Genomic DNA, 72,089 nt, shown 5'->3' with positions numbered 1-72,089 from the left:
TTGCTGTATTTGTTCTCCTGCTTGTAACCCTCGCCTCTCTGATGTAAGCAGAACAACAATAGAACAGTTGACATTTAAGCAGTGTTTAAAAGTTTCCTCTCTCCTCAATGATTTTTTTTTTTATAAAAGCCACCTTTCACGTAGCAGTGAGGAAATGAAACAGCAGGAACAGCTATTAGTTTAGGTGTGTGGGAGAGTTATCTCTCCCAACTCTTCTCATTATATTAATTGATCCAAATCACAGCGTTTGCTCCTTGTGTACCATTCATCACAGGTCTGCGTGACTGGAAATGTTGAAATAGAGAGACAGCCAATCAGATGATTCTGCCTGTGGACTTCAGCATCTGTGACTCATCAACAACCAATAAGATTCTCCGAGTCAGGGAAATCTCTCCTCACCAGGGTAGATACAAGCTCTGCATGGGCTGACCTTTACATCAGCAGCTCCTGTTTCTGATCACCATGGTGAAAGGCCAAAGCAGTCCTGGAAGCCCCACCCTGACACATGAAAAGAATATTTTTGGCTTTGCTTCTACACTGAGGGCTTATAGTATTTGGTGATGTTCTTTTGCTGTGGGCTCTGCCTTAGAGGAGGCTCTTAGCTCTGTCTCAGAAATCCTAACTGCTCTTTGCAGGGCAGATTTGTCAGTTGCCTTTTTCTCTGGGGAGTCTACAGTCATACCACAGAGTTTAAAACTAGGACTCACTGTGTCTTTCAAGAGAGGTTTTTATTCTTGCCCCATTATAGGCTGCAAACCCTACTTAGGATTATCCTCATAACACAGTGAGGCATGAACCAGCTCCCTTTCTGTGAATGCTAATCTTTCCCCTATCTCCAGGTATAGGTGGCAGGACAAGTTGTATGATCATAAACAGAAACATTCAAATCATGTCATGTTCTTTAACTAATGCAGGAGTTTTTTGTTTTGCTTTTTACCTTAGAGTAAGAAGTCAATACTGTATTTTCAGAAAAACTGAGGTATTTCAGAATTGATAAGCCAATTTTGAGGTTTAGACCTTCTGTAATTTTGAAGTGGCAGTCAAATTTGGGACATGGTGTGGAGGATGTTTACATGTTTTTCAGGCATTAAATGACACCGGCATTTTGTTACCAGGTAGCTGTTGTCGTCTGTTGTCTTTTGTTGATGTGAAATATATGTCCTCTGACTTTAGGATTTAGCTTTAACCCTGCCATGTCAGTGAAGATGTGCCTCCAGCTTTCCTGGGTTAAGATTCTTAACCTAAGTTTTCCACAGCTTGCCAGGCCTATTGAATGGCTGAGTGCTGTGCTTCTGATTCCCACAGTGTCTCTCTCTATTTACCTCTCCATGTTTCTCTGTATGTGTTTCCCTCTTCCTCACTCTCCTATCTCTCCCTGTATATTTGTTATATCTGTGCCCTTTGGAAGAAAGAATGAAAGGAATATTTATGCATCCTTTCATGCCCAATAAATCAGAATGGATTTTCAGTATTTGCATCTAGACTGTTCCTGGAAAAAATAATATACTCTTTGTTGTTACACAATGTTGGCATGGATTCCTCCCCATGAGTACTGCTACCATTTCATCTCTATGAGTTCTACTTACAGAATGAAACAAATTCCTTTTAGTCATATACCGGAGCTCCACCAATCAAATCTGCTTGGAACTCCTGCAGTCTTCCTGCTTTAACAATAAAATCAGAGTGGAGAGGGCACTGGGCTTCAGCTCAGGCATGTCCTAAAGTTAGTTTCCAGGGAAACCTTTAGTAGGAAAAGTAGTTATAATAGTTTTATGCAAGCCCATGGCTCTACAATGCAGTGAACACTTCCTTTTCTGATGATTTTGCCATAGGGTAGGAAAAAGAATAAATAGGAGTCAAAAAGGTGAGCCAAAATTTATTAGGATTTATAAGGTAATAGATTCTTTTTGGTAACTGTAAGCAGGCAGTTACAGCCAAGAATGCATGGTGAAATAGAGAACATGGATTCTAAAGTACTAAATGAAAACACCCAAACTATGGATTTTTGTGCCTCTGTGGCAAGTGGAATTCTTTTAAAGTGTTTCAGTGATTCTTATTTTCCTGAGGAATTGCCATACTGATTTCCAAAGTGGCTATATGAGTTTGCACTTCCACCAGCAGTGGAGGAGTGTTCCTCTTTCTCCACATCCTCTCTAGCATAAACTGTCATTGGTGTTTTTGATTTTCAACATTCTGACAGGCATAAGATGATATCTCAAAGTTGTTTTGATTTGCATTTCCCTGATGACTAAGGATGTTGAGCAATTTCTTAAGTGACTTTTGACCATTTGAGATTTCTCCATTGAAAATTCTCTATTTAGATCTGTGCTCCATTTGTTAAATTGGATTTTTTGGTGATTTGGTCTCTAATTTCTTGAGTTCTCTGTATATTTTGGAGACTAGTTCTCTGTCAGACGTGAAGTTGGTGAAGATCTTTTCCCATTCTGTGGGCTTCCATTTTGTCTTGTTGACTGTGTCCTTTACCACACAGAAACTTCTCATTTTCAGAGGGTCCCATTTATTAATTGTCAATTTCAGTGTCTGTGCTATTGATGTTATGTTCAGAAAGTGGTCTTCTATGTCAATTCATTCAAGGGTACTTCCCACTTTCTCTTCTAAGAGGTTCAGTATGGCTGGATTTATGTTGAGGGTTTTGATCCATGAAATTGGGAATCAATCTACCTCAAGACCCAGCAATTCCACTCTTAGGCATATACCCAAAGGATTCACATTCATGCCACAAGGACATCTGTTAAACTATGTTTATAGCAGCGTTGTTTGTAATATCCAGAACCTCGAAGCAACTTAGATGGCCCTGAACCAAAGAATGGATAAAGAAAATGTGGTATAGTTGCACGATGGAGTACTACTTACTGGGGAAAAAAACCAATGACATTTTGAAATTCACAGGCAAATGGATGGAACTGGAGGAAACTATCCTGAATGAGGAAACCCAGACACAGAAAGACAAACATGGTATGCACTCACTCATAAGTGTATATTAGACATAGAGCAAAGGATAACCAGCCTACAACCCACAACCCCAGAGAAGCTAGGAAACAAGGAGGAGCCTAAGAGAGACATGCATGGACCCACTCTCCCCGCCCCCCCCCACACACACACAAGGGGAAAGAGACAAGATCTCCTAAGTATATTTATCATAGTCATGAAAACAAACTTACCTATTTACAGTATGGGATGGCAAGTTATGGCCCATATGTCAAATGTGGTCCACTACCTACTTTAGTAAGTAACTAATTGGGTCACAGAAAACCAATTCATTGGAATATTGTCAAAGGCTGTAACAGCAGGACAGAAAACTTGCAATATAGACCATGTGGCCTCAATATTTAATGTGTGGCCCTGTGGAGAAATTGTTTGTTCACCCTGAACTTTTAAGATGATAGCCTGATGTGAATATACTCAGGCTTTTGGTGGTCATTTATGTGAATTGCTGGCCCTGATGAGTGTTAGAGTGCAAGAAGCTTTGTAAAGCCAGCCGCATAGGATCATATTTCAAAGGGAAAGGGGAAAACAATGTATTAGATAGGCAATATCATTTATTTCTCTCTGCTACTGATGAAGTCTACTAACAAGAATTTCTCTTAGTTCCTTTTCCTTAGTTAACTGGTCTTATCGAAAGAAGACTCTTTAAGAAATACCAGTGCTCTTGGTGAATATCTTTTCCCAGTCTGTGGGCTGTCATTTTGTCTTGCTGACTGTGTCCTTTGCCTTACAGAGGCTTCTCAGTTTCAGGAGGTTCCATTTATTAATTGTTCATCTCAGTGTCTGTGCTACTGGTGTTATGTTCAGGAAGTGGTCTCCTGTACCGATTAATTCAAGAGTATTTCCCACTTTATCTTCTAGTAGGTTCAGTGTGGCTGGGTTTATGTTGAGGCCTTTGATCCATTTTGACTTAAGTTTTGTGCAGGTCTATCTGTAGTCTGTAGTCTACATGTTTGTATGCAGTTATGCCAGCACCATTTGTTGAAGATGTTCTCTTTGTTCCAGCATATATATTTGGATTGTTTGTCAAAAATCAGGTGCTGGTAGGTATGTGGGTTAATATCAGGGTTTTCAACTCTACTCCATTGGTCTACCTGTCTATTTTTGTGCCAATACTAAGCTGTTTTCAGGACTATAGCTCTGTAATAGATCTTAAAGTTAGGGATGGTGATGCCTCCAGAAATTCCTCTATTGTATAGGGTTGTTTTGGCTATCCTGGGTCTTTTGTTTCTCCATATAAAGTTGAGAATTGTTCTTTCAAGGTCAGTGAAGAAATGTGTTGGGATTTTGATGGGGATTGCATTGAACCTGTAGATTGCTTTTGGCAAGATTGCCGTTTTTACTATGTTGATCCTGCCTATCCAAGAGCATGGGAGATCTTTCCATTTTGGGGTATCTCCTTTAATTTCTTTCTTTAGCAACTCAAAATTCTTACGGTACAGGTCTTTCCCTTTTTTGGTTAGTGTTACCCCAAGGTATTTTATGTTGTTTGTGGCAATTGTAAATGGTGATGTGATGGGGGAAGTACTTCTGTGTATGTTTATCTTTTTGATTGTTAAATAAAATACTGTTTGGCCAATGAGACAACAAGTAGACGGGACTAGGAGTCAAAGAGGATTCTGGGAAATATAGTAAAGAAGTGTTGATCCAGGCAGGAAGCGACATAGCAAGGAGACTCTTATTTAAGCGAAGGAGAAACAGGAAGGGCTCTCTTTTCCACTCCGCTCCTGCTCCAGCGGCACAATGTGATCCACCAGCCAGGCGGGATGCCAACAAGGTGTCCGATAAGATAAGTCTTATAAAATATATAGATTTATGATAATTGAGACTGAGCTAACAGGTGAGGAATCCTAGTCATTGGCAAAACAGCATTGTACATAATACAAGTTTCTGTGTATTCATTTGGGCCTAACTCAGACAGGCAGCTGGCATAAAGCACACACGTGACAGTGGGGCTCAGACAACAGAAAGATTTATCGTAACAGTGATGCTTCTCTGATTTCTTTCTCCACCAATGAGTCATCTGTATATAGTAGGGCTACAGAGTTTTTTGAGTTAATCTTGTATCCTGCCCTTTGCTGAAGGTGTTATCAGCTATAGGAGTTCCCTGGTTGAGTTTTTCAGGTCACTTACATAGGCTATCATATCATCTGCACATAGTGAGAGTTTCTTCTTCCTTTCTGATTTGTATTCCCTTGATCTCCATTTGTAGTCATATTGCTCTAGCTAGAACTTCAAGGACAATATTGAAGAGGTATGGAGAGAGGGGACAGCCTTGTCTTGTCCCTGATTTTAGAGGAATTGCATTGAGTTTCTCTTCATTTAATTTGATATTGGCTGTCACATATGACAGAGGGCCGATCTCCAAAATGTATAAAGAACTCAAGAAGATATTCTCCAAAACACCAAACAATCCAATTAAAAAATGGGATACAGAACTAAATAGACAATTCTCAATAGAGGAATCTAAAATGGCTGAAAGACACATAAGAAAGTGTTCAACATCCTTAGCCATCAGGGAAATGCAAATCAAAACAACTCTGAGATACCATCTTACTCCTGTCAGAATGGCTAAAATCAAAAACACCAATGACAGTTTATGCTGGAGAGGATGTGGAGAAAGAGGAACACTCCTCCACTGCTGGTGGGAGTGCCAACTTGTACAGCCACTTTGGAAATCAGTATGGCGACTCCTCAAGAAAATGGGAATGAGTCTACCACAAGATTCAGCAATTCCACTCCTAGGCATATACCCAAGAGAAGCATATTCACACACCAAGGACATCTGTTCAACCATGTTCATAGCAGCATTATTTGTAATAGCCAGAAACTGAAAGCAGGGTAGATGCCCCTCAACCAAAGAATGGATAGAGAAAATGTGGTACATTTAAACAATGGAGTACTACTCAGCAGAAAAAAAATGGAATCTTGAAATTTGCAGGAAAATGGATGGAACTCAAAGAAACCATTCTGAGAGAGGTAACCCAATCACAAAAATACAAACATGATGTGTACTCACTCATATGTGGATTTTAGACACAGAGTAAGGGATTACCATCCTACAATCCACACTGCCAGAGATACTAGTAAACAAAGAAGACCCTAAAAGTCACAAACTTTGTCCCCTGGAGAAGGGGAAAGGGTCACCATCCCCTGAGCAAATTGTGAACATGGGAAGAGGGGGGAGGAAGCTACAAGAGTAAGAAGGGAAGAAAAGCAAGGATGCAGAGGTCATGAGGAAGCAGAAATATTGTGTCAGGTTTAGATTAGAAGAAAGGACATATGACAGGTAAGATTTTAGTTGGGGGTGGAAGAGAAGGAAGGGAGGGAGAAGGGAACTGGGATCATCATGTAATTCAATCTTGTTTGTAATTCAAATCTATAAAAATAAATAAATAAAAAATAAAAATAAAAATAGATAAAAAGAAATACCAGTGCTCTGCATCCCTCTTTTTCTCCCCTTCTCATTCTCCTAGCTCCCCCCTCTTCACATGTTCCCAATTTAGGGATGCAAAGGACATGAGGGAGCAGAAAGTTTGAGTCAGGGGAAAAATAGATGATAACAATAATGGAGATATCATAATAGAGGGAGACATTTTTTGTTTACAGAGAAATCAGGCATTAGGGAAATGTCTGGAGATCTACAAACATGACATCAGCTAACAATCCAAGCAACGGAGGAGAGGCTACCTTAAATGCCCTCCCCTGATTATAAGATTGATGACTGACTTATATGCCATCCTATAGCCTTCATCCAGCAGCTGGTGGAAGCAGAAGCAGATACCCATAACTAATCACCAAACTGAACTGGAACCCAGATGCAGAGAAGGAAGAGTGGAGAGCACAGAGATCCAGACCAGGCTGGTGAAACCCACAGAAACAGCTGACCTGAACATCCGGGAACTCTTGCTCCCTAGACTGATAGCTGGAACACCAGCATGGGACTGATCTAGACCCCAGGATCATGGGTTTCTGTGAGGAAACCTCAGAAATCTATGGGACTTCCTGTAGATGTTCAGTACTTATCCCTAGCATAGGTGTGGACTTTGGGAGCCCATTCCATATAGAGGAATACTCCCTGAGCCAAGACACATGGGGGTGGGCGTAGGCCCTATCCCAAAGGATACAAAAGACTCTGATGACACCCTATGAAAGGCCTCACCATCCAGGGGGAGAAGAAAGGATATGTGATAGATAGGGTTTTAGTTGGGGGGGGGGCGTAGAGGAGGACGGGTGGGAGAAGGGAACTGAGATTGTCATGTAAAACAATCCTGTTTTTAAATCAAATAAAAAAAAACTTGGAAAAAAAGAAATAACAGTGTAAGTGAGAAAGCAATAAAATCATTAAATCTTTAATCCTCTTGATGAATGCTCACTATGAGCACAGGACTTATTAATATTACCATTTTTATTGTACTTTCTAATTGTGGCAACATATACTGATATGAGTCTCTCACATCTGAAGTTCTAATAGTTTTCTTCTTTACAAACATTAAGTTACACTATTATTAAACTCTTCCAAGCATACCTAAACCAACATTTTTTTCACTGTCTGCACATTAAAACTATGTACAGAGTTTTAAAACAAAACTATGGCATAGCCCTAGAATAATAACATGGAATTTTCTTTTGGTGTGTGCATGGATGGGTGGGTATTTTGAGACAAGGCAATAGGAAAAGGCTTTTCAAATGATGCTAATGCATAGCCTGGCAGAGAATTAGAGATCTAAATATAACAACTGCTTATGAGGTACATTTAATAAGGTAGATAAAATATTTGGTGTCCTCAAGAACAACATAAAATAATATCACCTCTGGAGACTCATATTTCTCTGCTCCTGTCAATGGCAAACGTAATAGGTATGTGGACACAGCAATGTGGAAATATAAACACACCCATGTAAGAAAATATAAATGCACAGAAACAAAAATTAGAGATATCATCAACTTGGAGTAAAAATGAAAAAATATCTGTATGTAGATAAGTCTCATGGAAAATAGAGGCATACATGGTTTCATGATTTCCTCCAATATATTTGTATATTAAAGACAAAACAGCTCACTTTAAGGTGTGGTTATGCTTTTCTTTTTATACTCACTTATGACTGGATCAGCCTTCTTGCAAGATTTCCTTCAAGTGCTGTTCTCAGTCTCTTGGGGCCACCACAGGAAGTTGTCAGCTTGTAGACTCACAGCTGTTCTGTAAGCTGTGGTTGTAGCAGCAGGGACATATCGGTCTTGATTCAAGAGTTCTTGAAATCACTTATGGTATGGGTACCTGAAGCTTTCCTTCACATGTCTTCTCTTCCTATGTTTGCACTTCAGTGGTTCCATTCCACTGATTCTCAGTGTTTCTCTTTAAGCAGATCTCATTCCAATTCACCTGGCAGTTCATGCTGTCGGCCTCCTGGTTCACTTACCTATTTTCACACCCCTCTCCCTAGCATCATATTCTGACATGTTTTAGATTATATCCAAATTGGGAAATACTTTTCTTCATACTTTTCATATAAGTTTAGGTTTCTCTCATTTTAATATGCCCAACTTAATGCCTTTAAATAATCATATATGCCATTAATATATTTCCAACCCCCTCCTTTGAAGTAAGCTCTAAGTTCATCTTCAGTTTATAGAAATCTGACTTATAATTGATAGTGACATCTGGGCCAGAAACATCACTTTCTATTATTTGCATAAATCTTCCATAGAATACAGAATGCTTCTCAAACCTTCCTAATAAATAAACATGTTAGCCTATACAGGTGAAATGTTAATTGCTGTTTAAATGAAAGCCTAAAACAGGTGAGTTGACAAATCTAGGAGTGTCTCCAGAAAAAAGATTCCTTTCTTTATTCAGTCTTTCATTTTCCAAAGAATGCAGCTTGTCACAACAGCAACTTTGCGAATTTTCCTTTTTAAAGACAGAATGTTTTTCTACAGAGCTTATTCAAATTTATTCATGAATTTGTAATATATGTATGTTAAATATACATATATATGTATATTCACATTCTATTCAGCATACTTATGTATACACACACACACACACACACACACACACACACACACACACACATATATATATATATATATATATATATATATATCTTAAGGTCTACATTGATTATTCTAGTGTTTTTAACACACATAAAAACAAAATACTCACCTTTATCTTAAATATTTATTTGCTTCAGATGATACAAAAACTAATTTATGATTTCAGGATAAACACAATTGATGTGAAGGTGGGAGAAGACAACTCAAATGATAATGAAGGATGTATTTTTGAGGCTTATCCACAAACTAGAATAATTGCATATAGAAACTCAGAAGTTGATACTAAATTGTTACATTTTTCTGTTTGTAAAATTGTTTAAAGCAAACTACCAGTGAAAAGTGTTACAATTGCATAAAGCTATGGTTGGAAGTAGAACATTCATGCTCCTGTGTTTATTATCCAGAATAAAATTAATGCACATTCTTCCAAATCTGACATACTCAGCTTTCTTCTCTCACACATAATTTTCTTGCTCATGCTTCAACACAGCATATTTACAGCATATTATGTACATGAATGTATGTGGGAGGGTTTGGAAGGAAGAAAGGGAAGGGAGAAATGATGTAATTATATTATGTCACAAGATAATAAAAATGCTTCTCCATTTGTACTTGCTCTATGCCATTTTCTACTGTCCTGTTTTTCTGCAGTTAACTTTATGACTACCTGTAAATACCCATATTCCTTTTTTCTTCAACTTTTTTATTTGAATTAGAAACAGGATTGTTTTACATGACAATCCCAGTTCCCTTCTCCCTCCTGTCCTCCCCTATCCCCCAACTAAAACCCTATCTATCATATATCCTTTTTGCTCCCCCTGGATGGTGAGGTCTTCCACAGGGTGTCATCAGAGTCTATTTTATCCTTTGGGATAGGGCCTAGGCCCACCCCCATGTGTCTTGGCTCAGGGAATATTCCTCTATATGGAATGTAAATACCCATATTCCTAAACAGCAACATCATAGGTTTCTAGTAGGAGACCTACCCTAGTTCTTTGGTATTCAACAAATAAAGAATCAAAGAATCAACTGGTTACTTGGAAGAAACACAGAACATCTGGTCTTTCCATGTGGACACAGATAGACAAAATCAGAATTGATATTTAAACAATGTCACAATTTACACATAAAATTCTTGAAATAGTTCCATTTGTACTTTATAATTTCCCTCCCTCTTCCAACACTGATTTAAGCTAAGAAAACTCAAGAACGAACAACATTGAACTGGCTACAGCATAATATAGATATAATTTTGCAATGGGAATAGCATACTACTGCAGCCCAGATACAGCAAGGAAGGTCTAGATCCTCCCCCAACCAATATAACAGACTTTGATGGTCCTTGGTAGAGGGCCTCACTATCCCTGGGGAAGAGTTGGGGGAATGGGTTGGGGTTGGTTGGGTGGGGAACATGGGAGGATGAGAGAGTGAGGGAATGGGAGGATGGATATGTAAATATGAGTAATTAAAATTAATAAAAAATGAAAAAATGAAAGAAAGAAATAAAAAAGAACAAAGTTTCAGTCACAATCTGTGTACCACTTCTTTCCAGAACATTTTTCAACAGCACATAGGCACTATAACTTAGCTGTGTGGATCAGAAATATATTATCTTACTGTATAAACTTGGATATCTGTTTTAATGGGTTCTTGGGACATATCATTTACCAAGTAAAATTTTAATTAGAAAATGATGATAAGCATGAGCTCTAAAGAAAGACCCAAAGCATGGCTTCATCACTCCTAGTCATGTGAATTTCTGCAAATGATTTATCTTCTATCTAACTTATGGGTGTTTCTCTAGTTTGCATTTTTTTTTTTTGCTGTGGTAAAATTCTGGCATAAGGCAACTTGGGAAGAAAAGATTTTGTTTCATCTTACACTTCCAGGCAACATTCCATCACTTAGTAAAGTCAGGACAAGAACTGAAGGCAGGAACTTGAAGCAGAGACCGTGGATTAATTATACTTACCACATTGCTTAGCTGGCTTTCTCATACCATGATTACCTTCCTATTGGTGGCCCAACCCACAGAAGGCCGAGATCTCCTACAGCAACTAGAAAATAAAGAAAATGTCCCTATAGACATGCTCACAGGCAAATCTGATAGATGCAATTCCTCAATTGAGATGTTCTTTTTGGAGGTAACCCTAGGTCCTCTCAAGGTGACTATAAGAATAAAGGTATAGAAACACAAAATATATGTAACTAAGTTCTAGCACGTAATAATAACTTGAAATTTTAAAAGTATATTACTACATTGGCATCAAGAAATCTCCATTTTCGAGTATTTAAACTAAACACTATAAAATATGGTTAGGAAATCCATGTGTTATTCTGGAAGTCAAGTGGTCCCATGAACCAGAATACTGATAGCCAGAGGTCTCTGAAAATTCAGAAGGTTTTAGTACATTTCCTATGATGTCAGGACAGCTATCCAGTGGATGATACGGCAAATGATTTATGAGGCAAACTGTTACCAAGTCAAAATATAATGAACTTAAACTCAAGTTTTACAATACACTTTCTATCACATAGAGTGGATTAGAGTTATTTACCAAGAATACTACTAACAGAAGTCTGAACTCTAAGCAACAATCTTGAAAGATTGTGTTGGAGATCATTATAGTGTCATGATACCATATGTACTCATCTTACTGAAATCTGTAACTCAGAGGCCATTCTTTAGTGGTTGTTCACAGTATGTCAGTCACATCCAGTTCAGTCTTAGGATTCTAACCCTGTTTTCACTGCCAGCAACATATAGCTAAAACTATAAGTTAAGTGGGTGATTGTGTTTAGTTGAAAAAATATATTCACACTAGTATGATGATACCTATAAAACTCAAAGTTTAAACCCTGAATACATCCTCCAAGGATGTTCATTGATGGGAAGATCTTCGTTTATGAGGAAAGATAGCTTACTTTCCATAGATCAAAAATCCAGTTCATTTGTGATTATTCTTAGTTTATAGTTTTGTAGTTTTGATCTGATCAGCTTTCAAACTTAGAAAATACTCACTTCCTTGAGTACTATGTTCCAAACTATTTCATGAATCCACCCTTGTGCCTAATTTAAGGAAAAGAGACAAAAATGATAAAAGCATCCTAAACACATTCTAATTTTGAAAACCAGAACTTACATAGCCCCTGCCACCAAATCTAAAGGTACAATCGAGCTGTATCCAGAACCACAACCCCATTTTAAAGAGAGGCCATTTTCTTTTTTAGATCCTCCCTGAGTTTAATATGGGCTTACCATATTTCATACCATACTCACTCAACTATCCCTTAGTCTGTTTATTTTCCTGGTTATGACATAATTTGTTAATTTAAATGTCCTCTAGATTCTCTGAAGATTTATTTTTTAATTGGAAGCCAAAACCATCTTAACTGGGCTGGATAGTGTATAGTTCCAACTGCTAGAAATGTCACTTTTAGCTCCTGCAGGATTGCCTCAATTCCATACAGTTGACTCATTCACAAACACACCTTTCTACAGTTCCAGTGTTACAGTAATGTCTAAAAACTACCTCTCCAGTAAAACAAAGAAGACCTGGTTTATATCATTTGCTGACTGATTTCAGATTTTCAAGATACATCACCTCCATTTCAGTGACTACAGAATGGTCACTGATGCAAGCAGTTAGCTCGTGAGAGCTGGGATGAACCAGGTCCAGTTCACCACTTCATGGTAGTCTATATTCAGAATCTAACTGTTTAGTGATAGAAAAGCCTGGCTAATCAAAGACAAGTCAGAAGGGAACTTCTCAGTGTCTGGCCAGATGAAGCTATCATAGGCTTGCATCTGTATAGCTCATTCTGCCAGTATTACCCAAATTTTCTTCCTCCTGGTTCCTTTACACATGGGTTAGTCCCAAGCATAGCACCAAGAAGTATTCTATACAATGAATTATTTACTCTCTGAGAAAGCTAACCCACAACAATCAGCTTCTTAAAGTTGAGTGTGTTCCCCTGAGCTACTTCTATGGAAGGAACTTCATATTTCTATACTTTGTTGTAAAGCAGATAATTCAAATTAGATATTAATACCAACAGGACATGTTTGTAAAGAAGGCGATTATAAGTACTACTGCAGACTTTTTTCTTAACCTAAAAAATCTTCATGAAACTCAACAACATTCTGTAGTCGGAGTTTCTTTTTGACTTGTGAATCACACACAACACTCATAAAATGCTTTCACAGTGCAAACTATTCTTGGCCTTTCTGAACTTCCAGAAAGAATGGAAACTTTTCTCTCTCCTCTTATGATAAAACTTATATTAAGGTTGAGCACTCATGATCACAAACTGACATCCTAAATGAAAAATCCAGGTTGGAGGACACCGAAATTTACAACATGAAAAGAAAGGGGAGAAAAATACAGCACTTTAATCAATTTTTAATGTTTTAAGTTATCATCTAAAGTAATTAGCTTCCTTGTAGTTTTCTTTTCTTCTTCTTCATGCTCTTTGGGGAACCGCCACTCAGCTCCCAAATAAAGCTCACACATGGAGTCTTTTTCTTTCTTATAAATGTCCAGCATTATCTTGGCTTGTTTCTTGACTGATTTTCTTTCTTTTTAAAAATTATCCCATCTACCCCTTGCCTCTGGGCTTTTCCCTTTCTCTGTTTCTGTATACCTTTCTTTACTTCTTACTCTGTGGTTTGCTATGTGGCTAGGTGGCTGGCCTCTGGAGTTCCCCTCTACTCTCTTTCTTGCTCTTTGCTCTATTCTTCCCAGATTTCTCGTCCTATTTATTCACTGTGCCTCGCAGCCCATCTGTCCTTCACCCACCTAGCTATTGGTGGTTCAGCTCTTTATTAAACCAATCAGGTGTTTTAGGTAGGCAAAGTAACACAGCTTCACAGAGTTAAACAAATGCAACATAAAAGATTGCAAAACATCTTTGCATCATTAAACAAATGTTCCACAGCATAAAGAAATATAACACATCTTAAAATAATATTCCACAACACTTCCTTGTGGTATTTTTGTATACATGTGTCACATGTCATTGTACTTTGTTTATATTCATCTTTCTCTTTTTTCTCCTTTTTTATTTATATTAGAAACAAGATTGTTTTACATGTCATTCCCAGTTCCTCCTCCACTGTTTTTTGTTTTTCATTCCTATATTCATGTAGCTGGTCTCAATCACACCAAGTGCCCCCATTCTAATTTTCTGCCACATCTATCTATCTATCTATCTATCTATCTATCTATCTATCTATCATTTATCCATCTATCTCTATTTATATAGCTGCCGTCTATCTCTCTCCCTTTCATCTATCTCTCATCTAATTAATACTAGTCTACTGCCTTCTCCTGTTTCCTTCTCTCACTTCCCTTTATTATGGTCTCCTTTCTGCATTCATGTACCATTCCCCAAACACACACACACACACACACACACACACACACACACTTAAATCTAGTTTCTGCATATGAAAGAAAACATTTGTCTTTGTCTTTCTGAATCTAGCTTATATTCAACATGATCTTCATTTCCATCATGTTCCTGGAAGTACCTCAATTTCCTTCTCCTTTATAGCTGAATACAATTCCATTTTTATAACAGAAACATGCATTTACAGAATAGGCTGTATGCCATATGCTGCAGTGCACCTGTACTTTAATACTGCTCACAAGACTTTTGCTGGACTTGCACCAGTTGTTGCTGCATCCATGGTAAGTTTGAGGACACACATTACTCTACTCCCAGGAAAGAACTTGAGATTGTCTAAAGTGCCCTCACTTTTGGTTTACACTGAAGCCACTTGTACTTCCGTGCCACCAGTGAGCACATGGTGTCATACTGTAAACTGCAGCTGTGCCTCCCTAGCATGAAAAACTGCTCTAAATTCTTATATGCAGTACCAAGGAGCTTCTGTTGTCCTACATTTCTGCCTCTTTGGTACCCACTAGCCACAGGTATTACCAAATTTATAGATTCCTTCAGGTGTGTTCACATCCCCATTCCTCCCCCTCCTTCACTGAACCACCCTGTCTGCAGATCGAGGATATGAGGTGGAATAAGAGAAAATCTTGGAAGACTAGTTGAGGTCAAGAAACACCTAGGCTGAGATTTGTAGAATAAAAAACTGGTTTATCCCCCAATATTCTTAGTAATATCTATTAATATCAATATTAGATCTAAAGGGCATCTGATGCATTATCCATGGGCAGTATCAACCAGGAGTTAATTTTCTTAAAGAACATATGAGGTGTACAGGGCATGTACAATTACTTTGCTATTTATTTTGACAGCACATATACTTGTTTGAGAAACAGTGTACTCAAAATTAAAACAATTCAGAGTGGCCATAGAGAGAAACACTCACAATAATATTCCAGACTCAGACTGCAACTTTATCCATGATAATCTTAGGTAGCATTTATCAATCTCCTTTCTGAAAATATATTCTACTCTCTACTTCTTTTAAAACAAGCAAATTTTGATCATTCTAGATTTATATCACTTTGCCTTTCTCTTATTACAAAAATGCAAAGGCGAGACCCATTCAATACTGTATGTTTCAGTTCTTTCACCTAATATCCTGTATGTTATATATGATTACTATGTATCCTTGAAGAAATGAAACAACAAAAAAAGGTAATCTGAGTTTAGTCATAATACATCATTCAGGAGTTTCTCAGTACCAGGCTTAATGTACTTTTCTGCTGTAAAATGTAGGGAGTGTAATTTATCATTGCTTCATTAACTGGAATCATCACTTAGAAATAAAATATGCAAACAATGCAATGCATTGTCAAATTGAGTTCTAGATTTTTGAAATGGACCAATTTATTGGCCTAGTTAACAATGATAGAGAACTAAAGTGTTTGTGTATTATAGAAATTATTAAACTGTTGAATAATGCATCTGATTTCAAAAGAGGAAGACAGAATCATATTTATAATAATAGCAGCAATAATCATGTGGTTGTCTTGCTTGAGGATGCACAAAATGCCAGATAATTTATACCTTACCTGATTAACCACAAAGCAAAAGTTATACAGCTCATACATTAACAAAGGCATTACATTAAAGACAGTATAACATTAAAATCTGATGACACTTTTATTTTAACGAATTCCTTTTTTCATTGTGGTGGTGATTGAACCTACAGTCTTATGCAAGGCAAGTACTCTACTACTGAGCAACATCCTCAGTCTCAGTCATCTAGGTTTATGTAAGAACAGTTTCTTAAGAGAAAGGAAATATGAATTACTAATGCACTACCTCTTATTGCTCTCTGTACCGACTTACCTGACAAAAAGCCTACATTGTGAGGTTAGGGCACTACTTTGTATGCTGAAGCAGCAATGTAATTCTTACAGAAACTGTCTAGTTCTTGCAAGTACTATAATTTTACCTTGAATAACTGGCATAAGTTGGCTGTAAATAAATGAATTAGAAAAAGCACAGTTGTGTTCATAACTTATATATATATATATATATATATATATATATATGCTTACAGTTCATTTAAATAAAATCTTATGTGTTAATTCACATCCAGTTAATAAGCTATTAATAGGAATATAATAGCTGATATATAAGGTTGCATTATTCCCATAATGGTAAATTATCATTTTTAACTTGATTAGTTTTCGAATCACCTAGAGAAAACCCCCTAGGAATGTCATGCCACTGAAAGAGTTTCTAGAGAGATGTTTAATTGAAGGGGCAAGGCCCACCCTGAACAGCAGCAGAGTGATCCCATTGGCTAGGATTCCCTACTGAAAAACCTGTATAACAAACAACCCAGCCACAAACCCCTCAACTTATAATCTGTCCTGCTTGCAAAATATGCTGGGGCAATGGTGACACAGAACTGGTCACAGTGGTCAACCAATGTCTGATTAACTCGAGGCCCACTCATCAAGAGGGAGCCCAGGCCCACACTCCTTGAATGGCCAGGAACTGGAGAGCACAGAGACCTAGGGTAGAGTCAAACACAACTGGTCTAAAAAAATCAATGAATGATTCCTAATTATATTCTGTTTTACTTGTCCAGTTGTCATCATAGAGGCTTCCTCTGGCAGCAGATGGGAATGGGTTCAGAGACCCACAGGCAGAAATTATTTGGAGACAGTATTAATTGCATCTGGTCCTTTATCATAGAAATTGGGAAACCCATGGAAGAGGGGGAGGAAAGACTGCATGCAGCAGGTAGAGAGGATGTAGTACACCTGGAGAACATGATCCCTGAATCAACTAACTAAACAGGGCTCACAGAGAATGAAGTATCAAGCAAGGAGCCTGCATGGGTCTGCCACCAAGATATCATCATCTTTCTGTCTTTGCTGTACCCTAGAGTGATCTTACCTTAACCAATCACATCTGCAATAACCCTACTTCCAACTTCCCAATCTTCAAGAATGTCAATGAATTAAAAGAAAATACATTAACCTTAAATGTTGGTTTACACACAACACACAAGAATAGGGATGATGGGTTTGACAGCAAGAACTCTCCAAAGATAATTGCAAAGAAAAGCACTCTCCAAAGATAATTGCAAAGAAAAGCAAAACTAATAATAGAATGGAACTAGAAAATACTGTATTAAGGAGGCAACCTGGGATCAAAAAGACAGATACTGTGTGCTCACTCTCATATGCACATCTGAGCTTCCAATTTCTATGTGTGTATTTATGCAGAGGTCTTGTGTTGGTAACCACAGCTACTATGAGTTCATGAGTATGACAGCCATGTCACTTCCAGAAGACATTTCACAGCACTCTTATAAACAATTCTAAGTGTATTCTGTTAGATATTTTAAAAGAAAAAATAATAAAGAGGACAAAATGGGAAGGATATATGTTGTCTGGGAGTGTGGGAAGATAAATTAGTGAATGGACTGGATCAAAATACATTGTATACATGTGTGAAATTATTGTAGAGGAAGTAAAAAAATGATATTAACAAAAACTAAAAATACAAAGGGATAAAGGAGGAAACCAGCAGAAAATGGACATTCATTCCTGTTTTGTTTCCAGACTCTGAATGCAATAAGGAGCCAGGGGAGGGTATTCCTCACACAGATTAAGTGGTGAGTCATGCTTGGGGTATGTGAATTGGTGGGGTAAGAAGGCATGTGATAGGCATTCAGGTACCAGTTCCCTCACATTCCTGCCACTAAGGCTTCTCCACTGTGATGGATTACAACCCATCTTAATTTGCAAGCCAAAAAACCCTTTTCCTTGTTTCTGTCAGATGTTTTCTTCCATTGATTAGAAAAATAACTAAAATAACTTCTGAGCAGAAATTATAAAACTTATTAATAACTGCTTTAAGATCATTTTTCTACTTATCTTCATCTTTATCTCATGCAGTTTGTCTCCATTTTTGCCATTGTTTAATACTATTATTGCTTTTACTGTGATCCTGTTTTTTTTTTCAATTTTAGCTGTTAATATTCACAACACACAATTCTCCTTATAGACCTAATACTAAAATAGTTCTCTTTCTCTGGCCATATCTGCTGCCTGATGCCAAAATTATTTTCAATGTATGCTGATTTTCCATATCTTCCTATTATAATACAGGAGAATGTATTCCTCACCCAGATAAATTGATGAGTCATTCTGTGAGTTAAGTGAGGTAAGAATACTTGTGATGGGCACTCAGCTACTCAGGAAATGGTAGTCTCCCTTCCCACGCCTCCATTTTCTTGTTATGTAAGTTAGAGCTATTATTTCAATAGCTGACCTTGGCTCATCTCATCTCACTCCTACAGAGCAAAAATTTTCAGGTGAACAAATTATTCCTGTTGAAGTATTAGTACTTATCAAACAGACAAGACCATACACAATAGGTTTGTTTATATTTACATAATGTGTACAATGTTAGCAGCCAAAAAAAAAAAAATCACGTTTGTATATACTGTTCATTGGAATCTCACAACAACCTTATGAAGTAGGTAATGATGTTTAGGAAAACAGAGATGTGGGGAGTGAGCAGCTTATTTAAGGTTACCTCTCTAATTAGTGGAAAAGTTGGAAACTGCTGTTTTCCTGACTCTCAACTCTTCTTTCCAACAGACTGTAATGTTTCCCAAAGAAATGCTTGCAGACAATCCTTTAAAGATTAAAATACATATCACACACATATATCACCTAATTTACTAAGTCCATATTGAGCATAATGATCCTTGTTCTCACCTGGATAACATATCTTTTGCAAAAGAATGGTCTGGTATTTAATGGAAAATGTTTAAAATACAAAAACAAGACATCTAAATAGTTCCCAGTCAGAAACAATCCTGCAGCAGCCCACTTGACCCAAAGTCAATTTCAAGAGCCAATGTTTCCCAAGCCACAGAAAGGCAAGCTAGAGCAGCCATAATTATTTTTTTTTTAGATAATCCTACCATCGAAGTCTATTAATGTGCATGTGAATGCACTTAATTGTTCAGCAGTTTATTCACTTGAATGTAATCAACCACTTACTGGGAGTTTCTGTCTAACTAGTAGGATATTGGCACAAGAAGAGCTAAATACATAGAGAGGGTTTACTCTTTTTAAAGCTGCCTTTGGAGACCAATTGCCTTCCATGTCAAGAGCCTAGGGGATTGAAAAGGACCAAGCTTGGAAGTCATAACAAAATGCCCACTCCTCATGGGTGTTGCCCCACCCCATGTTAACACAACACCTCAACCAAAGCTGTTGACCTCTGGAGAATGTGTTTCTGAAGAATTAGACAATTTATTAAATATACACATTATCCATGGAGCAAGTACCAGCATGGAATGAGTTATTCTTGATGAGCAAGGAGGACAATAGGATTGCTTTTATAGCAGGCATAACATCTGTTCTTTCAAGCTTGACTAAGGGAAGAGATGGCGAGATAAAGCATGAAGACAAACATCACAATGTTTAATTTCCAGGAAAATTACCTCAATATTGGGGTGTTTTTCTTTTTCCACAGGACCTCATAAAGCTTGATCTTGTCCATACCAAGAGCCATAACAAAGAGGAAACTTTGTCTATGGGTTACTGTGGTGAAGAGTCCATGTGCCAAAGCATATATACAATGATAACCATGCCTTTTCTGGTTAAGAAGAGACCTTTCTGAGGAAAGATTGGAAGGAGATGTCACCCCTGGAAATGGCCATAGTTAAAGTAAAGGCTGGAAATGTGAAAAGACAGATCTTCCAAGATTGAAGGACCCCTGTTATGGTTTTATTTTTAGAGTATAAGTAGCTTTTTAGTATTTTGAAGGTTCCATCAAATGCCACTTTTTTTTCACCTATTGTCACAGCCTCTAGTTCATCTCCATTACACCCTACCTACTAGTCCAGAACTTTAAGTAACATGTTGTTTACCATTTCCTTGCTATCTGCTTGCTGCAGTGAATATTTGTATTTAAAATTATGGCAGTATTTAATATTCATTTGGTACTATAACTTATTATAAGGAAATAATGTGTCATGCCCCTTTGCTTTTGCAATTTTTTAGCTTTCCCTTCAAAGCCTTCTATTTACGTCCCTACATCCTCTTTTTTTCCAGTCCAATTACATGTTTTCAGATTTAGTTTAGGCAATAATTTCCCCTGTATGTTTCTTAGTATTTTTTACCCTTAGGAAGAACCCAATATAGCTTTCAGAGCCAAGTGTAAAATGAAAATGGGACACTCATTTGAAAAGCAGGGGGAAGTCAAATAAAAGGTATTAAAGCACAAACCTTTCTCAAAATTTTCTTTGATGGTTTTTCTGTCAATTTGTGAGGGAGTTTCATAATTAGCTACTTAAAGTTAATCTAATTAAAGCAAAATTAACATTTAAAATTTCTTTTTATTTTTGCATTTAGGTGCTTATTTTCACATTGTGCATTGTCACATTTAAATGCTAATACAGGAGCTCATTTACAAATGTCACTGAAATGACATAAGGTACCTTTCAGCACTCATATAAAAATTGTTATGCTCTTATCAATATCAGTATCTCAAATACTATGGTGTGAAGAGAACAGGAAGGAATAGGGAGAATACATAGTATACATCTCCTTTGTGTACTGATGATCCAATATCCCTTGGAAATTCCTTCATTAAACATAAGTTCAAGGATAGTATTAAGAATTTCATAATGGCCCTTCTGAATTTGTCATTCTGATGATTGTATACATTCTACACTCATAAAGACAACTTTGGACTATTACAATGTCTTCACAGGAAACTGTCTAATTTCTGTGCACCTTGACAAGTTGTGGGTCTCAGTGGTAATCACCATCTACTGCAATTAGAAGTTTCTCTGATGAAGGCTGAGAGATATATCAATCTATGGGTGTAGCAATAAATCATTAGGAGTTGATTTAATTCTATGTCCATTTAGCAAAATAGTAGTAGTATATTTTCCTCTAGGACTTATGATCTGCCTAGTCACAGGTTCTTAGCCTGGCAATGGTGCCAAATATGGGTTTCATGTTTTGGAACAGGATTTAAACCAAGCAGAAAATGATTTGTTTTTCTAATGTCCATGCCATCAGTGCATCAGTAGACATGGGTTGCCAAGCCAGATGTTGTTGCAGCTGATAAGATTCTTAGCTAGATGAGATAGATTATTACTTTTGTGGCTGTGTGCATAGCAACTTTCAAGACTATGAAAAGTAGCCAGTGTTGATGAAGCTTCCGGGTCAATACCAGCTTGATTTTTCCATTTTCTATGACTCAGTGTGTGCTGTTTTTAGTAAAATAATTAACAAAAAGACTTACAACTCTTCAAGGCACAGAGAATGACAGACTGGGGAATCTGCAGTCCTAAATGGAACATGTATATCATATCCCCTTCTCTCGGGCCTCAAGGATTATTATGAAGAGGGGAAGAAAGGGTATAGAGCATAACAACAGGGAAACTGTCTTCTGGACACAACAGAACAACTGTAAATTTGAAACCAAAGCAGTTGTAACAATCAAGCCAGATCAAATCCAAATATGGAGAGGGAGGTGTACTCACATATAGACATGGAACTATAGGTAGTTAATAGCTGCTAGGATAGGAGGAGTTAATATTCTTTAAAAGTGTAGCCCCTTGTAAGTCAACTGCCATCCAGTGGAAGGCGATATATCCAAGAATATATGAACACCATAAAACATGTCATATGAAATTCCCAAAGAAAGTAATAAAAATTAAAATAGTAAAATATAGTTTCATGAGGTCCCATTTACTAATTGTCGATATACAAAACATGAAAGAAAAAATATTATTCAATAAAACAAAGCCCAGTTGAAACCAAAGGTAGTGTTTCATGAGAGCAAAGACCTTTGCTCACCTGATATAGGTACAGTAAAGAATTCTATTGGTAATTGCTGAATAAAAAAAAAAGTGACTGTAAGCTGATAGAAAGAAAGTCATAGAAAAGGAGAAGGAAAAAGAGAGCTACCAAAACATGGAATGGAAGGATTAAGAATACTGATTCTCTAGTCAAATTTCTGGGTTCAAAGATTGCTTCTATCACACACCAATTGAATCTATCACATAAGTCACACACTTTCTTTTGGCCCCAGTTTCCTGTTGGTTTCAAGCTGGTGCAATGATAATAATATCCTCCCATATATCTATTGTGATCATGAAATGAGTAAACATATGTCAGTTATTTAGAAGCATGTAGGAAACATATCAAACATTTTTGAAATTTTAGGTAATATTAAGAAAAAGTTACTAAGCTACATTTTCCCCCAGAAGTGCCTCATTTCTTCCTTATTACTAGGCCTACTGTACAAATGAAGATTCAGTAAGTAATAACATTCCCTATGTCTACATAGATAGTACTCAGGATTATATTCTGAATGATATGTCAATATGCCTTTCAAAGGAACTTTAATACTAAAGTTCTCTAAATAACCCAATATTTAAATAAATTTTATAGGCTTTATAGAATGCTTCAATTTAGGTAATAGGCCCATTTCTAAGAAATTCAACCCATTTTTGCTACTCTAGCCAATTAGAATGAAAAAGAAACTGCTTTTTAGGACTCACATGGTTAATGAATTTATAGGCAAGGCATTATCCCATTAAAGTTTCTAAGTAGGAACTTCTTGTTAGAATTTGTGGAAATAATATCTGTCATATACTACTAAAAAATAACTGAACTTTTTCTTGGTTACTTCTACTTTGATTTCCAAAGAAATGAGAACAAAAAGAAAATTTTCACTTTACCAAGACACAACCCACTTTTACTCAGGAAGATCATTAATTTATGGATAACAGGATATGGTCTCAGCTATTTGGGAAGCTGAGGTTGCAGAATTGAAAGTTGAGGACCAGCCTGGGGTATAGAGTGATTTCAAGGTCAGCCTGAGCAACTTAGTGAGACCCTGTCTCCAAATAAAAAGTAGAAATAAACCTAGTGATGTAGGTCAGAGATAGAAAATGGGCCATGAACAAATCTGGCAAGAGGGATTCTAGATGGAACAGACAGATACACTGATATAAGTAGATAAATCCCACCCAGGGAACAGGAACAGTCAGGATTAACAAATCATGGGGGTTGGGCTGAGGTAAAATTTGATTCTGGGTTGGCTTAGTGGGTAAAGGCACTTGCTGACAAGACTGATTACCCACGACTAAGATGGTAGAAGGAGAAAAGTGACTTTTGCAAGTTGTCCTCTGACCTCATACAGGCACTATGGCACAACTATCATAAATGTCTGGATACTTGCTCCACACGGCTGAGAAAATGAGCGATTTAGTTAGGAAGTACCTTTGCTAAGTTAAGTTTGTTTGTGGTAATAAATATGACAATATTTTTAAGTGTGTTAAAAACTTACTTCCAATTGTGATGTTTGGATTCTATTTTCTCCAAAATGTTCTTTATTTTTCTCACTCTTATTAAGTTTCACATTCCACCTTTCCTACCTCCAAATTTTCCCATGTCCTCCAACTGCTCCTTCTCAAATTAATTGCTACATATCTCTGTAAATAAATAATTACACACATTAAAACTGCTGAGTCTGCAGGAGGCAGAGGCAGGCAGATCTCTGTGAGTTCGAGACCAGCCTGGTCTACAAAAGCTAGTACCAGGACAGCCTCCAAAGCCACAGAGAAACCCTGTCTTGAAAAACCAAAAAAAAAAAAAAAAAAAAAAAAAAAAAAAACTGCTGAGTCTGTTAAGAGCTGCTTGCGCTTATCTGTCTTTTGGGTTGTCTGCTTTGTATTAGATAATCAACTGGCTCTTCCCTAGGGAACACTAATACCCCCTCTCTCAAAAGTCATTTGTTGCCTGTAGTGCTTCATTTAGGATTGGGCTCCTGTGAGATTTCCTCATTTACACCCAATAATGCTTTTAGATAATGAGACATGTGCTGCCTACTGCATTAGGGAGGCATCTGTCAACAATGCACTTACTTGGGTACTTTCTTTTCATGGAGGTATGGGTCTCAGGATCTAGTGCAATCATTGGAGAGCAATGTATTGACATGATAAAATAGAGATTGTTAAAAGAAAAGAACAGGATACCCAATAACTTCTCCAGTGTGATGTCATGTTGTGGAATAATATTTGCTTAACTATATAAAGATGTGTGGCATTTGTTTATGCTGGATTTGCTTAATAATGTAAAGATGTGTTGCTATTTCACCTTGCCTGCTTAAGGCACCTGATTGGTTTAATAAAAAGCTGAAAGGCCAATAGCTAGACAGAGAGAAAAAAGGGAAACCATTCAGCCAGCCGTCAGCCAGCTGGGAGCCTGTCATCCAGACAAAGGGCAAACAGGAAAGCAGGATGGACAGTATGTAGATGACATAAACTTGCCTGGAGGCAGTACAAAGATTAATAGAAATGGGTTAATTTAAGTTAAAGAGAAAAAAGATAGCTAGAAACAAGCCTAAGCTAAGGCAGAGCTTCCATAGTTAATAAGTCTCTGTGTCATGACTTTGGAGCTGGTGGTACAAGAAAGCCTGTTACAATCTAATTTTGGTAAAAGATTAGCTATAGGGATGGAGATTGTTTTGTTAGTAGTTGTTTGTCTTGAAAGTTTGAGGACCTGAGGTCAGTCCACAGAACCCATGTGAAACAGAGGAAAGTGTGGTATTATGTTTGTAATCCCAGTACCAGGGAGAGAGAGATGGCAGATTACTGTGGTTTACTAGATTGTCTAGTTTATTCATAGAACCTTGGGGCAGTGAGAGATCCTGTTAAAAAAAATGAGGTAGACAGTTTCTAAGGAATAACACCTGAAATTGACCTCTGCCCAGCACATACATCTGCACACACATGCACGTTCACCTAGATGTATATTCACTAAAAGTCTAGTAGTGATATAAACTGTATAATTTCCTTAGTTTTGTTTACTCATGATCTGTTTTATTCAATTTATACATTCTGTTTTCCCATTGATTAATTGTTTCTTTTAATTTATTAGCTATAATTCACATGTCAAGGCTATACAAACTTAATTTATGTATAAACATATTCAATATCTTCAACACTTTTATCTTTTCAGAGTTTTCTGTCATAAGAACACTTAACATATGAAATATTCTCTTTAAAATTTTAAGGAAACTTTTGTGAAATTGTGATTTATATGACACAGCTAAATGTAAAGTGTTGATATGACATAGTTACACAGATAATCTTATTATAAGCAATAGGTACTTCTGGAAGAAGAGAGAAAAATCTGTGTAAATGTGGTGATATTTACAGATATGAAATAAGTAGCTGGAAAACAGAAGTAAGAAAAAATATCGCTGTGATTCCTTCTGTGCTTTTGAAAGATGAGCTGTAGGTATACCATTCTCTTTTGTCAAATAACAACCACAGCATCCCCACTAAGGCTTGATAAAGATTCTCAACAAGGAGGCTTAGCATGAGCTCAGTTGGGGTCCAGTATTTGCCATGCGTGATTAATATTGTCAACTTGATAAAATCTAGAACCACCTAGGAGACAAGCCTCTGGACCTGCTTGTAAGAGGTTATCTAGTTGAGATGGGAAAACTTACCCTAAATGGATGCAGCACTATTTTATAGGTTGGGGGCCTGAACTAGATTAAATGGAGAAAGTGATTTGGGCAGAAGCATTGTCACTCTTTGCCTTTTGCCTGGATGAATTGTGACCGAATTCCCAAAGCTCTTCTGACCAATTAATGGACTATACCCTTGTTACTTTTCTATTGCTGTGTAAAGACACCATGACCAAGGCAACTTATTAAAAAAAGCCTTTAATTGTGGGCTGGCTTACAGTTTCAGATAGTGAGTTCATCGTGGTGGGGAGCATGACAGCAGGCAGGTAGGCATGGTGCTGGAGCAGTAGTTGAGAGTTCACATCTGATCCACAAGTAGTAACAGGTAGTTGGAAAAGCCAGCCCCCTGTGACTCACCTCCTCCAACAAGGTCACATCTCTTATATTTTTGGTTATGAGCCTAGCTTTCAACGGCCGAGCCATTTCTCCAGCCCAAGGTCACATCTCTTAAACTTCCCCCAAACAGTTCTGCAATTATTGAGGACCAATAATTCAAATATATTGCCAGGGTCATTCTCATTCAAACTACTACAACCCTCGAACCATGGTCCAAGATAAACCTTTCCTTAAGTTGGAAAAAACATGAAGGCTACAACACCAAAACTACTGGTGATGTTCTGTACAGAAACCTAGAAATTGAAGTTCATTTTTAAATAAAATACTTTTGCAAAGACATTCTATAAAGAAAGATGAATACTAAAAACAAATTTAATTGTATTTCCTCTTCCAAAGTGATTTTCTACTTTCATTGTTTAGGTTCCAGGTTCTTCAAGTATCTCAATAGTTATTGTGATTCACTTTTGTTTCTATATCAATCTTTCTAAAGCCCATTCTTTACATCTCCCAGATAGCTCTTAGGTTCCTTCACTATGCACACATGTACAGAGACCCTTACCTTAATTGTCTTTGGAACTTTGGGTATCTTGCTTGTCTGGCACTGGAACCACCTATTCCACGATGGCATTGGATTGATAATGTATCATTTCACTCTTCCCCCTATTTCTAGTTCAAAGCCTAAAAGGAAGTAGCTTTGGCTGCACCCCACACTCATACCCACCCAAGGATCCTCATTCCATAACCGATGACAGAATAGACTAATGTGTAGAGGTAGAAAGTAGATTAAGGGTTGAAGTGGTTAATGCTGGGAAGATTGGGAAGAGGTGCAACTGCTAATGGGTGCAGTGTTCCTGCTAAGGCTATGGAAATGTTCTAAAATAAGATTATGGCAATGACTGCATAACTTTCAACCCACTATAAACAATTTGTGTGCTTTGAAGTGGTGAATCATATGCTGCAGCATTCTTCATGGCTTGGTACTAGAAACCTGCCTGGGGCAGTGAGGGAAAGAAGGAAGGACAGACACATGTGAAGAAAAACTGGGGTCAGGTGATTTGTGTGATCTCTGATGGAAGACCACCAACTAAGCAGCAGCCCAGAACCTAGGCACATTTGTTATGTACAGCATTGTGTGAGGGTATCGATAGTTAGTCTCCATAGCAGAAAGCAGTCTCAGGCTGAAAACTTCTAGGAGAAAGCTGTGGTTGCTAGGTTTTTATCATACTGGTCAATGCTTCATAAACACTTGCAATTGTGTATATTGTCAACATTTGCACTTAGGTCAGAGGAAGACTTTGCCATCCCTCTAAGCTTCACCTCCAGGTAAGGTTTTACCAAGTTGCTATGTGTCTGAAACATTGGTCCTGGACATAGCCATGCCCGTGCTAAACAATACATTTTTTAAGAAAAAAAAAAACCTCAGGACTTTATTTGCCTCATACACATTCACTGAAAGCTTTCCCATGTCCTCACAATATGCAATATGAAATATATTTTAACAAAGATTCAAAAACATTATGGTGTCATTTCACAAATGTCAGCTTAATTTTGTTTCCAATCACCATGCTTCTTATTTATGTTTTTTTTTTTTTTTTTGTGTGTGTGTGTGTGTGTGTGTGTGTGTGTGTGTGTGTGTTTGGTAATAAGGATTGAACTCAGAGCCTCACACATGTTGTGGTGAGTTGAAAGAAAATGGCCCTCAAAGAGAGTGACACTATTAGGAGGTATAGCCTTATTGGAGGAAGTGTGTCACTGGGGAGGCTTTGAGGTCTCTTTTGCTCAGGCTCCCTTCAGTGTGAAAGTCAGTGGAGGTTTTATTGCCTGCAAGATGTAGGACACTTGGCTATTTCTCCGGCACCACATCTGCCTGTACACCTCTGTGCTCCCCATCATGATAGCATTGTACTGAACCTCCGAAACTATAAGCAAGCCACCACAATTAAATGTTTTTTTTTTTTATGAGTAGCTGTGGTCATAGTGTCTCTGCACAGCAACAGAAGCCCTAATTAAGACTCATGCTAAGCACATGATCTACTGCTGACTTGCAAATCCAGTATATTTGCTTATCTCTGAATGCTGTTGCATATTTGAATAACACACACCAGGAATCACCTAATGGTCATTATGATCTCTGCTTCTAAACTTCTTAATATTAGGCTAATGTAAGAATTATATCTCAAGAGCCTTCAAAAACATCTTCTGAGGTAAATGCATATTTGTAGATTGTCTAGTGTTGTTTTTGTGAAATAGCAAAAAAAGTCAAGAATTCTGAGTCCTTATACTGACTCTACTATTCTCGATATCAGTAACATTTGCCAAGTATTTTCACTACCTGAACTTTTATTCCCTATTGGTAGAGTGGATGCATCAGATCACGTGAATGTCAATGGGTCCTCAATCTGAACATTTTGTGTTTTTATTTGTATGATCAAGTTTTTGGTAATTATTGGGAACTAGATTAACTCTAGAATATTGATGGGGGAGGTCCTTCTGTGTGTATGTTTCTTATTGGTTGATAAATAAAGCACTGTCGGCCAATAGGTGGGCAAGTTAGGTGGACTAGCAGAGAAGGAGGATTCTGAGAAATGTAGGAAAGGGAGAGAGTCACCATGTGATCCCAGGAAGAGTGAACACAGAAGACTGGTGTTCTCAGTAAGATAAATCCTTATAAAAATATATAGATTAGTTAGTAGTTATGGTTGATAATTAAGACTGAGCTAGCAAATAAGAAATCCTAGTCATTGGCCAGCAGCATTGTAACTAATATAAGACTCTATGTGTTATTTGGGGGCCCTAAAGCTGTGGCAGAACCCACGCAGCTGGTAGAAAGAGTTATCATTACAGAATATGACTATTAAATTCTTCATAAGTAGCATATTTTTGAGACATCTAGTCTCTTTGTTCAAGTTGTAAACTGCCTTACATGTATTAGGTTAAAAACAAAACAAAACAAAAACTGCCTAAATAACAATTAAATGCAAAAGTTTGGTAAGTTTGGATGACAGGATATTTTAAAATTGTGTATATATGAGCCTATATAGTTCCCTTGTTTCAGGCATGGATGTGTTTGGCACTTTCGAAGAGTACATTCATCCATCTTTAACTTATAGTATAGACTTTTAAAACCATGCTACTCTATTTATGCCTTCCCTACATAAGACAGAAAGCAGCAGCCAGCCCTGTGGTACACATTTTTGATGACCAAAACTGTTGTTTATGATCACAGGCAGCTGAAGGTGAAGTCTGTGCAAGCCATGGGAGATAGCAGTTCTGACATGCAGGGACTCATTCTGCCCTGAGCCTGTGGTGACAGATAAAATCCTTGCATGTGCAGTCAGTTATCAAGGCAGAACCCTAACAGTCAGAAGTAGTGCCTGTGAGTTTAAGTCCCTTTCAATTACCCTGAGATGGAGAGTCTGAGGCAAAGCTAGTGGTTGAAATTTTATATGAAATGAGGGTTTGTTTTTTTTAAATATTTCAACTTGAGCATTCAGTATTTTCAGTGGTTTCCATGATTCCCAAAAGCTAGAGATTTAAACATTTAAAACAATAGTATAGGGAACACGAGATTGAATTAATAAAGTTGAAAAATAAACAAATAATTCAACAACTGTCAAATAATGGAGAACTCATAATAAAATAAGCCAAATTAAGTTGTGACCGTTTTGTTCATTTCATAATTATGTATGTTCTCGTTTCCATTTGTTTACACTATTGATTAAAGGCATCTCAAGTTCAAAGAAAAGAATAGGCCTTGCCTGCTCCTATCTATGCTTCAGTTTGTGAGCTTCTAAAAATGATTAGAAAATTCTCCATATTTCCACCTTTCCCTCTCAATAATTCTGCTCTTTGAAAAAGATTCCTATTGGCTGACAGACTGGTAGGGTGTTGGTTAGAGTGTTAAAATAAATTCCCAGGCTTACTATACAAAAGTGCATACAGAAAGTATCAGGGATTTAGAGTTAAGAAACTCCAAGTGTTTTAGTTTAAACAAAACTAAAATAAAGAGATTCAATATAGTAATGCTCAAAGGTACACTAATATAATGATTAATTTAATTAAAGTTAAAATTTCATTCCAGTATAGTATGTTCAATAGTGATTATATATATATATATATATATATATATATATATATATATATATAAATTCAATATCATATTGAATTAATTACTATAGCCAAGCAGATCAACACATCTTTATAGAGTTCCTTCCTTCCTTCCTTCCTTCCTTCCTTCCTTCCTTCCTTCCTTCCTTTTGTAGCAAGAGTATTTAAAAACTAATAACTTGGCACATTTCCCGCACACCACACATTTTTATTAAGCAAAGTTCTCATGTGGTACACTAGACTTCTATACTTAGGCACTTACATGAATATAGCTTTGTGTCCTTTGACCTATGTCTTTCCATTTTCTGTATTCAGATCTCTCATTGTGCATGTTGTAACTACAATTCTATGTATTTGGTTTCTGTTTTGCTAGATTGAGATCATGTAGTATTTGCTTTTTTCTGGTTTATTTCACTTATTATAGTACTCTACTTTCATCTATGTTGTTACAAATTGCACAACCTCCTTGTTTCATTATCATGCTCACCTTAGCAAAATGTGACTTCAAGAGATGATTATTTAATTTCCTTTATGAAAAGAAAAAGAAGACAGTTTTCTGGGTATGTAAAGGAACTTACATTTTAATTTATTTAGTAACCTTCATGTTGCTTCCCACAAACAGTATACCAACCTATGTGCCCACCAATGGTGTACAACAGTTATACTGATTCCCATTTATACACACATCCTCAACTTATCTCAGCCAATCGTGGTTTGTTTATTGTTTTTTATTTCTTTCATAATAGTTTTCTAGCAGGTATAAGACTATCATATAGAGTCATTGTGGATTTAATTTGCATCTCCTTGGTTAATGATGTTGAGCAATTTTTGTCTACTTGTTGGCTATTTTTATGTATTTTGGAAGCATGCATTCAGGTCATTTGTCAATTTTAAGTTGAGATTTGATTATTTTGCTACTGAATTTTTTGAGTTTCTTGTATAATTTGGATATTAATCTCTTTTAAGATATATGAATTTAAAATATTTTCTTCAAACTACAGTATACCATTTTTGCTGTAATTTATTCTGCAAAAGCTCTTTAGGTTGATATAGTTTACACAGGATGTCTCTCTATATGCTATGAATATGTTTAATTACCATTGGTTAATAAAAAAGCTGATTTGGTCAATAGCCAATCAGAATAGAGCCAGGCCAGATGTCCAAGCAGAGATACAAGGAGAAGAAGAGCAGAGTTAGGGAGATGCCAGCAGCTACTGGAGAATCAAGTTATGAAGTAAGAAGCCACCAGCCTCATGGTAAAATATAGACTAATAGAAATGGGTTAATTTAGTTGTAAGAGCTAGCTGAAAATAAGCCTGAGCTAATAGGCCAAACAGTTTGTAATTAATATTAAGACTCAGAGTAGTTATTCGGGGACTGGCAGGAGGGAAAAAGTTACATACAATTTTACTTGTTTATTTTTTGCTCTTGTTTCCCAAGTTTTTGGTATCCTATGTTTAATTCTTTAAAAGAGAGGGAGAAGAATTGATAACTTTATTGTCTTTTATTTTGTATGTATGTGGTTGTGTGGGTGTGGGGGGTATGTGTGTGTTTACACAAAATGATTTGCATCTGTTGATCTCTTTCACATTGCACAAAACAGAAGCATGGTTCAGGATAGAGTAATAATATAATAGCACGAAGGAAGAATTACCAGGCAGATTTCTGCTAAAGACTTAAGTCTTAAACAAAAGATATTAGGGGTAGAAAAATAGCTCAGCAAGTAAAAAAAAAATTCTAGTACAATCTTGAAGACCTGAGTCAAAATGCCAAGTGTGATGGTTCATGCTTATAGGTTTGAGAGGCAGAGACAGGATGATCAGTGAGTTTTACTACTTCATGGTCTGCAGGCCAATGAAAGACCATGTCTCAAAGGAAGTAGATGGCCTCCACATGAATAACCCCAACCCCACACATATTTATATATAAAAATATTTCTATACTATTCTGTTGGCTGAACAGCTGCATTTTGGCCCTTCTAATGGACATTATATGCAGAGATGCATCCTTACTATTCTACCAAAAGATACAAATAAAGATATAATAAAGAGGACATGAGACAGCAGGAAGATTTAGTCAGGGGAAGAATAGAGGAGAGCAAGAAAAGAGATACCATAATAGAAGGAGTTATTGTAGGTTTAAAGAGAATTCTGGCACTAGGGAAACATCCAGCGATCTACACTTTTGACTCCAACTAACAATCTAAGCAATATTTGAGAGGCTACCTTAAGTGCCCTTCTCCAGTAATGAGATTGATGACTATCTTATATGCCATCCGAGAGCCTTCATCCAGTAGTTAATGGAAGCAGAAGCAGACACCCACAACTAAACACTGAGCTGAACTCTGGGATCCAGTTGCAGAGAGGGAGGAGTGATGAGCAAAGGGGTCAAGACCAAGCTGGAGAAACTCACAGAAACAATTGACCTGAACAAGGAATTGCTCATGGACCCCAGATTGATAGCTAGGAAACCAGCATAGGACTGTTCCAGACCCCCTGAATGAGGACGTAAGTTTGGAGGTCTGGGCAACCTATGGAGCCTCTGATAGTGGGTCAGTATTTATTCCTAGTACCCGAATGGACTTTGGGAGCCCACTCCATATAGAGGGATACTCTATCACCCTAGACACATGGGGGAGGGACTAGGCCCTGCTCCAATGATATAACAGACTTTCTGCTCACCCTCCCTGGGGAGCAGAAAGGGGTTGTGATAGAGGGTGAGGGAACAGGGGAGGGGGGGGGAGTGAGAGGGAACTGGGATTGACATGTAAAACTAGTTTGTTTCTAATTTAAATAAAAAATAGAAAAAAACAAACGAAGAAAAGAAGAAGTATCATGTGGGACATTACTAATCACTGATATCCAGAACCTCTACCTATAGGAAAAGTTTTCAGTTTATTTAACGGGAGGAAGTCCATGAGAATTGCTTTGGGTAGTAAAATGTCATGCCAAGAGAAGTTATATCCCTTACGGAAAGAAACTTTTGGGGAAAAACATGAATCTCTATTTTATTTTCTCTGCTGTTTAAAATTATAGAAAGGAACAAGTAGCAGTCCTCATAAAACTTAGTCAGCAACAAAAGATAATCAGTGTGTTCTTATACAGACAAGCCGAATAGATAAGGAAGGTGAGCAAGAAATAAGCACTGTTATTTAAGTCACAGATATTTGGAGGTTGTTTCTTACTGAACCATAAGCTAGTTTGGTCATAACCAATATATCATTCTATCATTGAAAATTTGAAGTAATGTAGTATACAGGACAAATATACATACAAAGGCCTCAATAAGTGATAGGTAAAAGTATTCAAAGTTACCAACTAAAATCTTGCAATACAGGGATATAGATAGTCTTACTGAAGGACTAAGGTTAAAAGAATGGGCTAAATCCATAAAAACATCTAGATGGCTTCAATACAGATGAAGGTAGTTTAGCACAGCATGTAAAATAAACTGGATGAAAATTCTGAAAAAGACTTAAATGATGTGTTGGAGAGGCTGCTCTAATGGGTTAATATATTACAGGAGGCATAACTGTAAGAATTTCCCAAATCTTTCATTCTCCTTTAGTCTTGGGCATCTATCTTCTTCAAGTAGTATCCAAGTCTGCCTAACTGACCCACTGTCATTCTTTTTCATCCAAATTGATATTGTATATAAAAATAAACCTTGTGATTTTTGAAGAAAACTGTTTATGAAAGTCACAATATTGTATGTATCATCTTAGCATCTTATAAAACATAGAATGGACCATTTTAGATGATCCTCCTTAGCAAAGAAAAGAAGTACCAATGGCTTCACTTTGAACATATGGCTTCTGCATTGTAATGCTGAAAGCTTTTTTTCTTATGTTGCTTTACCTTGCTCCCTTGCTTTTTATTACAGAAAATATTATTTCATTCTATTTTTTATTGCTAATTTGTTTTCACACTTTCAAATTCACTATCAAATCGAAAAGCAAAGGGATATGTATTCACTAGGCAGTTTGTCTGGGGTTCTCTGAGCTCTAATTACGATATGAAAACATGATTTCCAACTTTGCAGATGATGCTAAATTGAGAGAATAAAAACAAATGATGAATAAGTAGGTGGTACACTCAGATAGAAACAAATCTACATCACTTATGTTTTTGGACTCATAGATGGCAAATGTAGGTCTGTATAGATAAATGGAAGATAATTAGGCCCTGCAAAGTATCAGAAATAGGGATGTCTGCTAAATAAGGGGAAGCTGATAAAAAGTACTATGAGTGCAGAGAAACAGAGGCCAGTGTAGGGTCAGTGAGGATGATTACAGCATGAGGATGATTGCATCATGGAAAACCTCTAGAGATCTGGTACACTCTTCAGCAACCTTTTTTATTTTTTCTGCAACCCTCCCTCACCAGGAACATTCTTTTGTTAAACAATATGTTTCTTCAAAGTTTTACAAAATAGCCTGCATCTGGTGCAGTCTTTGCATTGCTTGACAAAAGAAGGCTACCTTAGGAGATCAAATGTTTTTATCAAACAGGATATTTGCCTGCTGGTGCGTTATGGCCTCAAATTATCAAGTACTTGTAAGAGGACTGCTTTCACAGCTTAAGACCAGAGTGGCACCCTGGTGACTGCTGATACAGAACACAGAATACTCACATAATTTACAATAATCAAATTCTTGTTCCTAACTTCACTTTCCTCAACGACCACTGATATTATTCCAAGATGTCTCATACTTCCTTATGCTCAAATTTGTAGCCCTATAATTAAAAAAGAATACCAGCTATTATTTTATCCATGCTATTTTCAAGTTCTCTCAATTTACTTATTCAATCAGGCAACATGGCCTTGTCATCTACAAAGTTTATACTTACAAACAGCAGTATTGAGTTACATCCCCCCCCCCCCCCCCGCACAAAACACTTAAGTTTTAAGTAAGCTTATGAGTTTTTGTTGGGTTATATTCATAGCTATCCTTGGCCTTGAAGCATACCTACTAGATTGTTCAGTGACAATTATACAACCTAGGCCAAAGTTCGAGAATAACAGAACAAAATTATTATTCATCTCAAAGGACAAAGGTCATCCTACATTCCACATTTTTCTCACTTTGTCTGTGGCCTTAGATGTTATTTATCTACCACTTCTGTATTTCCAAAACTTCTGGTTTCTATGATATGATAACATATCTAACTCTTCCATTACATTTTTTTTTTCATCCCTGGCCTCAAACTTTTGTGATAGACAATATTTAAATTCCAAGTCTCTGTCGTTTTTTTTTTTTTTTTTTTTTTTTTTTTTTTTTTTTTTTTTTTTTTTTTCCAACAGGCCTATCATGGTTTTATACAGTTCAAGAGAAGTGATACCAAGGTAAGAAAGATGATGTTTCTGAGGTGCAAGCACACACTGGTAAGCCCAGCACTTGGGAGATGGAGGCTGATGGAAAAAGACGAATTCCAGGTGAGCCTCAGCTACAGAGTTCAAAGCCAGCCTGAAATAAATGGGCCCCTACCTCAAAAAAAAAAAAAAAAAGACAAACGTTGTCCCAGTTTGGAGTCTCCATATCTATCCCTGTGTCTCAATCCAATGGCTGCCAAAGACAGAAGGGTTGAGGAGGCTACTTGGTCCTAAGGAACATTGCTATGGCTGGCCAGCAGATGGGAAACGAGGTTTCACTTTTTTTTATTATTTTTTCCAACTTTTTTATTTGAATTAGAAACAGGATTGTTTTACATGACAATCCCATTACCCTTTACCCACCCGTCCTCTCCACCCCCCCAACTAAAACCTTATCTGTCACATATCTTTTCTGCTCCCCCTGGATGGTGAGGCCTTCCATAGGGTGTCATCAGAGTCTTTCATTTCCTTTGGGGTAGGGCCTAGGCCGACCCCCATGTGTCTTGGCTCAGGGAGTATTCCTCTATATGGAATGGGCTCCCAAAGTCCACACCTATGCTAGGGATAAATACTGGGCTTCTACAGGAGGTCCCATAGATTTCTGAGGTTTCCTCACAGAAACCTATGATCCTTGGGTCTGGATCAGTCCCATGCTGGTATTCCAGATATCAGACTGGGGAGCAAGAGTTCCCGGATGTTCAGGTCAGCTGTTTCTGTGTGTTTCACCAGTGTGGTCTGGACCTCTGTGCTCTTCACTGGTCCTTCTCTGCATCTGGGTTCCAGTTCAGTTTGGTGATTAGTTATGGGTGTTTGCTTCTACTTCCACCAGCTGCTGGATGAAGGCTATAGGATGGTATATAAGTCAGTCATCAATCTCATAATCAGGAAAGGGCATTTAAGGTAGCCTCTCCTCCATTGCTGAGAGGTTTCACTTACAATCTGAATGACATCTTCGTCTTCCAATGTATGGTCCTTACCCACTTTCTGAGGATTATGTTTCACAGAGAGACCCCAGACCAAAGCGTATTTAAATTCTTTGATAAGATTTTTGTGAATCTTCATGCAGAAACTTCCACCATGGTCCTGGAGTAGGGCAGCACCACTGGAGAGGTGTAATCTGGTAACTGTCCTTTGGGTTTGGTGTAAATTCTCACTAGTTTCAGATAGTCCCAGATCTTTTCCAACAGGTCATCAAAATTCCATCAGTTATGGGCAGAAATGGGTACTCAGTGACACACCTTATAAATAATATCCAATTCCTCAATGGAGATCTGATCAATCTTATTCAATACATAGATACAGGGGATATAAACTCTGTTTCCTTCTACCACATCAATGAGGTAATCAGATGTGGCATCACTGCACAGAGTCACATCAACATTGTGAATTTTGTACTCAGCCAGGATGCTCTTCCCTGTTTCAGTATCTAATTCACTCTGAGGGCAAGTGGCTGTGAGATTAATGCCTCCCTTGTCTTTCTTCTTAAAGCCAATGTTGGGGGGTTTGCTGTTCAATCGAATCCCAAAACCTCCCAACTCATTTTCAATTATCTTCTTCTTCTTCTTTTTTTTTTTTTTTTGGTTTTTTGAGACAGGGTTTCTCTGTGGCTTTGGAGGCTGTCCTGGAACTAGCTCTTGTAGACTCGGCTGGTCTCGAACTCACAGAGATCTGCCTGCCTCTGCCTCCCGAGTGCTGGGATTAAAGGTGTGCGCCACCACCGCCTGGCTTCAATTATCTTCTTATGTCCCAATGGTTTTAGGACATCCAGAACAATCAAGATTAAATTACATGTTGGGGCCACTGCAATGACTTGACGACCTCTGCCTTTCCCATCTTTGGCACCTTCAATAATACCCGGGAGATCCAGGAACTGGATCTTGGCTCCTTTAGATCTGATGACACCAGGCACAATGGTCAAAGTAGTGAATTTATAAGCTGCCACTTCAGAATACACTCCTGCTAGGTTACTCAGCAGAGTTGACTTGCAAACAGACAGGAAACCCACAAACCCAATTCGAGCATCATCTGTCTTAGCAACATCTAAACCTTCTTCTGACCCACAACCACCACCACCTTTAGGGGTGATGAGTTCTCTTCGAAGCTTAGCAAGGCGAGCCTTAAGCAGCCCAAGGTGATGAGCTGTAGCCTTGTTCTTTTGAGTCCAGGCTATCTTGGCTTCGATCTCCGCGATCTTCACTAAGGTCCCTGCTCATGGTTTCGACGGCTCGAGGCTACGCCGGCCTTCACACCACTTAGATCCGTGCCACCCAAGTCTCTATCTTTAACAACTTCCCTCTCTACTCTTTCTTTTCAAGCTCCTTTTACTCTTTTCATACTATATGTTGAGGCTCAGTTCTAATATTTTATGATCCAGGAATATTTTCTGTTCTTGCAGAGATTTCTTGTTGCTCTAAACCTCTATAATCTCAAATCATATATTTTACTAACCAGTCTTGTATTCAAAATACATAAACTACATAATTGTAATAAAATGCTGCCTTAGAGATGGAAAAATGGCAGAAGTGTTATTTATCTCTGTCTTCGTAAATAATACTCAAATGAGCTCCTACTCCAGGAGAAAGACTGCCTTTCAGAGTTTAGAAACCATAATCCAATCCAAGAGGCTTTTACGTAAAAAAGAATTTGAACTTCATTTCTCCTGCACCCCATTGTCTTACATATACCATTAAAACAATAGCATATTGTCAGCATGCATATCCCTAATCATATGCAATCATTAATATTCAATGACCATTTTCTTTTCAGTGGAATAAATTCATTTTATAATTCAGGTACTTCCTGGAATATTAACTACCTAGTATGATTCCTCAATGAAAAGTTACTATCATAATCAACCATGTGACTCACCCTCCTTTTGTCCCAGCCACCTATGAACAGCTAATTTTCATACTTGTCAAAGATTTTGTCTTTTCATTTCTGATGCCATTGCTGATATTCTCACTATCAACACCACACCACCACTATTTATTTAGAAGAATGACAATCAATTCTCATTTCTTACCTCCTCAAGACTCTATTCCAAAAGGATTAAGGACCTTAATATAAGACCCAATTTCTAAATCTGATAGAAAGGAGAGTACAGATTATGCTGGAACTAAATGGCACTGGAAAACTTTTTGAACCTACAAATAGTAGATACCGGCCAGGCATTGGTGGTGCATGCCTTGAATCCCAGCACTCAGGAGGCAGAGGCAGGCAGATCTCTGTAGGGGAAGCTGTAGCCACGCCTACTTAGGGGTTGGCTACAGGTGTGCCTGATCACACCCTCGCAAACAAGGGGACGTAGGGTGACTGCAGTTTCGCTTTCGGTTTCTCTTTTGGGCTTGTGTACAGATGCTGCCACTCCGGCTGGCTAGGTCGCTCTGTAAGTAAGGCTTTTCCCTATTAAATACCCTTATATTTCTACCTGACTCCGTATTGGTAATTTCTCACAATATCTGGTGTCAGAAGTGGGATACTGGAAACCTACACCCCATTTGGGACAGGCTGTGGGTTCAATCGGGCCCGAGGCCTAGGCCCGGAAAGCGCTCTGTCTCCACAGGCGTTCCCGCCTAGCAGCTGACCCTCTGCAGCTGAGCTGCTCAGAACCATCCACCCAGCTTGGAGACAGTTTCTAGCTGCCTAGAGTCGAGGTAGGCCTCGGCTTTCAGCAGATCTCTGTGAGTTCAAGGCCAGCCCGGTCTCCAGAGCGGATGCCAGGATAGGCTCCAAAGTCACACAGAGAAACCCTGTTTCGAAAAAAAAAAAAAGAATTAATACCGATACTTTCCAAATTATACCCCAAAGTAGAAACTGAAGAAACATTTTCTAATTACTTTAAATAGTCACAATTGCTCTGATATCTATCAAAGCAATTCCACTAAAATCAAGAACAAAACAAGGCTGTCTACTCTTTCCATATCTATTTAATATAGTATGTAAACTCTAGCTGGAGCAATAAGACAACTGAAGGAGATCAAGGTGATATAAATTCAAAAGGAAGAAGTCAAAGTGTCTTTATCTTCAGATGGTATGATTTTCTCCATAAAAGACCAGAAACACTCCACCAGGTAACTTCTACAGATGATAAACACTTTCAGAAAAGTAGCCAAACACAAATAAATCAGTAGCCTTCCTGTATATAAGTGAGAATCCAACTGAGAATGATGTCAGGGACACTGTAGCTTTCATAATATGCTCAAAAAATATATTGGAATAACTCAAACTAAGCAAATTCCAGGTATGTATAAGAAAAATTTTAAGACATTGAATAAAAAATTGAAGAAGATATCAGAAGATGGAAAGAGCTCTCAGGCTTATGGATTGGTATGATTAGTGTTATGATAATAGCCATTTTACCAAAAGCAATCTACAGATTCAGTGCATTCCCCATCAACAGACTTCACAGAATTCTTCACAGAAATAAAAAAAGTCATTTTCAGATTCATATAGAAACACAAAACCACCATATATCTAAAACAATCCTGAATAGCAAAAGGAGTGTTGTAAGTATCACCATCTCTGATCTCAAAAAAGTACTATAGAGCAACAATGGCAAAAAATAACACCATGACACTGGCATAAAAACAGAAATGTTGATCAATGGGATTGCATTGAAGACCCAAACAGAAGTTCATTTTTTTAAACAAAGAAACCAAAATACACACTGTAGAAAAGACAACATCTTAGTCTAATTGTGCTGATCCAACTGGATGGCTACATGTAGATGAATGAAAATAATACATGTACATCATCCGGCCCCAAACTCAACTGCAAATGGATCAAGTATTTCAATATAAGGGCAGAAACACTGAATCTGATAGAAAAGATACTGTCTAAGGGCATTGAACTCATTGGCACAGAAAAGGACTTTCTGAACAGGACACTGAGTTGTAGGCACTAAGACCAACAATTAATAAGTGGGAACTCATGAAATTAAAATGCTTCTGTACAAAAAAAGATAGTATTGTTCAGGCAAAGTGGCATCCTACAGATTGGAAAAAGTTTTGATAAAAGGCTAACGTCTAAAATGGATTAGGAGATAAAAAGAAATGGACATCAAAATGTATTAGGAGGTAAAAAGAAATGGACACCAAGAAAACAAATAGCCAAATTAAAAAATGGGCAACAGAACTAAGCTGAGAGTTCTCAAAAGATGAAATGCAAATGGCTTAGAAACAAAGGAATGTTAAACATTCTTAGCCATCAGGGAAATGTAAATCGAAACTACTTTTAGAGTTCATCTTACACCTGTCAGAAACTCTAAGTTCAATAAAAGAAATAATAGCACGAGATGGCTAGGATAAAGGGAAAGGGAAATACATTCATCGCTGGTAGCAATGCAAACTTGGAAATCAGCATGGTGGTTCTTTAAGAAGCTGGGAATCTATCTACCTCAAGCATCAGCTATATCAGACTTGAGCATATAGTCAAAGGATTCTACATTCTATTGTAGAGATACATGCATATTCACCTTTGTTGCTGCACTATTCATAATAGATAAAAATTGGAAACAGCCTAGAAGTGATCTAACAAGTGACAACTGGATAACGAAAATGTGGTATGTTTACACAGTGGAATATTTTTCATCAATCAAGAAAAATGAAATTGTAAAATTTTCTGTGAATGGATAGAGATAGAAAAAAATCCTGAGTGATGTAATCCAGACGCCAAAAGACAAATATTGTATATTTTCTCTTATATGTTAATGTTAGTTTTGAAGTATTTAATACATGTCTTAAAATAAGAATAACCCCAGAAGTTAGATATTAAGGAAGGGATTAGAGACAAGAAGATCTTCCAAGGAAGGTGAACTAGAATATAGTGTTATTAAGATGTATAGATAACTAAAATGGGAATATTAAATAGGGGATGGATGGAAAAGAAATGTAAAGTTGGAATATAGGAAAAGACTCTGAAGACCCCCTATGGAAGACCTCACCCTCCCTGGGGAGCAGAAATGGTATGGGATAGGTAGGGTGTTAGTTGTGGGGGGCAGGGCAGGAGGGGAGGGAGAGGGAACTGGGATTGACATGTAAAACAATCTTGTTTCTAATTCAAATAAAAAAATGGAGAAAAAAGAATTAGAACATATTTGAGAATTTTGACCACTATACCAAATATTCTTTTTTTCTGTCCTAAGCAATATATATATATGTATATATATATATGTATATATGTATATATATATATATATATATATATATATATATTTAAAAAACACTAACAAAAAAAGACAGAAAAAACACAGAAACCTACCATTATGGAAGCGTCCTAAAATTTATACCTACAAAAGGAATCTAAATGGAGTCACCAAAGAATAGATAAGGCAACAACACAGCTAGGTATCTCATGCAACCAACTAACATTCTCAGTGCCAAGAATGGGTTTTAACTGATAGAGTTGGCCAGAGGGTCAACATGGAAACTCTCAAACAACATAGGATATTGTCAAAGCTGTCAGTTGCTCTCCACACCCTGATGGTGAGACCCTATTGCTGTAAACAACACTTACCCCTACTGACTAGCATTCATGGCATTGGAAGGTACTTTGCACCAAAGGAAAAAGATAACCATCACCATAACAGTGACTTTCCTTGAAGATATACTGCTGCAATAGAAGCACAAATATTTTGTGAGTAACCAACCACATTTTTATTGATTTTAAGGTTCACTCCATGAGATGGGGCCTATATCCATCAGTGCCTAAGTAGCCAAGAACCTGAGACTAGATAGACCATTCTCTGAGGGGAAAATCTAATGCTATTATTCTGCTAAAGGAACATAGCAATATGCTCCTAATGACACCCATAGATCGGTGCTTTGCTAAACCCTCATCACAGAAGCTTCTTACCGTACTTGGCAACATAGAGATATACATCAGAGAGTGAGAGATTTTGGATTAGTTGGTCTTCACCAAAGCACTTCTTCCCCTCAAGGCTCACGATGGTATGTGGAAGAGGAGGTATAGAGAGTATAAGAGCCCAAAGTGATGAGTGATTCCAAGGAAATAGTTCTTCCAGGCACAGCAATACTAATACACACATAAACTCTCAGTAAATGCAGCATCATGCACAATATCTATATATGTTCAAGCCTCACAGGGTACCAGCACTGATAGGGCAAAATAGACATCAGCTTCCACCTACAACAAGAAGTTACATGCAATTTATATCATGTGCCAAAGAAAAATCAATTTTCTACAGTGGAGTACCACTGGGTATGTTAACCACTCTTCTGTACAGGACCTATGCCTAGGAGTAGGTGACCAGCACAAAGTGAACACAATGGGATTTTTGTAGAATTTTGTTTCATTTTGCTTTGTCCATTTTCTTTGTAATATTGGCATTTCGCTTATTGATTTTGATTTCTGTTTCTGTGGGTTTGTATGTTTCTTAGTTTTTATTGTTTTTTGAATTTACCTTTTGTTTTTGTCTGTTTCAAGTGACACTATAAGAAGTTAACAGGTTGTATATATGTGTATGAATAGATGTGCATGTTTATATACATATATGCATACAATAACTGCAGTGGAAAGAGAGGCCAGGAATTTGAAGGAGATTAGGGAGTGGTATATGGGGAGGGGCTCTTGGAGGAAAGAAAGGGAAGGGAGAAATGGAATTATTTTATAGTCTTAAATTAAACAGAAAAGAAAAGTTAATATAGAACTATAAATTTAATGAGAGACAGAGATAGAGAGAGACACACAGAGAATATAAAGCTGGGTGGGCAGGAGGTATGGAGGTTTTGAGGGAGAAAAAATGATTAAATTATAGGAAAAACTAAAAAAACAAGAATAGGAAATATTCCTAGAAATCTTAGAGATCTACAAAATATTATTACAAAATAATATTGAAAACACTGTATATCTTGATATCAAAATATGTTCTAAATTTATAATAATCAAAATTATTGACCTAGAAACACACATATAAGCCACTAAAACAGAATAACAGACTTCCCAAATTAATACACAATTCAAAAGCCAATTGACTTTTTAACAAAGTTAGTAAGAACAAAAACCTTGTGAAAAGATAGTCTTTTCAGTAAACAGTGCTAGTAATATTGACTATCTACATGTGCAAGAATGAAAGTGGGATGATATCTTTCACCATACACAAAATCACCTTCAACAATATTAAATATTTAAGTACAAATTTTTGAAGAACCTCCATTCTGATTTCCTGTCAGCAATACACAAGTTCCTTTGACTTCACATCATCACCAACATTTGTTGCTTTTCTTTTCTTGATCATAGTCATTCTGACTAAGGTGCAAGAGATATATTTAATATTTCAGTATATTCAAATATATTCAATATAGTCTTCATTTTGTATTTTTCTGCTAATAAATGATGTTGAACACCTTTATGTATTCCTAATGAAATCCCTTATTTTACACAATTAATATATTCTAGTAGGAAAATATTTAAGCATTAAACTTGAATACAGCATTCCAAAGAAAACAATGTTGATAAGTATGAATTATGTATGTTGAGTTTTGAAAATGATCTCTTAGATACAAGCTCCAAATCATGGGCATAAAGTAACTTATAGTGAGGCATAGTGCAACGAGTTGAAAGGCTTTGCCACGGAAAAGGAAGCAACATCAAAATGGAGCCTATGGAATTAGAAAATACTTACTAAAATATATCTTACAACAGATTAATATTAAAAACATTTAAAGTACATCTATAATTCAATATCAAAGTGAAAACAACCAAAGTTTAACACAGTTAGAGGTCATAAATGCAAGTTTCTTAAAAAGACATAAATGTATAAATATGTTCAGTGGGTAAATGAAAAGGTCATTATCAGAGAAGGGTTAAGACTAAAACAAAATGAGATATTACTTCACATAAGTTGTGATAGCCAAATGAAAAACATACATAATAATACCTGGCAAAGTCACTGAGAAATTTTTGTTAATAGGTGTGTTGACTGATGTCATCACTGGATAAAGGAATGGAGGTACTTGCCGGGCGTTGGTGGTGCACGCCTTTAATCCCAGCACTCGGGAGGCAGAGGCCGGCTGTGAGCTATGTTTCTGGTGAATTGAGTGTTATCAAATTAATATAGAGAACTTCATTTCTACTACATTTTCAAAACAGTTTGTCAGGTCAATTATTATTATAATTATACACATAAATATTTCTTCATTTTATTTAGTTTTCTACCCTTTATACATCAGGATTTAGATATTTTTAAAGACCTAGAGTTGGTTATTGTTTTTCTGTTTTTACAAGATATGATAATCTGCTTTTTATTTTATTTCATTTTTAAAAAATTGTCTGCTTACTTAGTTCTGCTTTCTAAGATTATATTATGATTACATTTCTTTCCTTCCTTTCCCTTCTCCAAACTCACCCATATCACCCTCCCTGCTCTTCTTCAGATGCATGGCCTCTTTAATCATCAATTGTTACTGTATGCATATATGTATATGCATATATTTCTAAATATAACATTCTCAGTCTGGTATTTGTATGTATCATTTTAGGGATGATCATTTGACTCTGGACAGCCAGTTGGTATGCTCTTCCCTTGGTAAGACACCTCTCAAGACCACCACTTTAAGCTTTCCTCAGTTGCCTACAGTCCTTTGTGTATGGTTGAGATTACACAGATTTATCTTACCAACCACTTTAGCATGTCTATTGGTGTTGTCCTTGTTCAGCTTATCTTTGGATAGTCATATTTGATGAGTGACCAGCCCGCAGCCAATAGTGTTAAGGTTTTCTTTATTTAGATACACCAGACAAGCGAGAGGGAGGTAGCTGGAACCAGCACCGGTAGCTGGGGGAGCAGAAGAGAGAAGGGCCGGGGTCTCCACGTACAGCCCTTAAGAACCTCCTTTTACATCACCCCTGACTTCCCTTTATCCCGCCCTCACGGGGACGCCTGGCACACCTGGCACACCTGTCTGGGTTGCCTGGGGCGGGGCTAGGGTATCTCCCTACACATATTGGTGAGCTTTTATAGATACAGCTACTGACAAAATGAGGAGCTATAATCTTACAACAAATTTCTTAGGCCTCTAGCTCTTATCTCTGCCTCCTCTTTTAAAATGTTCCTTGAGGTTTAGATGCAGGAGTATCTTATAGATTTATCCATTCAGACTGGGCTCCACAACTCTGCATTTTAATTGTGGTTTTCTGTAATGCTTGCCACTTGATTCAGTGAGAAATTTACTTGATGAGGGGTGAGGACTACACTTATCTGTGGCTATAAGGACAAATGTTTATAGATTGTTTTTAGGGGTTGTGATATTTCCATAATTAGTGATTTTAGATTCTCCTCCAATAACCATGACTTCAGTAGCACTGATTAGTTACCTAGTTTTCCAGTACCACGCATGGTATCTCTCTTGTTGACGGGGTATTTAATTCATTTGGAGAATTTGCTTGTTACCAGTAAGGTATGCATGGCATCACTGTAAGCATAGGATTATTATGCCATGTTTGTCATCGTTGTAGTTCATAGGCATCACAGCTGGGTAAGACAGTTGGTTTCCTTCCTCCTTTGGAAGCTTGCATGGTACCTTCTGGTGCTTAAGAAAGCCAGTCCTCAGGGAGGTTGCATTCAGGTCAGTTCTATTGAAGTGCTTCTGTCTTTAGCAATAGGTGCTTACATTCTACCTCTGCAGGGTTGAGGCATGTAACCAAGGGCTTCAGCCATAAGTTGTATTTTTTAGGAGTCTTTTGAGCAACCCTGGCCAACAATTCAAAGGCGGGATTCTCATGTCAGGTGTTGATGTATTTGTTAGGTGGTTTTTGGCTCTTGGAGTAAGCACCATAAGCCTACATCAGGAAAGTTCACTAAAACTATATATGTATATTTACATATGGATTTATATGTATTAAAAGTTTCTCAGGTAAATAGTTAGTGGTATGAGTCCTTGTGGTATCTTCAGATGTTCACATTGTTATTTTAGGACCTCTTCTTCCTTCTCTCCTAAAGAGGACACCCTTCTCATTTTTCTCTATCAGATAACTTGCCCTACTGTTCTCTTTGCCCTTTCCTACCTTCTTCTATACTTAACCCCTCCCCCTCCATAAAGAGCCCACACTTTCCCCAACCTTAAAATTTTTCTTTATTTAGTTTTCTACCATTCATACCTCATGATCTAGATGTTTTTTATGATCTAGATGATTTAAAGAAAGATCTAAAAATGTTTATCTTTGTTTGATTTTATCAAATATGATAATCCATTTTCAATTGATAAGTTTAATGCATTTATAGGCATTCTATATATAGAGATATTTGTTTCTATTATCTTACTATTTTCTATTTATTATGCTTATGAAATTTGTTTCTTGTTTTTCAATGTTGAGTTTAGGATTCTTTCATTTTGGGGCCTTCAAAATTTTGCTACTTTTAGTTATTTTATTGTATTTCACATTAAATTTTATTACATACAGTAATTAAACAGTAAGTAACTTCAAGTGAATAACATAAATATTCAATATATCATATAAAGACCTTAGAACACAATTGTGCTAATTTTACTTTGGAATTTTTATTCAACATTCTGATCAGAAATATCTTGAGGAACAAAAGGGTTTATTTCATTTTGCACTTCTATGTCACAGACTATCATTGATAGTAGTCAGTGCAAGTACTTAAACAGGAACACAAACAGAAACAATGAAGGGATATTCCTTGCTAGATGGCAGCTCATGCCCAGGTAACCCTTTTATATATTCTAGGCTCACCTACATAGGGAGAGTGCTGCCAACAGTGGGCTAGGTCCTCCAACATCAATTATGAATCAAGATAATCTCTCAAAGACATTGGTATAGAGTAACCAGACTGCCAGAAATTTTCATTTGAGATTCTCTGTATTCATGTGACCCTAGGTTGTGGCAAGTTGACAGTATAATTAACAGCACAATATTAAAATTTAAATCATCTTCATTAGATTAAATAGAAATTTCATAATCCTATCATTATTGAAATAACTTCATATTTGTGTTTCCTAGATTTATACTTGATTTTCCTTTGTATTTGCTCAGACAGTCCTTTTTCTCTTTTCTTTATTCTTTCTTTTTTAAACAATTTTATGTATTCTTCCAGATCACTGCTTATAAAACCCTTTTAATGGAAGTTATTGGTGCATAAATGTCTTATAATTTATGCTGGTCTTTCAATACCTATGTTAATTTAGGCAATTAAGATAAATTAATATTATTGAAAGTACCGGGCTTTTTCTTTTGGGCCACCAATCAGTTCCCAAATCATGATATGGAGACTTACTCATTTTGAATGCTTGTCCTAGCTTAGAAATGTTTCTGGCTACCTCTTTTAACTTAAAATAACCTGTTTCTCTTTATATACCTTTTACTGTAAGGGTTTTTACTTTTCTTTCCTTTTGTATATCTTACTTTTACTGCTTCCCATGTCTGCAGGCTGATTTTGAGCATGTCCCTCATTCTCTTCTCCTTCTCCCTCTTGTTTTTCTTCCTTCTCTCCAGCCTAGATTTCTCCTCATTTATTCTCTCTGCCTGGTATTCCCACCTATCTCTCATCTATCTCTCTCCTGCCTACCTATTGGCCATTCAGCTCTTTATTAGACCAATTAGATGCCTTAGACAGACAAGGGGAAACAAATGCAACACATCTTTACATAATTAAACAAATGCAGCATAAACAAAAGTAACACAACTTTATATAGTGAAAGTAATATTCTGCAGCATAAACAAATGTAACATGTCTTTTCCTGGTTAAAATAGTATTCCACAACATTTGAGTATAGAGTTTAGAGTATTCATTTTGCCTAAAAACTCTTTTTCTGATTTTACTATTCAATAGCCTGCTATTAATCTAAAATGTTTTTTTTTCTGACAAAGTTTACTATTTGGGAGGTACATTTAATGTATGCTGAAAGTTCTTTATAATGTGCCTCTGCATGAGTATTTTTTTTAACTTATGAGACTTAGAATCCATTATGCTTTCTGTTTCTGTTTGTTCAGATTTTCTATTTATCCTGTTCAGCTCACATCCTGGTGAGAGTATCAGAAGGAATGAAAAGAGAAAATGTAAGAAAAGAAAATTGATGATTGAGCTGTGATTTATTTATTTTCATCGCTGAATAGCATTTTATTTCATGAATTCATTGTTATATTTTAGTCTATAAATCACAATTTTTACTTCTTCAAGTTTTGTTTGTTTTTACAAAAACCTTTCAGACTATTTTAACGGCTTCCTACTTGCAGTTGTTTATTTTTCATTTTGAAACATTCTTTTTCAAATGTAACATGGATTGTATATCTTAAAATCTGTGTTTGTAGTTTTAAGAATCATCATATGTGGGACTTGCTTCTCATTTAATATTTCTCTTTAGTCTCTCTCTGTGTCTGCCTCTGTCTCTGTGTCTCTCACTTTGTATGTATGATCTTCAATAAATGGGATGGAATATAGGGCAAGTGAGCTATATCATTAAGCCACTACCCAAATCCTTTCATTGTTATTTGGTTATAAGATGCTACCAGATGAGAGCCACTATAAATGAAAGATTACTGAGTTTTGAGCAGCATGTATTAATTCTATCTATTAATTGAGCTCATTGTGATATTTCAATACCAGAGAAAATTTGATTTTGTTTCTGCTAATTGCCCATAGTCACCATAAACCTGACCCAGTTGTCCTTGCTTTTAACGTTCAAACTCACATTAAGTTTGTCTGGCTTTGTTCTGAAGCAAAACTCAGTGTCCAAACAAACAGCATTACTATAGTGACTCATAACAAATACCTCATTCATCCTTTCCCAAATTTTGTCTACCCCATACTCCCAACCCCAATTTTCTTTTAGTAACTCCAAAGGGCATACTAGAGATATGTCTTATCTCTCTTAATTCCCAGAATAGTATTCTATCCTCAAGTGAAATACTCAGTAGTCATATGAGCACTTTGTATTCATAATGCCAAATGCTCTGCAAAAAGTTCTACAGTGAGATTATATTTCCTCCATTTTGAATCCAATGCTGGGCTCCTTGAGTCACACTCGAAAGAACAAGCAGGTACTGTCTTCTTCAAATACTAAACTTCTGGGAATCATAGTGCATTTTAGTTATTCCTGCAGTTAGATAATGACTTTCAAAAAGCTTATGACAGGCTTTAGAACATACAGACATGCCCATGTGAGGTCCACCATAGCTATAAATACAGCACAACACAAAAATCATAAACCTATTAAAGACATCTAAAGACATCGAGGTTTTTCTTTGACATTTAATTAGACAGGTAATAATTGTGAAAATTGTAGATGATATCATATCACAGTGTCAAATAGTCATACCCACTTATGAAAGTTTCAAATGATCTTTCTAGTTTGTTTGTAAGATTCCCTCATTCATCTTTTGCCCCCAACATGGTAACCATTCAATTATATATGGTCAGCATTTTCAGCTTCTCTCATTACCTATTCTATTGTCTGGCAACTATATACTCACAATATAATATTTAGATCCAAGCTGCATTAGTGATTCTCTAGGCCCTGTTTCACTTTGGTGGTGTCTGCAATTTCCTAGCTTCTATGTGTTCTTCCTTTTTAGTATACCCCCTTTTCTCTGAGTATGGCTCTAAGTAATTTCCTCAGAAATAGTATGTAGACAGTGCAATTGGTGCATCTTTACATTTTAGTTTTTTCATAGCATTGGATTAATACTTTTCCCCCTCAGTATAAAAATGTGAATTTTAACCTTGAATGTACTACTTCATAATCCTCTGGGTTGTATTCAATATTGTTCACAAATCTTTGTAATTTTGAAAATATTTTTATCCCCTTAGGTAAATTTGGTAATTGAAAAAAAATTCTTTCTAGTTGGATTACCTGCATACAATTTGTTGGTGGCCTTTAGTCCTATTTTCTTATACCTTTTAATAACTCAATTATCTTATTTAGAAAGGAAAAAAGGGATTTGAGGTATATTTGTATTATCTCATTTTTTCATATCATTTTCCAAACTATTACACTGTTTTATTATATACATTTTGACAAATAGTTAAAATACTTTGCATACATAATAATAAAATGTTTATACCATCATTACATCTCAAAAAGTTAAGGCTCATGTGACATTTTCCTTTAAATCAGGATACTAAATTTTGAATTTCTTTTTTTTTCTTTTTTTTAAATTTTGAATTTCATAATCTTGGAAATATTGGAATATCGATTACCTAGGTTAGAAAAAAGTAGATCCACATCCATGGGAACCAATAAATATAAAATGTTGAAAGCCAACATTCAGAAGGAAGGATAAGATCAAACAGCTCTAAGCAACAAGAAATCTTAAAAGAGTCAAAGCACTGTGATGATAGAAATGCACAGATGGAAACTTTGGGGGTAAAGATAGAAGTAAATTATTTTGCCTAAAGCTGATTTCAGACTGACTGACAGATCTTCTCTTGCCTAAGGCAAACAGGTAATTAGCCCTGACCAGAGATGCTTGGGCAACCACCTGTGGTTGAAAGGAAATGGGGTAGACCTGAGGGAAATAAGACCCACTAAAAGTTTATTGGTTACAAAATATAAGTTTTATATCCCTATGTATCTAATTACCTTTCACTGTATGGACCTTATAATATTCCATAGTCTGTCTGATTGTGCACATATAATATTCCATTTTGTCTGAACCTGCACCTGGCATATAACAATGTAATAACACTTAAAAGATACATTGTTTTACTTTCTTGCAGTTGACATCTTGGTAGGCTTCCAAAGAACCCACAATCTTTTCTTTTATCTGGAAGTTGTACTCCTTGTACAAATCAAATTCAAGGGTAGAGTTACAAAGAGCCAATGTCTGCTCCTGTTTTATTAATTTCAGAAGAATAAGATGCCTAACTAGGAAACTGATAAGACTGAAAATACAAAAATGGTTGTTCTTAGATTTCTTTACCTGATTAAATATTTTTGATAGTCACTAGATTTCAGACTTTGTGCAATGTATTGGAGATACAGTGGTCAATATGGACAAATTGGCACATTAGCTGTTGTGAACAAGTAGCATATAGGCCTCTTACACTGTCCCAAAAGTTACATACAATACCTTAAAAACATGTTTAACATATGGCAGTCCAAATCCAGAGCATCCATGATAATGACACTCTGATATAACTAATACAGTTGCCATTCCATTTTCATGTTTCTGAGAATCTCTGGAAAATATATAACCTTGGGAAAAGATAGTATCTGAGGATTTATTGTTCTTCTGATACACTCGTGAATGAAGGAAGAGGGAAGACACAGATGAGTTGTACAAACTGAAGCTTATATGCATGCTATGAAAATACAACCTATTAAATTTTCTTCAATCATTCATCATATAATTACCGAGCCCCGACTCAAAAGACAGTTTCTGTGATGGAGTTCCTATTCTTGTTAGAAGGAGGCAGATAATAGAAAGAAACAGAGACAAAACAATAGCTTGTTGGACTGACAAATATTCAGAACAAAACTAAAGCTATCAATAGTGATATGCAGTGTTGAGCTTTGAGAATTGTGCTTAAATACGGAATCATGACAAATATAAATGAGGTGATATTTGAGTAAAGGATGGAATGGGATGAGGCAGTGAGTATGCTCATATGAACAGCTGGGAGTAAAACATTCTGTGTACTTAGATGGAAGAAGTGGATAGACTCAAAGGCAAAAGTACATGTAGTGATTTAAAAGTCTCCTGAGATGGGTGTAAGTACATGAAAATGAGAAGGTAAGAGAAAGAGATGGTTGAGTCAGTGTAGATATGAGATGCTAGATAATGAAGGAACTTATAGGTAATTTTAAGAACTCTTACTTTGAGAAATGTGATAAGCCTTTGAATGAATTTTCAAATTGCCACAATACAGCTTAGGTTTCAAAAGATTAAGAAGGAAATGAGCTATGTGAGGCGAATGTGTATTCTGTAGCCCTTTATCTCAAATTCCCATAACTTACCCCCCCAAATATTAGGTTATTCTATCATATCCAGATGTCTAATGTAAACAAACACATTGTAAGCGAATTCCTTAAAAACAACACTATACAAAAGGAAAACTAAAAAAAAAAAAAAAAACTCTACTGCTAAAATCATGCCTCATGATTATCAAGACAACTGTAAAATGCTGATGCCACATACGAAGTTTAAATTTCAATGAATTCCCTTCATTCCAGGGAGATATAAAAATTAATGACCAATGGGTATAAATGACTGAAATTTGGCCCAACTGACAGACTTTCCTAAGAAACCTCATTTTCTTTTACCTAGGACTTAATATTCTTTTTCAGAATGTGATTAGGCACAACTTTAATTGTGTGTGACAACTGACAAGAGAATTAAATTGATGCCAATTAAAACTTTAACAATAACATTACATGGAGCTTCAAATCTTTGCACTTTGACACCAGATTTCTATCACTTGTTAGAAACGTCTGGAATAAAGGATCTTTGCTAAACTGCCTGCCAAGTAAATTCACTGTTTCAATAAAAATCAATACAATTCTTAATACCGCTTATGGACACTGTGAGCTAAAGGTACAGCTTCAAATATCCTTAATGAAACTACTCAATAAATATTAAAATTATAGCTCATTATTAGGAAAGACCACAAATTTAAAAGGTGTCAGGGAAGGAGAAGGGAGAGAGCAAGATCAAACAACTACTATGATTATTCTGTCCTATGTACATTTTATGGTACTAGGTATAGAATACAGGGCTTCATATGTACCAAGCAGGAGCTCTAACACCTCCGTTTCTATCCTAGATACTTTCAATGATTTTACTCCACAATAACACTTCATGACATTTATGTATCCACATAAATCTATATGCATGTAAACAGAATTCCTGTGTCTTTCACTTCTAATTCTGATTCATTTATTTCAACATATATTTGTGTTATTTTCTTCTTTGTAAGAGTACAGCATTAGTCATATTGGTGTCTGAGACAATAATCATTCCAAGTTAGCACAAGTCACAAGTGTTCTTAAACCCCTTGTGTAATTTCCATTGTATTTTTTTCAGACTAAAATTTAGATTGTTGTGCTTGCCATGCAGGCATGAAGACCTGACTTCAATTCTATGACCTTGAAAGAAAATATGTAAAAGTTGGGCAAGGTGGCATGTGCTCAGGATTCCAGTGTTGGGGCTCACTACCCATTCACCCTAGCCTTATCACTGAGATCTAGATCATTGAGAGACCCTCTCTGTAAATGCAAGATGGGCAGCTCTTAATAAACAAAATTGGCACACACTCACATACATGTGGACCTATATATACTCATGTACCTAACAATGCATGCAAACATACAAGCAAAAATAAATAAAACTTAAAATGCTCAGCAATATTTTCAAGATTCTTTATAAACTTCTTTATTCTTTCTAACAGTCAGTGCCTCTACTATATAGCCAGCATGATCCTACATGCAATCTCTGAGCTAGTACTGCTAAAACGACAAACCAACAGACATGTAATTTTCCTCAGTTCTCAACATGTTTTCACAGGTTCAATCCTGTCAGCTGATTTTCTACCAAACTTCCCTTAACATGTTTGTAAAACTTAAATCCTACCTCAATAATAAAGCACTTTTATCCTGAACTCATTGATTTGCTGCATAAGATCTTGTAGTACACACCATATATGTTATATGTTTAATTTTATATTATTTTGTATTATTCAGGTAGCACATGAGTGCATAACTTATTATCAGACTAGTGTTTCTTCCCATATTTTATTTATTCTTTGAGAATTTTAGTTATGAATGTATTGATTATTCTTCATTGAAACAACAGGAAAAGTATCCTGAGGGCAAAACCCCAACCACTGAAGACTCCATCTTGTGAAAGTACACATTCATTTGAAAAGAAAAAGCATACATTGATATTGTCACTGAAGTGACTGTCTGCTCAAAACAACCACCCAGGACAAATGGTTCTTTGGGGTGCACAAAGGACAATAAAACTGTGGTGCTGTAGCCACATTTTTGTCCCACCTGCCAGTCCCACAATTGCTTATGAAATAATAACTCAGAGGCTTAATATTACTTATAATTTTTGGCGCACGGCTCAGGCTTTTTGCTAGTAGCTCTTACTTTTTTACATAATTTATTTATTTTTAATGGTCATTTTACATTCCAACCACAATTCCCCCTCCTACCCCTCCTCCTGGACCCCCTCCCCACCCTCCCCAGCCAAACCCCAGTCCACTCCTCCTCCCGGGTAAGGGCTTTCATGAGGAGTCAACAAAGTCTGACACAATGGGTTCATGCAGGGCCAAGCCCCTCTCCCATGCATTAAGGCTGAGCATGGCATCCCAACATAGGAATGGATTCCAACAAGCTAGCTCATGTAGTAGGTTTGTATCATGGGTCTTGTTAGATCAAACCATATTATCCTGGAAGGAATACACAGCTTCTCATCTTCTCTGGAAACAAAAGCAGAACCTCTTTTTCAAAGCAACATATCCTTTGACTTATATTTTGCAGTGAAGATTCATTTAAGATATATATGTTGGCTTAACTTAGTAGCCCCCATAGTCAAATGTCTCTCAGCAATAATCTCATTAACAGTCAATAAATTCAAAGAAAACACAATAATATACATATCTAGACTCTGTATTTTCCATCTACACATGGCTTAATTTTTTATCTTACTTTTCTTATAACTGTCTGTATCTTTTGACTCTCTCTGCCAAGCCCATGTAAATTTTTTTGTTTTTGTTTTTCAAGACAGGGTTTCTTTATATTATTTTGGAGCCTGTCCTGGAACTCATTCTGTAGGCCAGGCTGGCCTTGAAGTCACAGAGATCTGCCTGCCTTTGCCTCCCGAGTGCTGGGAATAAAGGCGTGCACCACCAATGCCTGGACCACGTACATTTTTTAAACATACTGTGACCTGTTTAGAGGTTTCTTTTGTCTGAAGCTGTCTTGATTTCATATCTGCAATGTTTTTGATCACTGTTTTAAATTGTTAAGCAGGTGTGGCTGAGACCAAAGCAGCGGCTTTGGCTATTGGCTCCACTCCACTTAGTTTTCCAACATGGTGGAGGGATGTTTACCACCAGCTCTAGGAGCCATGTTTAGCACCCCAACTCTGGGAAGCAGTGGGTCCATGCCTCTATCAAGTAACTTGCAGCAAGCTTCCCATAATGCCCATTCAAGTGGTCTGTGGCAGGACCTCCTGAAAAAGCCATCTGTGCCATCAGAACTAACTGGGAAGCCTTCTCTTAAAGGGGCCGTGCATCTGCTTGCCTCCAGCAAACAGCCTCTCTGAAAAAAAATGTGACTACAATAAAGCCATTTCTGACTCTTTTTGTGTGTCTTGAATCCCTTTTTAAAGCTTTCTCAGCCTTTATGTGGATGTTCGTGCCTGGAGTTGGCATTATTTGTAGCTGTGCTTTTCTATCCTGCCAGTCCTGTAGCCTATTATAAAATAATCACTCAGAGGCTTAATATTAAATATAATTGTTTGGCCAATGCCTCAGACATCTTACAAGCTATTTCTTACATCTAAATTAACCCATTTTTATTAACCTATATATTGCCACGTGGCCCTGGCGTTACCTCATTTTCTACATGCCTTACTTCCACGGAGGTTGATGGCATCTTGACTGCCTTTTTTCTCTTTATATCTCTGCTTCCATTTTCTGCCTTGCTATATATTGCCCTGCCATAAGACAAAGATGCTTTATTCATGAACTAATAAAAGCAGCACAGTGTATAATGGGGAATGTTCTCCTGTGTATATGTTTATCTTATTGGTTGTTGAATAAAGCACTTTTGGCCAATAGGAAAGCAAGATAGGTGGGGCTAGGTGTCCAGGAAGATTTGGGGAAATGTAGTAAAGAGAAGTCACCATGTGATCCAGGCAGGAATTGACATAGCAGGGCAGAAAATAGTATATAAGCAGGGACAAGCAGGAAATCGCCCTCTCCTCTCCTCTCCTCTCCTCTTCTCTGTGGAGATGCCAAACAGACATGATGTAGACCCCAAAGTAGTAAGAGGCCCGGACGTTTTCTCCGGTAAGACAATGACACATGGAAACACATGGAATATTAGAAAATGGGTGAATAATTAAGACTGAACTAGCAAATAAGAAACCTTAGCCATAAAGCCAACAGTATTTATAATTAATATAGCATCCTGTGTGTTTCTTTGGGGCAGAGAAGGGCAGCAGGAGAAGCTGGGCCAATAGAATTTCACATTACAAAATGGTACCCAACATGGCTCATGAATTTCCACTTAAAGCTTGACAAAAGTTTAAAAAGGATTTTTTTGTTTTGTTTTTTTGAGACAGGGTTTCTGTGTGGCTTTGGAGGCTGTCCTGGAACTAGTTCTTGTAGACCAAGCTGGTCTTGAACACACAGAGATCCCCCTGCCTCTGCCTCCTGAGTGCTGGGATTAAAGGCATGTGCCACCACTGCCTGGCTTAAAAAGGGATTTTTAAAAACAAAAGAACAGAGAAAAGCATGGCTTCTTGGTTAGCAGCATTTTCTCAGGTGGGCTTTGTTTTGCTAGAGACAAGCAGAGACTTGTGTGGCTCCTTTAAGGAATCTTCCTGACTCAGCATAAGGGGCAAAAACAAAACAAAACAAAAAAAAAACATGCAAGACTTTTTAGAGGCCCTGGTAACAATTGGATGGTGTATGCTGCCGCTGGCAGTGACCACATCCCCAAGCCAGCAGCATGCTGCTTGATGGCAGCATAGACCAAAGTGGTGAGCACAGCTCTCAGTGCTGCCATTAAACGTAACCCCGTCATCTTGGAATGACAGCTGCTAAAACAGCCATGGCTTTAATTTTAGCAATGTTGTTTAACAGATGAAAAATTTGTGTCCAGAAAAAATAAAGATATACAATAAAGACAGATTTGGGGGGGGGAAGTAAAATCTCTAATGTATACAATGTATTTAAAAATATACAGCAGGGCATAATCATAACTTCTAGTACTTTTGAAGATCCTGATTTTCCCAATCACCCTCTGATCCTTTGTGTAATCAAGAGTCCCTTTTACATTGTTATTCACGAGGATTTAGAATTCACTTCCTCTAAAACAGAACAATAAATATGAGGAAGAAATATCAAACACTAAAATGTTACATGAAAGGCAATGTTTTTCTTTACTTCCTGTTTTAGTACAGTGGTAACACCCTGGAAGACTGTCAGCCTGCTAAAATTTGAATCAATGTTGTAATTTTAGCTATATCTCTGATTTTAAAATTATGACGAGACTCAGTCTAAAAGGTAAGATGCAGGTTTAAGATGGTGGCATCAAGCCATTAACAGGAGATCTAGTTGATAATTTGACAATGTTCTGTATTTCTACTTCCAAGTAACTAATTGACACTTTTGTGAAGCATTTTCAGTCATTTCAAATTTGGTAACATACTCCAACTTTCCTTAGTCCTAGACAATGGTATTTGAAGTCTCAAACAAAAATAGTGTCACTTCTTACCTACTGAACTAGTCAACCATTAAAATCTGTCAGTTTTACCAGGCAAATATCTTTTAAATCTGCTGTCTTCATTCTGATATAGCAATACCATAGTAACAGTATATTTTCCCTGTCTATATTTTAGAAAGATCTTTCTTTTGTAAGCACACATTTGATTATGTGGACTTGAGTTTGAATCCAAGGAACATGCATAAAAGTCTCTCCTTCATGCAAGGATAGCCTCTGCCTTGACCTTGTGAAAATCCTGGGTATGCTGTCACAATCACTGTGAACTCACATGTGCATCTGCCCTGTTATGTCTAGAAAACCTTGTTCTCTTTTAGTCATTCTCCACATATGGCTCATACACTCTCTTTTTTTCCTTTCCATGATGATTCATGAGGCTTGGGTAAGGTGTGATATAGACATCGTATTTTACCTTGAGAACTCCATACATTGCCTGAACTGTTACCACTTGTAGGTCTTTGTATTCATTGTCATCTACTTCAGGATGAAGTTTCTTTGATGAAGGTTAAGAGATGTGCTAATCGACAGGTATCACAACGTGTGATTAGTAATAATTTTAATACCACTTACCAGCATAATAGTAGTAGACTCGCCACTATATGTAGCCACTTGTCCCTATTAATGGTGTCAGTTATTGGTTATGTCTCATAGAGTGGGACTTGACTCCTCTCTACTATGGGTCACTTCCATCACATTCATACCACTACTGCACTGGAAGATATATCTTTCCAGGACAATCATTACTGTACCTCAAAGAGTTTGTAGCTGAGTAAGATTGATGATTATGCTTCTCCTCTGATGGCATGCATAGCACCAAATACCACGGAAAATTAGCCACTAAGAATGACACTTCCAAGCTAGAACCACTTAATTTCCTAATGTTTTATGAGTTAAGTATGTGGTGTCTCCAGCAATAGTGTATGAGTTAAGTATGTGGTAACTCCAGCAATAGTGTGTCAAGACAAAGTTCTAGAGGATATTAGATAGCATTTCTAATAACCTGTGATATTTTAGAATCTATGGGACATCACTGATCAAAAATTCCAAAAAGGAGTTGAAATTTTAACTTGCTAGTCTCTGGTTACTATTAGGGGGCACTATCATCCTATTATAGAGTAACTCAATTTTATTTGAACTCTTTTAATACATGTGTATGTATGTGTATGTGTATGTGTATTATGTGTATGTGTATGTGTATATGTATATGTATATGTATATATTTTACAAAGCTTCTTCAGTAGTAGGTTTCCATGTGGCTTCTCTGAGAGGTCACTAGTTTTCCTTATCACTTCTCATATTTCCTATGTTATCCTGCCTTTCCAACCTCTAGTCCATTTAATCAGTCCTATTCTTCTTTCCTCCTTTATATGACAGTATTTTATTTCTGCTACTTTGTAAGAGCCCTGTCTTCTATGGCCCCTTACTAATTTTAGGACACTATGGGATCCCAAACAAAGCATGCATGCATAAATATTAAAAGTTAGCATCCACATATGAGAGAAAAATATTCAATATTTGTATTTCTCAGTCTGTGTTACTTCACTTAGAATAATGTTTTCTATCTCCATTCATTAACATTTCATTTTTCTTAATGGCTGAATGTGTCCATTTTCATTATCCATTATTCAATAGGTTGGTATTTTGATTATCCTGATTATTGTGACTAGAGTAGCAATAGACGTGGGTGAGCAAGTATCTTTGTGATAAGACGTAGAATTTTTAAGGTTTAAACCAAACAGTGATAAATCAAGTGTGAAGGTTCCTCGAAAATATTTTTTGGGCTAAATCAAATGTGAGATATAGGTAACTGAGAAGAATATGTAAAGGTAACCAATATCACTAATTATTGTGGAAATGTAAAACAGAACTACCATGCATATAATGCATAGTAGAATGGCTTGAATAAAACAAAACAAAAAGTAACAGTGTAGATGAACTAGAATTGTCTAGACTTAGAGCAACTAGAATTATCATACCAGTGGGGGTTAAACACATTAGTGATTAATTATGTGCTACTGATAATATATCAGTGTTACACTAAGAAAAGGAATAAAACCATCTCTATAATGGACGACTCCTGTCCTGGAGCCACTTGGCCCCAAATATCCAGCAGCCACTTCCCAAATTAGCACACAGAAGCTTATATCACTTACAAATGCTCAAGCTCAGGCTTGTTACTAGCTATCTCTTACACTTAAATTAACCCACAATTCTTATGAATGTCTAGCCACGTGGCTTGCTACCTTTTTTCAGTACAGCATTCTCATCTTGCTTCTCTGTGTTTTCCAGAGACTCTTTGACTCTTCCCTTCCTCTTCCCAGAATTCTCTTAGACTGACTCTTGCATTCAAACTATTCCTACCAAGCTATCAGCCGATCAGTTTTCATTTAGCAATGACCATAATCCACAGCACATTTCATTTGGAGTCATTTAACCAAGATCAAGTTTGGTTTTAAATGCTCTGCTCTGTGATTCCTATGTCTTTTATCCTCTGTCTGTCTTTTGTATGAGTTTGAACTGTGCTTGCCTGAAGGCTGTCTCATGAATCGGCCACTGTGTTTGTTATGTCTGTGCATGAAAGTGTGTCACTGTGTTTCTGTGTATCTGTGTGTGTCCCCAACAAAGGGTTTTGCTCTATCTTTATAGAACATCACAGAAAGCATTACATGGGAAAGGAATGAGATACTTTACAGAAATATTAAACAGAGTTTTACAAGGGATTAAGTCATTGGCACCAACAAAACTGACCCCAACTGATCAGACAATAAATTATATTACAAAATCATTGTTTATCATCCAACATCTAAATAATGCATGAAACATTTATGATCTGTATTCATTTTATAAGATTGATTTCAACTTTTGTATTTTCTTCATTCAGTAAACAATATTGTTCTGGGTCATGGGGTATGGAAGAGTATATAATTTAAGATTATAGCTGTGCATTAATTTCGACAGTAAAAGTTGATTACATGAGATACTCAATGCAAACAAAATTGATTGTCCTCTTAAAGCATGTTAGATAAACAGGTTGAGTGTATTTTAGGATAGCAGTTTTAAGTCTTAAGTGACCTCAAGGTGTATTAGCAACTTTAGCTCTGAGGCCCACCCTATGATCTAGTCTCTTGTAATAGATATTTGTATAATTCATTGCCCAAATACTTTACTAGAAGCCATACAAATAACACAACTAGCTTTTTGGAAAATAGTGTGGTATGTTCTTATAAAGTTAAATATATTCACAATTGCAGCCCAATGATTTCATTCCTAGCTGTTTATAAAGAAAAATGACAACATGTGGATACAAAGCTGCGGAAGCTTATAGCACTTTTATCCATAGTCACAAATCAGCCAATGATTAAAATGTCCATCAGCTGTTTATAGAATATATCCATATGATTGAACTATGCTTAGGCATTGTATGGATAATGAAAATATTGAGTAATATGAAATTAACTCATAAGATAATATGGTTGACCCTCAAAATAATTTTATTGAGAACATATGAGACTATAAAACCATGATTCATTTTGCATGAATTGTTGTCAGAGAAAAAGCTTTATAATGAAAAATAGATCAATGGTTGCCTGGGGATATGGATAGGAAGAGAAAACTAAGTACAAGCACAAAAGAGCACAGGGAACTTCTTGGAACTATAGAAGTGCTCTATGATTTGAATGTTGTAGGTAACACAACTCAATGTTTGCCAAAAACTGTTGAAGTAAACAACTAAAAGAAATGAATTTTCATCTACTTAAATTATGACTTTCTCAATAAACACAACTTTAAAAGGATGTGATTGCTCTGAGGAAAACAAAACATCTATAAATTTCTTATTAATTTTTAGACATTCAATGAGTCTCTTCATTTTGTATGTCATATATGCATGATTTATTTCTATGTCTTTGCTTCAATGATCAGACATGATTTTTCTTCATTAGCTTTTATTTTATGGCAATATTCTGAATTTATTTTTTTATTTCTTCCCTAGAATAAATTCAAGAATTTGCATATTTACTTCTGTGGTAATCTCAAAAGTCAGAGTTTTCTGGGAATTGCCTTTTCTTGTGTGCTTCTGTGTGTTATATTAAATGGCTGAGTCTTTAAGCTCTGATACTCTCATAGTTTCTGTAGACTTGATGTAGAGTTATATTCTTTAATCATGACCCCAGATAATAGAGTGCTTACCACTCTTCAGTTACTAAAATATATGGATTGGGACAGTTTTTAGATTGGACTTCATGGAATTAAAAAGCTTGTGCACAGCAAAGAAAATAAGCAATGATAAGCCTATCTACAAAATGAGAGAAAATCTCCTCTAGCTGTACATCTGGCAGAGGATTAATATCTAGAATATAACAAAAACTAAAAAATGAAATTAAAAATGAAAAATTAGTCAACCCAATCACTAAATACTCTAATGAAATTAACAGTTTCAAAAATGAAATATATTGCCAAGAAACACACAAAAACTCAACAATACAAGTTGTCTGATAAATGCAAAGAAAAACTCCATTGAGATTCTATCACACTCAGCTTCAAATAGTATTAAGAAAAGAAATAGCCAAAAATATTGTTAAGGATACATACAAAAGTGAAAATCTGTTGTATGGAAATGTAAGCTAGTCCATGCACTATGAAAATTATTGTGAAGTTTTCTCAGAAAACTAAAAATAGACCTACATAATGAACCAGAAATACCACTTCTGGGTATTGGCCCAAACGTTTCAAGTCACTACATCAAACAGATACATGGACACCAATGTTAATGTGACACTATTAACAACACTTATCTTACTGAACCAATTTAGGTGCCCTATAACTGAAGAATGAACAAGGAAAATAAATGTAGATTTATACATAAAACAGAATAGTCAATGGGTAGAAACACTGAAGCTATATCATATGTAGAAAAATAGATACATGTGGAGACAATCATATCAAGTGATAATCATAAGCCAGTTCTTCAATTTGTGAATCTTAGACATTATAGATATATAATATTGTAGGGCATATGAGCCAGTCAAAGATGGTGCTGAGGGGAAGTCAGATGGGTGAGTCCTGAATTGCTTACAAAAAAGATGATTGGTTGCCTAGATCGAACCAGATGAGGTCACTGCAAGAACAGCTCATGTTTACTAGGTAAAGCATAGGGTGCCTAGGTTCAGGTGCATGATAGGTTGACCTTTAAAACCATTGGCCTTTTCTGCTCTGTGTTTTTTTTTTTTTTTTTTTTTTTTTTGCTTTAAAAGATGCTTGCTGTGGGACAATAAATGAGTTCCTGCTTGACTGGACTCCCTACTTCGTCTTATTGTGTCTGGGATTCTGGGAGGCTGCGGAATGGGTGAGCAGCACACTTACCCACTCGGACCCAGCTTAGCCTTCTATGGTTGGGCTAAGACCCTACATAATATCATATATTCATCAGTGTCCTGAAAGTAGAAACCAAGTTGCCTGCAGAACAAAGGGAAGGTGAAAGGTGAGAATGAGGAATGGAAGAGCTGTGGTCAAAGTATATTCTGTGTTTGAATTAAAGGCCCCTATCTAATTCTCAATTTAAAAGTTCAGTCAGGCATATAATGTAATATGGGAGGATGAAATAAACTAGAATGTCTTCACAGTGAAAATTTAAAATAAAACAAATCAGGTGGTAGAGGATTTAAAATATATTTTGTTAACAAATAAATTTTGTTTTATGTTTAATTATCCAGGTCAGTGATATTGTTGGCTGTTAAAAATTATAAGCAAACTCTATGATACAAAAGCTAGCATTTCTTCCTTCACTGAAAACACATTTATACACAAAATTGTTGGGATATTACAACTGTTTGGGGTAAGAACATCTTTAAACAAGGACATTACTTTAGAATAAAGGAGGCAATCGTAGTGAAGTGAAAATATTTGCATTCTGCACATTTTACTTCAGGATTGATGAACTCTGGCTGTGGCAGTAACACTCATGCAAACTAGAATTTCATTTACTAAATATATAATTTGAGATGGTCGATAGGACAGAACTTATACATTTGTTCTGGGAAAGCTGGCAAAATTGAAAGCACAATTAAGATAGATGTTTAAAGATTAATGGTGCATGCCATGTCTCTAAATGACACATAACATCATGTCCCTTGGGAAAGCTGAGTCATTAGGTAAGAAGTACTGATTTAGGTTGCCTAGCAACAGCAGGTATACCATACGTAGTTTTGTCACAAATTCCCCACAGACTTTCTAGCTGATTTGTTTATTAAAAATATATTAACTGTATTAAATACATATTTCAGAAAGTGAATATTACTATCATCCCATGATATATATTTTAGTAACTTTGATTTTCCTTGTAATACTTTGCTACTAACACATTTTTACCCATTCTGCTGCAACTGAGAAAGTAACAACTCTAAAACTTTTTTTTCTGAAAATTAGACTACAAAATAGTTTTAAAATTGAAATTTAATTAATTTTTACAGTTTCACACATGTACACTTTGCATACTGACCTTCATATTAGCTCTCTCCTCCTAAACCCTTCTCAAATCTTTCATGTGCATTTATATCCGTTCATTTTGTTTTGTGACCCACCAAAGCTAACCAGAACTATCTGTGTGATCCTGGGTTTGGAACTATTCCTTAAAGCCTGGTGGGCTCAGTAGTGGCTAAACAACTAAAGGCACTGATTTTACCACTTTCAGAATCTACTGAAAGCCAACCAGTCAGAGGTAAAGAGTAGGGACCAATGAACTACTCCACATTTTATGAAAAATTGTTGATTGAACTGTTTTTATGTAGGCCCAGTGTAAGTAACCACAGTTAATGTGATATACACTAATTCTATCATATACTGAGGATGTCATTTCATAGCCCTTCAGCCCATCTTCTGGCTCTTACTACTTCCTATTCCCTCTACCACAATGTTTCCTGAGCCTTAAAAAGTGTAGTCTAAGTGACTGATTAATGAATGAGCTCACATATGTTGTTTACTTTCTGCATCTTTGCCAGCCATGAGTCTCTGCATTCACTACTGTTCATTTTAAGGAGAGGCTGTTTTGGTTAAGGTTGGGAGCAGCTTTTGTCTCTGCAATAAGTGTAACTATTTAAAAGGCAGGTTACTGCCATGTCAATTTAGTTAACCATCAGAAATGTGGCTACTACCTCCCCATACATCGATTGTTAGCCAGGCTTACAGTACCAAGTACTGGGCTAGTGCCTCACTGGTAAAGAGAGTATTGAACCCATTCTGAGGGCTGTTGCTTACTCATTACCCTAAAGTTAAGCTACTATTGCATAGTTGGAAATATCATGTTTATACTCTCTTTTCCCTATTAATCATAACTTCATCTGCACCTTTACCATGTATCTCCACTCTCCTCGCTACCTGATTAAACTTTCCCATTTGCAGTATTCCCCCTTGTATTTTATTTTTACATTTTTATTTGGAACCTAATGAAGATTCTGCCATGGTTAGACAATACAAGTAAAAAAACTGTAATGACTTATTTAGATATAGTCACTTATTAATTCTAAAACCACCTATAAAATGTGTTCTGCATTCACTAATAAGTGAAATATGTATTTCCTATGTCCCCAGAGTTTACAGAACACCTTACTATTTTGCTCTATAGATTTTTGGAATTTATATTTTTGTGAATACATTGAAAAATCACATGCATACATGGAGATGAAATCATGATGTTACTCTCTGATGTTATTTGTAATTATCTATTTTATACTATATTTTATTTTTCTTTCATATAGTCATAACATTTTAATTCTCTTGTATTTTGAATAGGATTGATTATTTTCTTTTAAAAAATGAACTACAGCATATGTATAAAAACCAAGATACAAATATACAGAACTGGACTTGTCCTTTGCAGTTGCCATGAGCATGCACTATCATGGAATTTTGCAAGATGATCAAAAGTAAAGCCCAAATGGATACCAAAACGTGTGGAATTCTTTTCTATTAAAACAATCTGGATTTATACCCCAAGTTAATTAATATATTGCCAAATATATTTTAGTTAAAATTTTATTAGTTTTCCATTGCAAAGTTATTCTTTGATGTTTACTGCCATCTTTTAGTGTTATTTTACCTTGTCATTCTTAAAAAGTCTATTAATTTCATTAATAAAAATTATAAAATAAAGTTAATAAAAATTTAAAAAGAAAGACATGACCATTTTATTCAAAGAATCTGATTTCTCTGAAAATCTGTAGAAAAATTAGAAAAAAGTGTGGTTGACCCAATAAGTTCTATTTTATTTATTTTAAGAGTATTTTAAATTAATGATTAGTTCAATTGTCATCAAAATATGTTTAAGTAAAATGAAAGCTAACATAAAGATGCTTAATTCTGATATTTTAATAGACAATATCATTTTTGGGGGTTCTAGTTTCTCATGTGCAAATTCTATGTCACTTATAATTCTTAAAATATACTAAGTTAGTAATCATGAAACTAATAATACACAATTGATTCACAGCGATGCTGGTGGCTATGTCAGAGGAGCAGCAGATGGCAATTGAAGTTTGAGGTGTCAGCTTACTAACAGGCAAATCCCTAGTGGGTGAGTCTTGGGTAGGCAAGGCCCTTAGACTACAGACTACAGAATGTCTTTTGCTTTTGCTGCTGCCTTTACATGTTTGTCACTGTCATTTTTCTCTAGTATCTGGCATGGTGTGAATGAGAGTGGGGAGATCCCCATTGCCTGTAATGTAGTGTGCTTGACTCATGGAAATATCCCATTATACTGGTATTTTTCCTGTGGATTATGATGAAGGTTATTTCTTCTTAAACTGTATTGTCTAGCTAATAACTATAATGTTAGCTTAAATAGAGTTTTGATGATAAAAATAAAAGAAGGAAGTGTCATACAGCTAGAAACATGAGTTTCTATTGAGGAGCCATATAGATTGTGGCTCAGGTTAAGAAAAACAATTGAGTCCCAGTATCTCAGATAGTTTAAATTCTTCTAATTTTAGTGTTGGGAGATGTCTTCACAGGTTTGAGAGTGCATCATAGCCAAAACAAATCTATGAAAATAATTTGAAGTTAGACTAATATGTTTTTGTCAAATAGCTTTGAAGTAAACAACCCAAGAAGACAATTTAAAATTTTAAAAGGCACATAGTTGAATGAGGAACTGGTTAAAGTCAGAGAACGAGAACAAAGCAGCCTAATTATCATTAGCTGATGCACTTGCTTGCTAGGATTGCTTGATGACCAAAGGTGGTGATTATTTCCTTTTACCCATTTCTTCCCACAGTCTCCTGATGCAAGAAACTATTGATAAGTGGGTATGTACCCTAAAGATTTAAAGTTTGTGAATCCTATAAGATTCCTTGTAAGTTTGCCTTTCAAGATAAATAGTAAAGTAATTGGTCCTTTCTTGACTTTAACCTTTAACCACAAAATACAGTCTGCCAGTAAAAGTATAGTTTGCTTGCCTACACTGTTAATCTGTAACAAGTTGCTTGGGTATGAATGCACTTAAGATCTTGGGCTAACTTCTTTTGTTTTTTCATAAAATGTTTAATCATATAAGGAATATGTAAAATACACTGTTTCTTACATGTATTCATTGTAATCATTTACTTGAAAAAGAGAATGTAACATTACAATTTTTATATTGCCTGAAAGATTTTGCTGTGTTGTATAAGCTGTATTGCAATGAATAAAGACAGAGCTAAAATGAGTTAGAAGGAAAATATCAATAATGTGAGAGTTAGAAAGAAAACATCAAGAATGAGGGAGTTAGGAAAAGGAAAACATCAAGAGAGACAGAAGGGACATTTTTGGATATAGATAAGGAAAGAGAATATAGAAGATAGAATGAATAATAGAGAAGAATAATGAAGGAAACCATCAAGAAAGAGTGTGAGTGGCTTCTCCCTTAACAGTCTCAGTTGAGTATGCTGACTCCATGGATTCCTTTTGATCTCTGCACTGCTGGAGGCTGGCCCACCAGGCAGTAGAATAGTGAGAAGCCATTATATATCAAAGTAAACAATAAAAATAATTTCTGTGATAGTTGATGACATTTGGGATTTAATAGACTATCGTCTGGTTACAGAGTTAATCAATAACAGCACGAATAAAGTATATACCATCTGCTTTAATTCAGCATAATATAATGGGAAACGATAATTAAGTAAACCTTAAATTAATTTGGTGATCTTTCAGTGTGTTTAATATTACCTGATTCATCACAGGATCACTATATGAGAGACAGCCAAGTCAATGAATGCTTCCTTCCACAGGGATAGATACCTGTTCTTTCTCAGCTGTAAAGCTTCACTTGCTCTGTGACCTACAGATTTGAATTGGAAGCTAGAGTTTGAAACATGAAGTTCCTTGCATCAGAACTTGTTGCCAAGTAACATGAAAAATGTTCCAGAATCAAGAGCATTCTAACCTTATTAATACTTAACCTTTGCCTTGAAAGACCTTAACAGCATTTTTATTGAGTTGTCCCAAAAGTATTTGGGGATATACTTCAACATAATGGGAGAGTTTCCATTATTTTTTATTGCTGAATTTTTAAAAGTGAAATAAAATTCAAACTTTAGCTATTATAATTAGTGCCATCTCACTTTATTCTTTGCCATTATATCTTGGGGCTATATTTCCTTTAGGGCAGAAATACTGGGTCAAAACATAGGAAAATACATGATGTTTGATCTAGTCAGTGTCTTAGTGCTGGTGGCAGCATCATCAACAACAATGTATGAATCATTTGTTTCCACAAAGCTTATCAAACAGATTATGATAAATTTTGCCAAGGAAAAACATGAGAGATTGTATTATAGTAGAATTATAACTATAACTTATTTTGATTGAAGTAGATAAAATTTTGCAGGATAAGAATCACTTATATTTCCTTTGGCTGGGGAGGGCTTCTTGGCTTCCACTTCCATATCTATCATCCATTACTACAGGAAGTTAGGACAGGAACTCAAACGGGGAAGGATTGTGATGGCATGAGACAGAGACCGCAAAGGGGTGCTGCTTACAAGCTTGCTCCTCAAGGCTTGCTTAGCCTGATTTCTTATAGAACCCAGGACCACCAGCCCAGGGATGGTACTACTCATTATGGACTGGGCCCTTTCACATTGAGTACTTATTGAGAAAATTCTCTACAGTCCTGTCTACAGTCTGATCTTATGGAGGCATTTTCTTCCCACTCCCAATAGATTCTTTTCTCATACAATATAATCTCAAGTACATGTTGTTTGCCCTTTTTTAAATTCAATGTTTTTCCATTCAATGTTTTGAAGTTCTTTAAAGTTTAGATATATAATTTGAAATAATATTTGCAGATAATTTTCCTGGTTTTTATTTGCTTCTAACATTTTGCTTTTGTTGTGCAGAAGCTTTTCAAATATGTGTAATCTCATTACTTCCCTGTTCTTGTATTACTCCTTTACTTTATTCAGTAGAAATGTCATGTTAGGTTCTCTAAGAACCTGAGGTGAAAACAAAGGTGATGGACTTTACTAAGAAATCCTTGGATCTAACACCAAGGACAAGAAGACTTCTCGAAGCACAGAGAAAATGATATTTGTTTTGAAAGGGATTTTAGGCATTCATCATTTCAGTTACTGGTGCATTAGAATATGCTGTAATATTTAAAACTGGCTACCTCCACTATCCCTTGCCATTTTTTTTCAGTTTTCATGATTATACTCCAGTCAGTACACAAATATTGTCTTCATACTGCAAGTGGTTGATGTCTAAATTTATAGGTTGCTTCACTGTATGTTATTTGTCTCTTATTTTTTAAAGGACTTAACTCTCTTGACTTTTAGTTTCTTACAGTTTTGCTGACTGCATCCCTGAAGTATTTTCTCTAAGTGCTCCTGTCTTCTGAATTTACTATAAAATTAGTGGCTATTGAAAAATGTTTCATCAGACCCATATTTTTTGTTCAGACATTTTCAAAATTGCAAAGATGAGTTTTCATGAGAGTCAATTGAATCTGATGATTACTGTTTTAAATCTAATAATTCATTATGGTTTATAAATAGATATTTCAATTTTATCATGTTTTGTTTATTAAAGAATTCTCTTGTAAAGAAAAACATCTCTTCATAATATTTGTATCAAACTAAAATGCCATTTGTAAAAGAAAGAAGGGATAAATTTTGCATTCCTTCCATTTACTTAATAAATTGTAAAATTATATATTAAATTTTAATCATGTTCTAAAGGTGACAAAAGACCTTTTCTACATTTTAATTATCAATTCATGATTTTAACATATTTGATATATATTAAGTCCTTTGCTGATTAGTCAATTTTTAAAAGGGTCATCAAGTTGATATTTTCAAAATCAGTTTTATGTGTACAGTGTTATTCTTGCATGTGTATCTGTGTACTGTATATGTGGTTGTTACCCAGAGATACCAGAAAAATTCATTTGATCACATGGAGCTGGAGTTTCAGTATGTGCTGGGAAGCAAACATAGGTCCCCTTACTAGTGCAGCAAGTGCTCTAAACCACTGAGTTGTATCTCCAGTCCCAAGTTGCAGTTTTTGACATGCCTATAGTAATGTTGAAAACTTACTTACTTTCTTCCATGAAAAAGACTTTCTGTAAAATACTTATACTTCAGCTAGGCATCTGGCCCTTTTCCAAGAGCCTTTCTTTTGTTTGTAGGTAAACATTCTATTGGTGTCACAGGTTAGGAAATTAAGTGTTCACTCTTCCTGAGTTTTCAGCATATCTAGATATTCTCTTGCTTGAAACTTTGGAAATACTCATTTGTTACAGCATTATACACAAATAGTTCAATTTTGTTTTTAGAACAGAAGAATTTTCTTCAATTTCATCAAGGTTCTTAATTGCATCATTCTAAATTTGGTTTATATTTTTATTTGTATTCAACAATTTATTTTACATCCTGGCTGCAGCTTCTCACTATCCTTACTTCCCAATCCCTATCCCCCCTTCCCTCCCACTCTCCTCCTCATCAACTCCAACCAGATAACGGCAGGTCTTCTATGAGTATCAATAAAACTGGCATATCCAAGAGCATGGGAGATCTACCTGGCATAAAGCAAAAGATATCCAGCCTAAAATCCACAACCCCAGAGTAGCTAGAACCCTCTTCCCAGAACAGATGGAAGCAGATGCAGAAATCCACAACTAACCAAATGGGACAAGCTACTGGAGTATAATCAAAGTGGGGGAGGAGCGATAATATGAAAAAAGGAGTCAAGACCATGATGGGGAAACCCACAGAATCAGCTGATCCAAGCTAGTGAGAGATCACTGACTCATGTCTGACAAAAGGGGAGCCTGCATAAGATCCAGCTAGACTCCCTTAACATAGGCGACAATGGTGTGACTGGGACAATATATGAGGCCACTGGCAGTGGGTCCAAGAACTAATGCTAATGTACAAACTAACTTAGTGGAGCCCATTCTGTATGGAGAAATACCTTGCCCAGCCTAGACACAGGGATATGGGGGTGGAGAGGCACCTTGGTCCTGCCTCAAGGATATGAGATGACTTGGTAGACTTCCTAGGGGAAGCCTTACCCTCTATGAGGAGCAGATGGGAGGTGGGAAGAGTGGGGGAGTGGGAGGAGAGGAGGGAAGGTGAAGGGGGATTGGAATGTAAAAGTAAATTAATAAAAAAGAAGAAAAACATGGCATATCAAGTTTAAGTAAGACGAAGCACTTCCCCTGTATTAAGACTGTACAAGGTGACCCATTATGGGAAGTAGGGTCCCAGAAGATAGCAAATGATTTGGAGATAACTCCAGTTCCTACTATTAGGGGTTCCATAAAAGGAACAAGCTGCACAG

The 72,089-nt window shown here is 36.4% G+C and overlaps 1 protein-coding gene across 1 annotated transcript; it reads right to left on the bottom strand.

Moving 5' to 3' along the window:
• Positions 1-37,070: 37,070 nt before the first annotated feature.
• Positions 37,071-45,242, bottom strand: LOC100755253 (developmentally-regulated GTP-binding protein 1-like). The gene is made up of 3 exons (XM_035449751.1): positions 45,209-45,242; positions 37,580-38,049; positions 37,071-37,394 (listed from the first exon to the last, which is right to left on the bottom strand). The coding sequence occupies exons 1-3, from the start codon at positions 45,240-45,242 to the stop codon at positions 37,071-37,073; spliced, it is 828 nt and encodes a 275-aa protein (XP_035305642.1).
• Between the last annotated feature and the right edge of the window lie 26,847 nt (positions 45,243-72,089).

The sequence above is a fragment of the Cricetulus griseus genome, chromosome X (assembly GCF_003668045.3).
Source record: "Cricetulus griseus strain 17A/GY chromosome X, alternate assembly CriGri-PICRH-1.0, whole genome shotgun sequence".
Lineage (NCBI taxonomy): Eukaryota > Metazoa > Chordata > Mammalia > Rodentia > Cricetidae > Cricetulus > Cricetulus griseus.
Note: the sequence above shows the minus strand (reverse complement) of the source record. Positions and strands in the feature narration are given on the sequence as shown.

Bases quoted from the DNA above. Each gene is read 5' to 3' on its own strand.
- LOC100755253 (XM_035449751.1), bottom strand. From the start codon at position 45,242: ATGCATCTGAAGAAGAGCAGGGAGGGTGATATGG. The intron at 38,050-45,208 runs GTGAGTTTGGAG...AACCATGAGCAG, and splicing joins GAGCAGGGAGGGTGATATGG to GGACCTTAGTGAAGATCGCG. The intron at 37,395-37,579 runs ATAATTGAAGCC...AAGAAGAAGAAG, and splicing joins AACCATTGGGACATAAGAAG to ATAATTGAAAATGAGTTGGG.